The sequence below is a fragment of the Miscanthus floridulus genome, chromosome 6 (assembly GCF_019320115.1).
Source record: "Miscanthus floridulus cultivar M001 chromosome 6, ASM1932011v1, whole genome shotgun sequence".
Classification (NCBI taxonomy): Eukaryota; Viridiplantae; Streptophyta; class Magnoliopsida; order Poales; family Poaceae; genus Miscanthus; species Miscanthus floridulus.
In genome coordinates this window covers 9,882,535-9,954,103 of record NC_089585.1, presented here as the reverse complement: position 1 = coordinate 9,954,103, position 71,569 = coordinate 9,882,535, and the positions used below count along the sequence as shown (strand labels likewise).

Below are 71,569 nucleotides of genomic sequence, written 5' to 3'. Positions count from 1 at the left end.
CGTCACGTCTCATTAATACTTTCAACCACTCCCGCAATCTCCGCCGAACCGTGGCTCAACGTCACAGAATGGCCAATGCGACCCAAAGTCGCATCAACGCCGTACCAGCTAGGACAGGGCATGGCGGGGGTTACCGACAACTGTGTCCCGGCACTGTGTCCACGATCAGCACCTGGGATAGCGTGACGGGGGTTACCAGCCACTGTGTCCTAACGCTGCACCCGTGACTCGCCGCCCACTCAAGGCCTCGGCACTGTGCACCGGGGCCTCGGCAATCTCGGGGTTCGTGCCCGCCGAGACCCCCACCGCAGCGTGAGCCTCGGCACCAACCAGGCCTCGGCCTCGTGCACAATCTGTCCACCAGGGCTTGCACGTTCGCCGTCACATCCGCTCCAAGACATTCTCGGGGCTCCCACGACGCACAGGACCTGATGGGACAACCACACCGCTCCAGTACTCCAAGGACGGATCGCTCCTATGGCCACGCCACCACCAGAACGGGCCACAGGGTTCGGACATGCCACTTCTATTGACACTACGTCGCATAGTGATACATGTACTACCCTCGTTCTCCCTTCAACTATAAAAGGAGAGGACTTGGGCCTCGTAGGGGGGGGGGGAAATAGACCGATAGAACGACACACTTCTACGCTACTTGAGAACAACGCCTCAAACAGCCCACACCACCCTCGCCGAGACCTGGGGCTAGCTCCCTCTCTCATCTAGCTTGTAACCCCCTACTACGAGCACTCCGATGCAAAGAACATAAGATCAATCTCCCAGACTGGACGTAGGGCCTCGATTGCCTGAACCAGTATAAACCTTGTGTCTCTTCGCATTACCATCCGGGATTAGGGGCACGCAGCACAAATTCACTCGTCGGTAGAGGGACCCCCGGTTCCAAAACACCAACAGTTGGCGCGCCAGGTAGGGGCCGCTGCGTGTTAGCTTCATCGTCCCAGCAAGACCCGGATGGCAGACCCCATACGACCATTGCGTCTGGGCACCATAGTTTGGTTCGGGAGCCTAGAGTTCATGTCTCTGGGGCATGAGTACGACATGGTGCTCCTCGCCCCTCGAGCCCCACCATCCAACGATGAGGTCACGCCCCGGCAGCCCAGACGCAGGCGGCGCCCGGGTAGCCGCTCTCGCCGCGCTCGCCAGGCACGACGCAATGAATGCCACCCCGACGCTACGCGAACCCGGGGTGGCATGCCACTCCCCGCCGACGTCCTACGACCAGCTGTTGGTACGGGGTCCCTGGCTGGGGACCTGTCTGGCTTGAGCCTGGACAAAGGAAAATCGCCGGTGGCTCGCGGCGACGCCCAGTCGTCTAGTTCTACTCCACCATTCCCCGAAGGGTCGACCCCGACGGGGCAGAATATGGAGGCGGCACCATCCTCATACCCCCTTGGGTTGCGGGATGCCGCCGCCTCTTATGCCTATGCCTACGCTGCCGCTCATGAGCACCCCTCGGAATGCCGCCAGTGCTTCGCTCTCGACCTGAGCACACACTTCGACTCCTCGGACGAGGACGAGGCATGGCCCGGGGCAGATTTCTCCAAACTCCACAACCCCGGGGCATTGCGCCAATTCTTGGCCACAAGCGACTACTGCCTCGGCTATTCTGACTCCGACGACGGAGGGACTTACGATCCATCTCGCGAGTGCTTCCACGTCGGGCTCGGGATGCCAAGGGCGAGCAAAGAAGACGAAGGGACAGGCAACCATCCCCCACCCTAGGCAAGGGCGGGTGATGCCACGCCTCCGCATCTCGTAGCCCCGACGGCGCGAAACGAGAACCCCGTCCGCGGGGGGCATCGATGCCCAGACCTGGAGCAGCTCCACGAGCTTCAAGCCAAGGTCGAACAAGACCGACTCCTCCTGCAGCAGCTTCGGGACTCTCTCGAGCAGGAGCAGCAAGGGCGCGGTGAGGGTGGAGGGGCTCGAGGGAGGGCCCGCGACGTCCATCACCGCATCAACGACAACGAGGGGGGAGAGCCGCCCCCAATCTTTAATCGGGCTAGCCAGAATGTCGCCGCGGCCGCGATGCTGGTCCGAGCAATGCCCGAGCCCTCCACCACCGAGGGGCGACGGGTCCGCGAAGAGCTCCGTGACCTCCTCGAGACCGCTGTGGTACAGCAGGCCGAAAGTTCCGCCTCTCGCCAGCGTGGAGGCACTTCGGAGCAACCCACGGCATGACCTCGCCGGGGCTAAGATGCCTCGGTCCGTCCCGAGCCCGCTCACACACCGGCGGCCAATGAGGCCCCCTCGGTGCACGATCGACCTGGGGACCAGCACGAGGCACAAGGCGACCATGAAGTAGTTGGCAGACGACGGCGCCACGGCGACGGAGCCGCCCGGGGCTACCGCCCACATCGAGGCGGTCGCTACGACAGTGAAGAGGACCGCAGTCCTTCTCCCGAGCCGCCGGGCCCTCAGGTCTTTAGCAGAGCCATTCGCAACGCTCACTTCCCAGCCCGGTTCCGGCAACCTGCCAACCTCACGAAGTATAGCGGCGAGACGAACCCCGAGCTATGGCTGGCCGATTATCGTCTGGCTTGTCAGCTAGGCGGGGCGGAGGATGACCTGCTCATCATCTGCAACCTCCCTTTGTTCTTATCAGACTCGGCACGAGCCTAGCTCGAACACCTCCCTCCCGCACAGATCCACGACTGGCGCAACTTGGTGAGGGTCTTCGTCAGGAATTTCCAGGGCACCTATGTGCGCCCGGGGAACTCCTGGGACCTCAAAGGTTGCTGCCAGAAGCCAGACGAATCTCTTCGAGATTTCATCCGGTGCTTCTCCAAGAAATGCACCGAGTTGCCCCGCGTCGGTGACTCGGAAATCGTCCAAGCGTTCCTCTCTGGCACCTCCTGCCGGGACTTGGTCCGAGAATTGGGCCGGAACGTACCAACCACAGCGGCCGCGCTCCTCGACATCGCCACCAACTTCGCCTCGGGCGAAGAGGCGGTAGGGGCCATCTTCCCCAACAACGACGCTAAGGGGAAGCAGAAGGACGAGGCCCCCGAGGCCTCGCCCGCCCGCGTCCCTAAGAAAAAGAAGAAGGGTCGCCCAGGGAAGCAGGAGGTCTTCGAGGCCGTCCATGTCGCCGCGACAGATCGCAGGAATCCCCGAGGCCCCCGGGGCCCCGGGCTATTTGACGACATGCTGAAAAAGCCCTGCCCTTACCATCAAGGTCCGGTGAAGCATGCCCTCGAGGAGTGCACCATGCTCTGGCGTTACTACGCCAGGCTTGGGCTCCCCAACGACGATGAAGCCCGGAAAAGGGGCGCCGGCGAAAGGGACGGCGATAAAGATGATGGGTTCCCCGAGGTACACAACGCCTTCATGATCTTTGGCGGACCCTCAGCATGCCTCACGGCGCGCCAACGAAAGAGGGAACGACGGGAGGTCTTCTTGGTCAAGGTGGCCACCCCCCGGTACCTCGATTGGTCTCGAGAGGCAATCACCTTTGATCGGGATGACCACCCCGATTATGTTCCAAACCCCGGGCAGTACCCGCTTGTCGTCGACCCGATCGTCGGCAACACCCGGCTCACCAAAGTTCTCATGGACGGAGGCAGCGGCCTCAACATCCTTTATGTCAACACTTTGGAGCTCCTAGAGCTCGACCATTCATGGCTCCGAGGCGGTTCCAGCACCCTTCCACGGCGTCGTACCGGGAAAGCGCACACGACCCCTCGGGCGCATCGACTTACCCGTCTGCTTCGGCACTCCCTCCAACTACCGCAAGGAGGTCCTCACCTTCGAGGTGGTTGGATTCAAGGGGGCTTACCACGCCATCTTGGGGCGCCCATGCTACGCCAAGTTCATGGCGGTCCCCAACTACACCTACCTCAAGCTCAAGATGCCAGGCCCCAACGGCATCATCACCGTCGAGTCCACGTACGAACATGCATACGACTGCGACGTCGAGTGCATCGAGTACACCGAGGCCAGTCGTGGAGGCCGAGACCCTCATCGCCGATCTCGACCAGCTTGATAGCGAGGTTCCTGACACCAAGCGGCGTGCCGGGACCTTCGAACCCGCGGAGGCCGTCAAGCTCATCCCCGTCGATCCCGCCGACCCCGACGGCCGAGGTCTGAAGATCAGCACCACCCTCGACAGCAAATAGGAGGCCGTGCTCGTCGACTTTCTCCGTGCGAACGTCGACATGTTCGCGTGGAGTCCCTCGGACATGCCGGGCATACCAAGGGAGGTCGCCGAGCACGCCTTAGATATCCGGGCAGGCTCCAGGCTGGTAAAGCAGCGCCTGCGCCGATTTGACGAGGAGAAGCGCAGGGCCATCGGTGAAGAAGTTAAGAATCTCATGGCAGCCGGGTTCATCAAGGAAGTATTCCATCCAGAGTGGTTGGCTAACCCTGTATTAGTCAGAAAGAAAAATGGCAAGTGGAGGATGTGCGTGGACTACACCGGTCTAAATAAAGCATGCCCGAAAGTCCCATTCCCACTACCACTGAATCGACCAAATCGTCGACTCCACTGCGGGATGCGAAACCCTTTCCTTCCTTGATGCATATTCCGGTTACCACCAAATCAAGATGAAAGAGTCCGACCAGCTCAGCGACTTCTTTCATCACTCCATTTGGCATGTACTGCTACGTAACCATGCCGTTCGGCCTCAGAAACGCGGGGGCTACTTACCAACGGTGCATGATCCAAGTCTTTGGCAAACACATCGGGCGAACCATTCGAGGCCTATGTGGATGACATTGTAGTCAAGTCCAGGAAGGCCGGCGATCTCGTCGGCTGACTTGGAGGTTGCCTTCACATGTCTCAGAAAGAAGGGCATCAAGCTCAACCCCGAGAAGTGTGTCTTCGGGGTTCCCCGAGGCATGCTCTTGGGGTTCATAGTCTCGGAACGGGGAATCGAGGCCAACCCAGAGAATGTCTCGGCCGTGACCAACATGGGCCCGATTCGAGACCTCAAGGGGGTGCAGAGGGTCATGGGATGCCTTGCGGCCCTGAGCCGCTTCATCTCGCGCCTCGATGAAAGAGGCCTGCCCTTGTACCGCCTCTTGAGAAAGTCCGAGCGCTTTTCTTGGACCACCGAGGACCGAGGAAGCCCTCGCCAGGCTCAAGGCACTGCTCACCAACCCCCCCCGTCCTGGTTCCGCCCACCGAGGGCGAGCACCTCTTACTCTACGCCTCCGCAACGACCCAAGTGGTCAGCGTAGCCGTAGTAGTCGAAAGGAAGGAGGAGGGACACGCTCTACCCATCCAACGACCTGTTTACTTCATCAGTGAAGTACTCTCCGAGACTAAGACGCATTACCCCCACATCCAGAAGCTGGTTTACACCATAGTCTTGGCTCGACGCAAGCTGCGTCACTACTTCGAGTCCCACCCAGTGACCATGGTGTCGTCTTTTCCTTTGGGAGAGATAATCCAAAACCAGGAGGCCTCGGGTAGGATAGCCAAGTGGGCTGTCGAACTCATGTAAGAAACCTTGTCTTTCGCGCCTCGGAAAGCGATCAAATCGCAGGTCCTGGCCGACTTTGTAGCCGAGTGGACCGACACGCAGCTGCCACCCGCTCAGATCCAATCAGAATGCTGGACCATGTACTTCGACGGGTCTCTGATGAAGACTGGGGCTGGCGTGGGCCTGCTCCTGGTCTCGCCCCTCAGGATACACATGCGCTACATGATCCGGCTTCACTTCGCCGCCTCCAACAATGTCGCCGAATACGAGGCCCTCGTCAACGGCCTGCAAACTGCCATCGAGCTTGGAGTGCGACGTCTCGACGTACGGGGTGATTCCTAGCTCGTCGTCGATCAGGTGATGAAAGAGTCAAGCTGCCATGACCCCAAAATGAAGGCGTACTGCGCGATGGTACGTCACCTAGAAAACAAGTTCGACGGTCTCGAACTCAACCACGTTGCGTGAAAGTTCAACGAAGCCGCGGATGAACTGGCAAAAATGGCGTCGGCACGAGCCCCGGTCCCCCCGAACATCTTCGCCAGAGACCTCCACAAGCCATCCGTCGACTACGCCTCAGCGACGGAAGAAGGCACATTGGCCGAGCCCAAGGCAGGCCCCGAGGCCCCCTCGGCCACCGAGGCCCCGCCAGCCGAGCCCGAGGCCATGGCGATTAACGCAGAGCCTCCCAAGGTCGACCAAGGAACGGACTGGCGAGTCCCTTTCCTTCATCGCCTCGTTCGAGGAGAGCTTCCTGCGGACAGAACTGAGGCCCGGCGGCTTGCGCGACGAGCCAAGACTTACGTCCTCTGCAACGGCGAGTTGTATAGGCGTAGCCCATCGGGTATTCTCCTACGATGCATCACCACCAAAGCTGGGCACTCCCTACTTTGGGACTTGCACGCGGGAGTCTGCGGGCACCACGCGGCGCCTCGGGCGCTCGTGGGTAATGCCTTTCGACAAGGTTTCTATTGGCCAACGGCGGTGGCCGACGCCACGAAGATAGTACGCTCCTGCGAGGGATGCCAGTACTACACTCGACAGACGCACCTCCCGGCCCAAGCCCTCCAAACCATCCCCATCACATGGCCATTCGCTGTGTGGGGGCTGGACATGGTTGGGCCTCTGCAGAAGGCACCCGGGGGCTATACCCATCTGCTGGTAGCCATCGACAAATTCTCCAAATGGATCGAGGCTCATCTGATCACCCAGATCAAATCCGAGCAAGCGGTGCTGTTCTTTACGGACATCACCCACAGGTTCGGGGTTCCTAACACCATCATCACTGACAATGGGACGCAATTCACTGGTCGCAAGTTCCTAACGTTCTGCGATGACCACCACATCCGGGTGGCCCTGGTCGGCCGTAGGACACCCAAGGACGAACGGCCCAAGTAGAACGTGCCAACGGCATGATCCTACAAGGCCTTAAGCCAAGAATATTCAACCGGTTGAAGAAATTTGGCAAGAAATGGCTTGACGAACTCCCGTCAGTCGTCTGGAGCCTACGAAACACCCCGAGCCGAGCCACGGGATTCACACCGTTCTTCCTGGTCTATGGAGCCAAGGCCATCCTCCCCACTGACTTAGAGTACGGTTCACCGAGGCTACAGGCGTACAACGAGCAAAGCAACTGCACCGCCCGCGAAGACGCCCTCGACCAACTGGAGGAAGCCCGAGACGTCGCGCTACTACACTCAGCCAGGTACCAGCAAGCCCTACGATGCTACCAAGCCTGGCGCATCCAAAGCTGAGACCTGAAGGTGGGCGACCTGGTGCTGAGACTGAGGCAGAGTAACAAGGGCCGCCACAAACTGACCCCACACTGGGAAGGGCCGTACATCATCGCCCAAGTACTGAAGCCCGGGACCTACAAGTTAGCCAACGAGAAGGGCGAAATCTTCACCAACGCTTGGAACATAGAACAGCTACGTCGTTTCTACCCTTAAATTTCCAAACGTCGTTTATATTGTTTCTCGAAATGCAATAAAGAAGCGTTCTTAGTTGTTATAATTTTTTGAGAAACCTCCATCAAGGGGAACCTACCCCCTCATAGACAACCTCCGGGCTACGGCAGCTTCCTCACCACCTTTTCACCCAAAGGACAACGTAGGCTCCGAGGAAGTTCTGTACAGAGAGCTTGTCTATCGATAGGGGCTCGATGTCTCAATAGCGCTATAAGGAAGACTCGGCTCTGCCTCTGCAAAGCCGAGCCTCCCTCGGGGGCTAAAAGGGGGAACCCCCTGAGTCCCGAACACCGTTTGTTAATGATCTTTCAAAAAAATTTCTACGCCAAACTCTCTCGCGCTCCGACGGGACCTTCACAAGAAACCCAAAGACCAAAAGCTTGTCTCGAGGCCAAAGGGCCGGTTGAGTCGTGAGAACGGCCTACGCCTCTGGGCTACGGCAGCTCCCTCACCACCCTTCGCCAAAGGACGGCTTAGGTTCCGAGGGATTTCTTTGCGGGTTCCCAAGATCGAGACAGAGGGCACAGGCTCGGAAGTAGAACAGAAAACGGTTAAAAGACCCACGTACGCAAATACTTTAAAGGCCTCAACGGCCACAAAAACGTCACGATACGGCAACTAACTCAATTCGGTTACATGGCCCCTTTCGGCCCAGGTCAAAGCTCAAGGATCGGCGGCCGGCGCGGGAGGGACCACCTCTTCTTCAAATAGACCAGCCAGCGCTGCGCCAGGTGCCTCGGCCGCCTCCAATAGCTTCGCGACCTCCACGTCAGCTTCTTTGTCATCTTCTGGCAACACGTAGCCGTCGCTGACAGCCTTGAGGTTGATAGCGTAGTGCGAGGAGACGACGGCCAGGGCGCGCTTGACGCCCGTGTGCAATGCCCCCCGGAGCCTCTCATGGACGCGGCCGCTCAACGCAATCAGGCGGCTCCCAAGGGAGCTGGCCGATTGGACCCCCTCGACGTCCAAGGCCTCGCAGGCGGTACGGACTGCGCTGCGCAGCACCTCGTGCTCCCGGACCTCAACATCCAGCGCCGCTTGCGCTGCAATGGAGGCCTCAGCCGCCTGGGAGGCCTCTTTCTCCAGATCTACGTTGCAATGAGGGGTCAGAAGTCAAACGCAAACCAGAACAAAAAGAACAAAGAGCACGATTCGGCGGAACTTACCCTCGGCCTTGCTCTTCCAATCTAAGGCCTCGGCCCGAGAGGCCTTGGCCGCCTTGGTAGCCTCGGCCAAGGCGACTTTGGTCAGCTGATGCTCGCTCTGCTCCGCACCCAGCTGCCCGGCTAGGGCCTTGGCAGAGGCCATCGCTTCTTGGGCCCGAGACCTGAAGGCGTCTCGCTCCTCCTCCAGTTCCTTGATCTTCGCTACCAGAGGGGCAGACTGCTCCTTAGCCATGGCCAACTCGGCCTAAACGTCAGCACAACGAAGGCGAAGGTCCTCCACTTCTGCACTCCGCACCGACAAAAGCCCCTGAGCATCAGCGAGCAGGCATGTCTGCCGCCGGAGCTGGTCCCAGATATCCCTCTCCCTTCGTAGGAACACCGATTTCCCAAGGGATCGGGTCTCCAGCTCCTAAAGGGGCAAAACAAAAAACGCGGGTCAAACATTGCGAGGGGGCTCGGAGAGGAAACAACGCGGCACGGGAGAGGAAAAGTACTTACCTGGGTGACACCGGGCAAGTCCCGTCCCACAATAGTCATCGCGGTCTACAGCGACCGCACTGCAAGTTGGCGGTACTGCTCGAGGGTATCCCACCGCCCCCCCTCTGCGATATCTTCAAGGGCGAACACATGCTCCCCCTCGGGATCAGCCCGGTCCCGCCAGAAAACACACGGGAAGTTCCACCCACGGGGCTCGGGCCGTAGCCGGGCAAGGGCCGAACTCCCCTCGGTAGGATCTGGGACTGGCTGCTCCGCAGTACTGGCCGCCTCGACGTCCGCCGCCTCCTTCCCGGGGGAGGAATCATCAGACGAGATTGTCTGAACCAGGGGCGGCGCCAAAACTTGCTCCGTCTCCACTTCCATCGCCTCGGCCTCGACGGATCTAGGGGCTCCGGCCTCCGCCATCTCTACCTCGGTGGCCCCGGCATCCACCGCCCCGACTTCGGAGGCCTTGGGGGCTCCGACCTCACCCTCAATGGCCTCGGCAATGGTGGACGCCCCAGCCTCCTTCGCCCCAAGACTCACGACATCGTGAGGTGTGGGCTCCTCCTCCTCCACTCACTCCACGGCCGCCTCGGCACCCTTTTCCTGGGCAGCTGCCGCCTCCGAAACAGCCCCGCCCGACGCCGTGCCACGCTGCACGCCAGCCTGCGCCTCCGCTGCCTGATGGGCGGAGGAGCTAACGTTCACCTTGAGCGCCTTACGGGGCGCCAAGGTAGGATCCTCCACCAGATGCTTTTGGCTGGAAGCAAAGACACTCCCAAGGTCAGCATGCGACCAAGGGACAAATGGGAAGTACTATGGACTCCACAAGAGAAGACGCTTACCGCGAACGGGGATGCAGCCGCTTCGACACCGCCAGCCTCCTCTGCAACGGCGCTGGTGGTGGCAGCGGCGTGGCCTCGGTATCCACCAGGGCCAGCTAGCCTCCGCCGGACCCTGGTACCTCCTCGACCCTTCGCGGAGACGATGGGGTCGGCCCCACCGTCACTCGCTCCACCTCCACCGTCGGACCCATCGGGCTGACGGCACGCTCCTCCGACACCCGTGCCTCGGGCATGTCGGTCTCGGCCCCGGGACGGGCCGCCACCGGCCCTGGGACACCTCCTCCTCCTAGGGGCGTCAGGCTCCTTGCTGGCGCCCCGGGCACCATCTCCCTAATATCGGGGAGGTGTTCCAGGCAGGCCGTCCCCACGTCGCGCCCGTCGCCGTCGCCCGAAGAATTCGACACCAACGACGAGGGAGACGGCTCCAATGGGAGGCCGTCGAGCTTCTGACGCCAGCGACGAGCGTCCAACTTTTCGCACGTGAGGAGCTTCTTCGTGTGTTTCGCCTCCTTGGCATCCTTCTTCTTCTTCTCCTCCTCGGCGCGCGCCCTGTTCACGGCTCGCAGCTGGGCGTCCTCGGGAACGGGCGGCGGGGAGTCTCGCACGTCCCTTATCCCCTATGGGAACGACGAAGTAAGACAGCAGACAAAAAAGGTGGAATACAAGAAGGCCGCGAAAGCATCAGCAACATCCAACTCACCAGTGAGATGTACCCCCGCGAAGGGCGCATCGGGAACGGCGCCAAATCGTCGATCTTCGGCCTCCCGTCTACCGCCTCTCTCACCCGACACAGGGTCTCGTCGTCGGTAAGGGTGAAGGCGGACATCTTGATACCGGCAATCGGGTCGCGTGGGGTCATCTCGAACAGCCGCCGCCGCCGGGCCATCAGCGGCAACACCCTCCGGCGGTGAAAGGCCGCCACAACCACGGCCGCCGAAAGGCCGCGGTCACGTAGCTTCCCCAAGGCTCGCAATAGCGGCTCCAGCCTGGGCTGATCAACCTTGATGACGCCGTATCCCCACTTCTCTGGTTGACTCTCTACAACCCGCCTGGTATAAGGAGGAAGTCCTCCGTCGTCGTTGCGGAGGTAGAACCAGCCATCGTACCAACGACGGTTGGACGATGACAACTGGGCCGGGATGTAGAGGGACTGCCGGTCTTGGCGCACGTGAAGGGTGCAGCCGCTGGCCCTCTACACCTTCCGAGCCCCCCTCGTTCCCCCCAGCTTGGTGGTGAACGTCGCTCGGAACAAGTGGAGCCACAACTCCCAGTGGGGAGCGATCCCCAGGTACCCCTCACAGACGGCAACGAAGATGGCCGCCTGCGCGATGGAGTTGGGGCTAAAATTGTGAAGCTCCATGCCATAGTAGTGCGGGAGCGCCCGCATGAACTTATCCGCCGGCAACCCGAGGCCTCGCTCGTGGAAGACGACGAAGCTCACCACGTAGCCGTCGCGTGGCCTCGGCTCCGACTCATCCCCCGGAGCAATCCACTCTGGCTCGTCAGGGTCGGTGATCGGGCGAAGAAGACCAGCCTCCATGAGCGACTGCAGCTTCTCCTCGGTGACGTCAAACCGCTCCCAGGGATCCGCCGGGAGGATGACGGGACCACCAGCCATTGCGCGGTGGAGGTCGCTGCTACGGTGATAATCTCTCTCTCTTTCTTTCAGTTTCTCGCTCTCGCCCTTCTCCTCCCTGGCGCTCTATGCTCTCAGCAACGGCACAGGGGCAGCGAAAGCAAATGCGGAAAAGGTAAGAAAGGGGAGGGCGAGGCTCTTTGCGTATTTATGCAGGGACGAGGCGAAACCACCGAGCGACGAAATCGGGGAAGTTTCCCCAAAAAGTCCGGCGCGGTTATCCAGATCCGGTCTTATCGCCCACGCGCCCACTCCCTCCTCATTAATCGCGCGTGCAGGTACGTCCCGTCGGCTGACGCCACGTCGCGTCCGACCACAGCAGCAGCAGGCGCCGTTTCACCTCCCTAGAAAAGCCGCCTCAAAAGACGCGCCTACTGTTATTAGCCGTAGGGAGAGAAATAACCCCCCCGATTCCTTCCAGGCAAAGGAACTGGGCACCGAGCCCGCTACGGTCCAGAGGTTCGAAGGCTGGGCCCTTAGGGGTTTCGACAGCCGCCCCAGGGCAACAGAGTCAGGGGCAACTACGGGCGAGCCTATGCGAGGCCGAGGCCCAAGCAAGCGAAACGCTTGGGACACCCTGTGTTGTGTCCGGGACCGGTAGGGGGGTCTCCGAATGGGATCCCACCGTAGGGAGGCACCGAGCCACCGAGGCCCAGTGAACGGCCTCGGCACCCACTAGAGAAACCCTCCGGTACTCTTGGAGCGCGTCTCCGGACCGCTAGCCGACCCCTAGTGAACGGGGTACGGGCCTCCACTCGAACTTGCCCGATAACAGCTCACCGGAAATGCCATCGCTCGTGCCCACCGAGGGTAGCGCGGCATGTCCCACCCCTCCTTCCGAGCGAAAAGGAAGCGCGAGGGACGAATAAAAAGTCAGGGGAATCCCCGACGGCCCTCTTGCTCCATGCAGAGGCTAAGGGACTCTACCTGCAAACCATTGCCGAGGCCCAGCGACTTGGGCTCGCACATGAGGGGGCTCGACAAAACAAACCCTCCTTCCGAGCAAAAAGGAAGCGCGAGGGTCGTTCAAAAAGCCAGAAGATCTCCTGACGGCCCTCTTGCTCCGTGCAGAGGCTAGGGAGCACCTTCTGCAAAAGATGCCAAGACCTCGCGACCTAGGCTCACACCCGAGGGGGGCTCGGCGGACAGACCCTCACGCGCGAGGGGCGAACCAAAAGCCAGGAGGACCTTTAACCGCTCTCTCGCTCCGTGCGAGAGACTCGGGGGCTCCTCCTGCAACTTTGCCGAGACCCAGCAACTCAGGCTCGCACACGAGTGGGCTCGGCAAATAGCCCCCCCGTCCGAGCGAAAAGGACGTGCGGGAGACGAACAAAAAAGTCGGGAGGACCCCCGACCGCCCTCTCGCTCCGTGCGGAGGCTCGGGGGCTCTTCCTGCACCCAAGATAAAGACAAGCGACTCGAGTCCGTTACGGTCCAGGGGTTCGAAGGCTGGGCCCCCAGGGGTTTCGACAGCTGCCCTAGGGCAAAAGAGTCAGGGACGACTATGGGCGAGCCTGTACGAGCGCGCCCTGTGTCGTGTCTGAGACCGGCAGGGAGGTCTCCGAATGGGATCCCACCGTAGGGAGGCACCGAGCCACCGAGGCCCAGCGAACGGCCTCGGCACCCACTAGAGAAACCCGCCGGTATTCTTGGAGCGCGTCTTCGGACCACTAGCCGACCCCCAGCGAACGGGGTACGGGCCTCCACTCGGACTTACCCGAAAACAGCTCACCGAAAATGTCATCGCTCGCGCCCACCGAGGGTAGCGTGGCATCTTCCACCCCTCCTTCCGAGCGAAAAGGAAGCACAAGGGTCGTACAAAAAGCCAAGGGAACCCCTGACGGCCCTCTCGCTCCAGGCAGAGGCTAGGGGGCTCTTTCTGCAGCATCATCGAAGCCCTGCGATCCGAACTCGCGCCCATGGGCCCGGCAAGCACAATGAAAACCCCTCACTCGAAAGAGAAAAAAGCCCCTGAAGAAGTGAAATCACTCCTCCAGGGCCTCAGGGGCTACACCCAGCGGGTGCGCTCGCGCGCACCCACCGAAACCTCAAGTACAAAACACCATCCCAACAGGAACTATCAAGAGCCAATTCTCGTCAGAACCTCAGGGGGAGTGCCTCCACTCCCCCCAAGGCTCGGGGGCTACTGTCAGATACAGTGAGAAGGGGTACCCTAACCACGAACCAAAAAATGGCCGCTTAGACTTCGAAAAAGTCGAAACCAGCTAAACACCGCTGGCCTCGGCCGATCCTCCGACTCACCCGAGGCCCCCTCACCGCTGGCCTCGAGCGACCCCCCCACCAAGGGCCTCGGCCGGGCCGCCGACTCTCCGTCTCGCGCGAGGCAGGCTCGGCAGCACTCCGCTGCCTCTTCCTCCTCCCGCCCCTCTGACAAAACGTCGTGTCACATTAACTCAGCCAACTGCTGCCCCTGACATCGGCCGCATGTTCGGCACAGTACAGTAGAATGGCCGACGGGACAGGAGGCAGGACTGGGCAGAAGTTACCCGCCACTGTGCTAACCACTAAAGCACATAGTTGACGCCCATGCCTCACTGTGCTACCAATCCCTGCTCCGAGAACAACGTAGCGTGGGAGCCACGTCGGAGATACTGTGGCCTCGGAATCAGCACCTAGGGTCAATAATTCCCCCAAGGCCTCGGCGGTATGCTTCAGGGGCTCGGTAGCCTGAGGATCCATGTCCGCCGAACCCCCCCACGATGGCTCGGCCTCGCCATCTGCGGAGCCACAGCTCCCTACGACGTCATCACACAATGACCAGCACGATGCCCACCATGCCCTGCATCAAGCTGTACTGAAGCCCCACGACGCACAAGATCGAGTACGACCGACGCGTCACTCCTACACGGCAAGGACGAGGCCACTCCATCAACCATACCACAACAGTGGCCGGCTACAGGGCTCGGACACACCGCCCCTGTTTATAGAGCAGGAGGTCTCGGCATCCCGACGCCAACTCCGCTTCGTGCGAGGCACCCCAGAGGAGGCCTCGGCGAGGGGCCTAGTCTCCGTCTCGCGCGAGGCCTCATTCTCCGCGTCGCTCGGGGCCGGCTTGTCCGTGGTCCGAAATGGCCCCCACCTCGACAACACGTCACATCTCATTAATACTTTCAACCACTCCCGCAATCTCCGCCGGACCGCGGCTCAACGTCACAGAATGGCCGATGTGGCCCAAAGTCGCATCAACGCCGTACCAGCTAGGATAGGGCACGGCGGGGGTTACCGACAACTGTGTCCCGGCACTATGTCCATGATCAGCACCTGGGACAGCATGATGGGGGTTACCAGCCACTGTGTCCTAACGCTGCACCCGCGACTCGCCGCCCACTCAAGGCCTCGGCACTGTGCACTGGGGCCTCGGCAATCTCGGGGTTCGTGCCCGCCGAGACCCCCACCGCAGCGTGAGCCTCGGCACCAACTAGGCCTCGGCCTCGCGCACAATCTGTCCACCAGGGCTTGCACGTTCGCCGTCACATCCGCTTCGAGACATTCCCGGGGCTCCCACGACGCATAGGACCTGATGGGACAACCACGCCGCTCCAGTACTCCAAGGACGGATCGCTCCTACGGCCACGTCGCCACCAGAACGGGCCACAGGGTTCGGACGTGCCACTTCTATTGACACTACATCGCATAGTGATACATGTACTACCCTCGTTCTCCCTTCAACTATAAAAGGAGAGGACTTGGGCCTCATAGGGGGGGGGGAAACAGACCGATAGAACGACACACTTCAACGCTACTTGAGAACAACGCCTCAAGCAGCCCGCATCACCCTCGCCGAGACCTGGGGCTAGCTCCCTCTCTCATCTAGCTTGTAACCCCCTACTACGAGCACTCCGATGCAAAGAACATAAGATCGATCTCCTAGACTGGACGTAGGGCCTCGATTGCCTAAACTAGTATAAACCTTGTGTCTCTTCGCATTACTATCCGGGATTAGGGGCACGCAGCACAAATTCACTCATCAATAGAGGGACCCCCGGTTCCAAAACACCGACAAGGCGAGACAGACTCATGGACCTAGGTGTCGAGCGCACCAAGGGATAGCCGAGGGATCAGACAAGACCGACTCATGGACCTAGGTGTCGGGCGTGCCAAGGGGCAGCAGAGGGATCGAACGAGACAAACTCATGGACCTAGGCATCAGGCATGCTAAGGGATAGCTGAGGGATTGGGCGAGATGGACTCATGGACCTAGGCATTGGGCATAGCCAAGGGGTAGCCGAGGGATTGGGCGAGATGGACTTGCGGGCAAGTTGGAGTCGGGGATCTAGGCACTGGGCGCAACGAGGGATCGAGCGAGTTAGAGTCGTGGATCTAGGCATCGGACGGGCCAAGGGATCGGGCAAGACGGACTTGCGGGCGAGTTGGAGTCATGGATCTAGGCGCTTGGCGCAATGAGGGATCAGGCAAGTCGGAGTCACGGATCTAGGTGCTGAGCGCAATGAGGGATCGGGCGAGTCAGAGTCATGGATCTAGGTGTTGTGCGCAATGAGGGATCAGGTGAGTCAGAGTCACGGATCCAGGCGTTGGGTGCAATGAGGGATCAGGTGAGTTGGAGTCATGGATCCGGGCACTGGGCACAATGAGGGATCGGGCAAGTCGAAGTCACAGATCCAGGCGCTGGGCGCAGTGAGGGATGAGGTGAGTCGGAGTCATGGATCTAGGCGCTAGGCGCAATGAGGGATCGAGTGAGTTAGAGTCATGGATCCAGGCACTAGGCGCAACGAGGGATCGGGCATCCTAAGCCCCTGAGCCCCATTGGGCCTGGTAGGGGCCAGTTGAGTTTCATGCATTACCCCGTCCATGGTTTTTGCAACTGGAGGGGCTGAGCTAATGTCGCTTGCCTCGGTGGCTTGAGTGATGTGCTTGGTGAGCTCACTAACGGGCACGTTCAAGTGAAATCCGGGTCAATCGTTCGTGATGGGGTCGGCATAGCCCTCATGTGGCATTCCACTGCTCCTTAACCCGTGTCCCGGCAGATGCCTGGGTCATTTCGAAGAATGACCCGGGTGGCCCGCTGGCCTCCCCTCAATGTAGATTCTGTGGGCATGGCTCGAGGTAGGATCAAACAAGAAGGTTGAGATGACCCTGTCTATTTTAGAGCAGACTAGGCGAGGGCCACTTAGGGCCCATCTACATTTTCTCCCTTGGCTCTATTTGATGCAAGGTAGCCTCGAGCCCTTCATGGGCCAACCTTCGAACCCTGATCGATCGTTGCTCATGTTGAATGAGGCAACTGCCGCTTCATGACGCAACATGGAGCGTTGTGATGCATTTAACTGCATATGCGATGCTTTGGATGTATCAGATGAATGAATGTGTGTATGGATGAATGTGTGAATGCATGCATGAATGTATGAATGACAGCAGATGAATGAATGATCATATAAAGAAATAGTGGAGTTTGGTAATGTTACCTTGATGGCTCGAGTGACGGGGTTTGAGGAGATCCTATCGGATATGTCTGATTGGGATCTGCGCTCGTCGTTCATGATGGAGTCAGCATGGCCCACATGGGGTGTCCCTTTGCTCCTTACCTATCTCTTGGCATTTGCTTGAGCCGTCCGATCGACTCAGGAAGCCCATTGGTCTCTCCTAGGCAAAGATCCCATAGTTGAGCCTTTCCAAGTCCCGCCTAGGAAGGCGAAGGGCCACCTATGCATAGTTGCACCTTGTTTCTCATGCCCAGCGTGCGGTAGTGGTGGGCTATACCTAGGCCACATCCCGTCTAACCAGGCACCGTCTTGTTGGGTAGGGTGCGTCCCATCGGTTAGGGTGCGTCCCGTCATATCCCATCCGCATTGAATGGGAGAAGGGAGAAAGTTTTTTGCCCCAATCCCTCGCATTTCCCCAACTGCTATGCCTCCTCCTTAAATAGGGGAAGGGAGAGGGCTTTTGTCCCATTCCTTCGCCTATTCCCCATCTACTGCCTCTCCTCCTTCCTTCTTGCCAAGAGTGTTTGTGTGCCGTGGCGGTTCCTTAGTGAGAGAGAGGGTAAGTGAGGGGGAGAACTCATAGATCTGTTCGTGAATCTGGAGCGCAATGTTGAGCTGGAGGCCATCCGAGGTGGTGCTGGCCACCTTCGTCGAGAAGGGATGGCTTCCGCCGAAGGAAGTGGCATGCTGGATCCTACATGGGCTCCTTGATGAGTGAGTCCTGGAGCTACAGCACCTCAATCCGACCGGGGTGCTGCCATCACCAGCTTCATCACCGTCTGTGAGGCTTTCTTCGGGATGGAGCCGCATGTGGACTTTTTCCAATGGATCTTGACCGGGCGAGCTTTGTCGGAGGGGAAGCCGCTCAGGACTACACCGGTGGGGGGGTTTTGCCCTTGAAGCTGCTTAGGTTGGCTAGTTCATAAACTTTGCCACTATCTATAGAGGGTACGCCATCGACTAGAGCATGGATGCCATCTGTGCGCTCGGGGAAAGCTTGTTGCCACCCTCATAGTTTGGTGGCCAAGCAAGTCTCCACATAGTGGGTGATGGAGGCTCATCGTGCGAGCATGGCTAAAGGCATGCATCAAGAAGACATCACCCAACCCATGGATGGAGTAGAGGTCAGGTCAGAAGCTCTGTCTAAGCCGAGCGTTGCCCCATCAGAGGGCGAGCAGCCTTTATCTTCGCTGGTTTGTGTCATCAGCCGATGTCGTCGGGTGGCCATAGTAGAAGTAGCTAGTAGATGTAATAGTTTAAGTTCATGGGGGAGCCCCTGTGTGAACAGTTGTTTTGATGAATACATCAATTTGCATTTTGTGATGAATTACTTCGTTCGGGGAAACTTGTCCCATCCGTTCCTTATTTTTACCTTAGCATAGCTTTCTTTTTATTCTTTCTTTTTCATACCAACCCATTTGTCCCATAGGCTACAACCTTAAGAGCCCGGGCGTGGCCCGTGAGGCTCAGCTACTCGTAACCGTAGGTAGAGGCAGGGTGCGATTGGTTGGAATGTTGAAGAAAAGTTATGTAAGATAATTGAAGGAACAGACTACCCTTTTTTTGGGTAAAAAATGTATTTACCATATCATAGTAAAAAGGAGGTGGTATCGCACCCTCGTGGAGCCCCCAAGCGACCCAGGCCAAAAGTGTTCGGGCCGGAGTGCTTTGTAGGAGCAAACGTTTAATGAAAGAAAACGGTAAAGACCAAATTTTAGGGGAAGAAACGACGTAATTGTTCGATGTTTCAAGTGTTGGTGAGAACATCATCGTTGTCGTCCTTTAGTCGATAGGTGCCCAATCGGGTCACTTTGGTCACCGTATAGGGTCCTTCCCATGGCAGAGAGAGTTTGTGCTTCTCCTTGATCGATTGGGTCCTTCGAAGCACAAGGTCTCCGACCTCAAGGATAAAGAGTTGGAGATGGTTAAAGCAGCGGTCGGTCGAGGCACGGAGGCACTAGCCTAGTCCCTTGAGGAGCGATGCACTCTCGAGGAGGAGCTCGACCAGATTCGTAACATCATGCAGGTGGTGGTCTCCAAGGTTTTTAGGTTAGGACCGAACACTAGTACGTCCACCGTCAAGCTGGCGGAGGTCCCAAAAGAAGTTTGGGCGCTCGTCTCCGACGGCATGTTCTACGAGATGTCAGGGGTGCTGACCTCAGTGGTGACCCACTACCCTGATCTAGATTTCATGACCATCTACATAGGATATGCTAACGAGTGGAGTGCAGACGAGATCCTTGCGCTGGAGGAAAGTTTGGTGCCACATGTATAGATGATCACTGAGCAGGTCATCGCATAGCGGGGTGATGGAGGCAAGTCATTTGAATGTGGCCGCAGACATGCACTGGGAAGATATCGTTCTGCCTGTGGAGGCAGCGGAGGCTGGGTCAGAGGCGAGCGTCGTCCCACCCCCAACCGAGCCGAATGTCGTCCCGACCATAGCTGAGCTGCCTTCGTCCTCTCCTACCACACCGTCAACCGACACTGCCGGGCGGCCACAATAGAGTTAGAGTAGAAATAGTCAGTTTATGTAAAAAATAAATTTGTGGGGGAGCCCCTGTGTGAACAGTTTATATTCATGATGAAATCACTTACGAGGGGAAACTTGTCCCATCCGCCCTTGTTTTTATCCTTGCGTAGCTTTGTTTTTGTCCTTTCTTTTTCACACCTGCTTGTTGACCCATAGGCTGCAACCTTAAGAACCCGGGCGTGGCCCATGAGGCTCGGCTGCTCATAACCATAGGTCGTCGCGGGGTGTGATCGGTCAGGAGGCTAAAAGCGCAAGTTCGTAGGGTAATCAAAGGAACATAATGCCCTTTCATTTGGGTGACGCCCTTTTGTTTGGGCGAAAAGTATTACTACATAATACTAAAAAGGGGGGGTGGTCTCGCACCCCCATGGAGCCCTCGAGTGACCCAGGCTAAGAGTGCTCGGGCTGGGGTGCTGTAGGAGCAAACGTTGAATGGAAATAAGCGGTAAGACCGAGCTTTAGGGAAAGAAATAACGTACTGTTCGATGTTCTATGTGTTGGCGAGAATGTTGCCGTTGTCATCCTTCAGCCGATAGGCACTAGGTTGGATCACCTCAGCCACCACGTATGGTCCTTCCCATGGTGGAGAGAGCTTATGTTTGTCCTTGGTTGACTAGGTCCTCCTGAGTATGAGATCACCAACCTCGAGGATCCTCCCCCAGATTTTTCTTTCATGGTACCTACAGAAAGTTTGTTGGTAACGAGCGAAGCAGATGACGGTCATCTCACGAGCCTCCTCAAGTAGGTCAACCACGTCCTGCTGAGCCTCTGTGGCTCAATCTTGATCAAAGGCCTTTACTCTTGGGGCGCCATGATCGAGGTCGGATGGCAATACTGCTTTGGCTCCGTATGCTAGGAAGAAAGAGGTGAACCCCATGGATTGGTTTGGGGTCATTCTTAGGCTCTAGAGGATCGCTGGGACCTCTGCAACCCATTGCATGACATACTTTTTTAGTCAATCAAAGATGCGGGGCTTGAGTCCTTGGAGAACCATGCCATTGGCCTGCTCGACCTGACTGTTAGTACGCGGGTGTCCAACTGAGGCCCAATCGATCCTGATGCCATATCCGTCATAGAAGTTTAGGAATTTCTTTTCGGTGAAGTTTGTTCCGTGGTCGGTGATGATACAATTAGGGACACCAAACCGATAGATGATGTCAAGGAAGAACTTGACCACCTCTTCCGAGTGGATATTAGTTATGGGCTTCGCCTCTATCCACTTAGTGAACTTATCCACCGCCACGAGTAGGTGAGTGAAGCCTCCCGGGGCCTTTTTGAGGGGTCTAACCATGTCGAGGCCCCATACCATGAATGGCCAGGTGATGGGGATGGTCTGAAGCTCCTACATAGGCAGGTGAGTTTGCCGAGCGTAGAACTAGCATCCTTTACACCTATGGACAACCTCTTCTGTGTCTCGGAGTGTAGTGGGCTAGTAGAAACCTTAGCGAAAGGCTTTCTCGACCAGCGACCTTGGGGTCACGTGATGACTGTAGATTCTAGTGTGGACCCCAAGGAGGAGCTATTTCCCCTGGTCTGTTGGGACACACTTCATGAGTACTCCCAATGAACTTTGTTTGTAAAGCTCATGGCTGATGGCGATGAACATCTTGGCGCATCTAGTGATTCGTCGTGCTTCAGTCCTTTCCGATGGGAGAACCTCCTTGAGGAGGTAGGCGAGCAGTAGTGCTTTCCAGTTGGCCAGATCAAGCACAATCACGGCGATGTCATCGGGCGACGTTGCCATGGAGGCGCCAAGGTTGGAGCCCCCGAGCGCTCGGTCGGGGTCAGGGCACGTCGAGGGGTCAAAGCCCCCCCGAGTGCCAGATTGGTGTCAGAGTGCATCTAGGTCGGATCCTCTCGGATGTGGGCAAATGGCTGGTAGAGGTCGTTTACAAAGACCCCATCGGCGGGTGGTTCCCGTCTGGCCGCTAATTTTGCGAGGAAGTCGGCAGCATCATTGTCCTTTCGAGAGACATGATGTAGTTCAATCCCTCAGAACTTGTCCTCGAGCTTGCGAACCTCCTGGCAATACACCACCATTAGAGGGCTCTTGTAGGAGGACCCCTTCATGACTTAGTCGATGACCAACTCTAAGTCGCTGTGGACATACAACCACGTGGCGCTGAGCTCGACGGTGATGCGTAGTCCATTTATGAGTGCCTCATACTCCATGCATTTTTTGAGGCTAAAAAATGGAGACGGGCTGCATAGCAGAGCCTGCTCCCATCCAGGGAGATTAGAACCACTCTAGCTCTCGAGCCAGGCTCCATGACCAACCCATCGAAGTACATCATCTAGTATTTGTGGGCGACGTCCGAGGTTGGGAGCTAGACTTCCATCCATTCAGTGATGAAGTTGGCAAGAGCCTAAGACTTAATAGCAGTGCGGGGGACATACCTGATGTTGTGTACCATGAGCTCAAGAGCCCATTTGGAGATTCATCCCATGGTGTCACGGTTGTGGACAATGTCTCCCAGTGGGTACAAAGTGACAATGATGACCTCGTGACTGGTGAAGTAGTGCTGGAGCTTCTATGTCACCATCAAAACGACGTATAGAAGCTTCTAAACCTAGGGGTAGCAAACCTTGGCATCGACGAGTACCTCATCGATGAAGTACACTGGTCGTTGGACCCTCAGGGGGTGTCCTGGCTCCTCCTTCTCAACGACGAGGGCGACGCTCACAACGTGGTTGCTTGCCATGATGTAGAGGAGGAGGGATTCTCTCCATTTGGGAGCAACAAGGATTGGGGACGACGTTAGTGATGCTTTGAGGCTTTCCAAAGCTTGCTGTGCCTCCTCTATCCAGACGAATACGTCTGTATTCTTGAGAAGTTTGTAGAGAGGCATCCCCCGTTTGCCTAGTCGAGAGATGAACCGGCTCAGGGCAGCTAAACGGTCGGTGAGCCTCTGTATGCCCTTGTCATTGCGTATAGGGCCCATGTTGGAGATGGCCGTGATTTTTTTGGGGTTGGCCTCGATGCCACGCTTAGACACGATGTATCTGAGCAGCTTCCCCTTTGGAACCTCAAAAACACATTTGTTAGGATTCAATTTGACGCTGAACCTTTGGAGGTTCATGAATGTAGTAGCCAAGTTTGTGATCAGGTTGCTAGCTTGAGCCGTTTTCACCACTATGTCATCTACATAGACGATGATTATTGGTTTTGGCTGCTCTACTTGGTTAGGTTGGTCGAGCGGGTCGATTTGGTCGGCGAAGCATCGTTGCATGCACCATTGATAGGTGGCGCTAGCATTCTTCAGACCGAAAGGCATGGTTACATAGTAGTACGAACCATACAGGGTGATGAAAGAAGTCATGACCTGGTCGGACTCTTTCATCGCGATCTAGTGGTAGCCTGAGTAGGCATCCAGAAAGAAGAGAATTTCACATCCTGAGGTGGAGTCGACTATCTGGTCTATGCGTGGTAAAGGAAAATGGTCCTTTGGACATGCCTTGTTGAGACCAGTACAGTCAACACACATTCTTCATTTCCCATTCTTCTTTTTCACAAGAATGGGATTAGCTAGCTAGTCGGCGTGGTATAACTCTTTGACGAATCTAGCTACCAGAAGTTTGGTGATCTCCTCGCCTATGGCCCTACGCCTCTCGTCGTCAAAGCAACACAGGCGTTGCTTGGTGGGCTTTGAGCCTAGGACAACGCGTAGTGCATGCTTGGCAACCTCCCTTGGTATGCCCAACATGTCAGAAGGCTTCCATGCGAAGATATCATGATTTGCGCATAGCAAGTCGGTGAGCTCGCTTTCCTATTTGGCTAGGAGCTTGGTTCTGATCCGCACTGTCTTGGTTGGGTCAGTGGGGTCGATCCCCACCACCTTGGTTTCCTTAGTCAGATGGAAGGCACTCGAGGAGGTCATCTCATTGCAGTCGGGGGCTGCTGGAGTCACTGAATTCTTGAGCTCAAGGAGCTCGGTGGAGTTGATGATGGTAGTGGTGAGCTTGTAATGCTCGCGATCGCACATGTAGGCGTGCAAAAAGGTGCTACCCATGATGATGACGCTGTTTAGTCCTGGCATTTTTAGCTTGAGGTAGGTATAGTTGGGGATCGCCATGAACTTAGCATAGCATGGCCACCCCAAGATGGCGTGGTAGGACCCTAGAAAGTCCACCACCTCAAAGGTCAGGACCTCCGAGCAGAAGTTGGCTCGGTCGCCAAACGTGATGGGCAGGTCGATCTGCCTGAGTGGGTACACCTGCGTCCCTAGGATCACACCGTGGAAGGGAGAGCTCACTGGGTGGAGTTTCGACAAGGGGATGCGCATGGCGTTGAGGGTGTCGACGTAGAGAATGTTGAGGCCACTGCCTCCGTCCATCAGCATCTTGGTGAGGTGCTTCTTGTGGATGATGGGGCCGATGATGAGCGGGTAGCGACCCTATTGGGCGATGTGGGAAGGATGTTCTCTCTGAACAAAAGTGATCGGGGAGTCTGACCAGCTAAGGAAAGAGGGGATGGCTGATTGGGTGGCGTATGCCTCTCTATAGCGTACCATGTGCTGGCACTTGGAGTGGATGGCGTTGGATCCCCCAAAGATCTTGAGGTATTCCTCAGGGTCAGGGAAGTCGTCTTCATCCTTGCCCATCGTGCCTCCTTTCTTGGCCTCCTCCTCTTTGCCTTTCCCTTCCTTTGGCTTGGTGGCTTACCACAGGAAGCGCTTGAGGAGCTCGTAGTCCTTGTAGAGGTGTTTGACGGGATAGGCGTGGTTGGTGCATGGACTCTCCATGAGCCTGTTGAAGTGGTTGAGCTGGCCCTGCTGGGGCTACTTGCCTGCACGGTCGGCCGTGGTGACCAAAGCTAGGTTGGCCGATCGGTGCTAATCCTTCTCGTTCTTCTTGTCCTTTTGTGTGGAGGGCCCTCACCTTGGTGCTCGCGCTTGGTCTTGCCCTGTCCCAATCACCGTTGAAGACCACCCCGATCGCCTCCTCGCCGGAGGTGTGGTTCGTGGTGATGTCGAGCACATCACGGGTGGTACGAGGCTTTATACAGTCGAGCTTGTAGATCAGGGACTTATAGGTTGTCCTAGAGAGGAATGCGTTGACAACGTTCGTGTCGATGACATCAGGAAGGGAGTTGCACTACTTTGAGAACCTATGGTTGTAATCCTATAGGGACTCATTGGGCTCCTGCTGGTAGCTCTTGAGGCCCTAGGAATTCCTACGACAGACATACGTCCCCTAGAAATTTTTGATGAAGACCCTCTAGAGATCTGCCTAGTCGCGAATGCTGTTGGGCAGAAGGAATTCGAGCCATGCTCGAACATGCTCTCCTACGCAGATGGGGAGGTATTGAATGCTGAAGTAGTCATCATCCACTCCTTCGGCTCGATAGTCGAGTCAAGAGTCTTCGAGCCATATATCGAGGTTCGTCTCCTTGGTGTACCTGGTGATGTTGGTGGGCGGTCGGAAGCATTGTGGGAATGACGCTGTCTGGATGTGACAACCAAAGGCCCATGGCCCTGGTCTATCCTAACTGGGGCTCCGGTCATTTGGTCGGCCACCATGACTGGGGTGCGTGTCCCCGCACTCCTCGATGGTCAGGCCGGGGCCCATGCCACCTTCTCTCGCTGCCACTTGATGGACATCATCATCGTGTCGGGCGTGGCATCGATTGTTGATGACGCTGTGAGTGTCACAGTTCGGCCCAAGCCGTTTGCGCATAGGTGGTCGGTGTGGAGCGGACGCTGGGTTGGGCTACGGTGTAGCCACGGCTTCCTGCCCTATGCCCGGCAACTGTAGTGGTGAGTGGATGGAGCAATTCGACTGGTGCGGCCCAGTCCCCCAGTTGGGCAAGAGGCCACAAGCCGGTGTTGCAATGCGAAGCTCTCTGCCTGCTGAACGGCGGCAGTCTTCACCAGCGCCCAAAGGTTCTGGTGGATTGCCTACTCCTGGGGGTCGGTAGGCTCGGGGAGGCCACATAGAAGCATCACCACAGCAGCGATATTCTGGCCAGCCCAAGCAAACTGAGGGGGGGTCGTTCCCTCCATCTAGGATGTTACGCTGGACCTAACGGGCGTGACCTCGAGCGACGCTCACCGGGTTACACGCATGTGACGCAGCATGTGGCGCTGAGCACGCCAGAATAGGTGTCAGCTAGCTCTGCCGCCTTTTGTCATAACTCCTCGCCGTACTCCTGCGCACGCGCTAAGGCCTTCACATAGGGGTCCAAAGGGGTGTGAGCCTGCAGAGACTCCACTACCACCGGTAGCTATCCTGGGGCGTCCGCCATAGTGCACTCCTAGGATAGAGGGTGGCCAGGTGCCATGACGTCGCCGATGCTAGAGCCGTCACTTTTGACCTTGTCATCGACGAGGTCATGGAAGAAGGCAGGAGCGTAGCCCAACATCCCTATGAACTCGGAGATGAGAGGGGGCAGCATCAGCATCAGCATCCTTCGGAGCCCCTATGCGCACGCGTCCATGGGGGACGCGAAGCCATAGGGGAACTGGTCGCACGGCGATCATGGTAGGGACAATGGGGTCCCTCCAGAGAGTTGGCGAAGGGTGTTAAATAGTTAGTAAAGAACAACATGTACATCACTAACCGTGGGGTTTGAGCCCAGCATGGGCTCAAGGCGAAGCGCAAGTGTCTTGACGTTGAGGCCGTCGAGAGGCCCAGGGTCGGTGGGGGGCACTCCTCCTCCAGTGGACGCCAGGATGAGCGCCTCCTCGTGGAGGTGGAGTACGTCGAGCTGGTCGACGATGAAGTCTAGGCTTCCGAAGAGGAAAGTCTAGAGTGGCTCGAAGATGGGAGGAACCCACATCACAACAGGTGGAAGCGTGGGAAACTCCAGCGAGCCGAAGCGAATCGTATCACTCGAGCCCGCCATGCCGAAGATGGTGGAAAGGTGGGCCATTCGATAACCAAAAAGCATGAACGCACGGTGTCCTCCCCATGGACAGTGCCAACTATCGGTGCGAAATTTGACCAACAAGTAAATATTTGTAGTTTTGCCATGTGTTGTGATCGGATGTGGTCCAGCACTCAATGACACAAGATTTATACTGGTTCAGGCAACGTGCCTACGTTCAGTTTTAGTCAGTCGATGACTTTATTCCTGAGCCTAGGTGCTCGATATTTATTGTGGGGTTACAAACGAGTAAGGAATGAGAAGGGGGGTGTTAGAGACCCGGTCGGACTCTGAACCGAATGGAAGAGAGTGATGGGTGCTCTAACGTGCGCTAAGTATTGGATTGTATGCTCTGTGTGGTTGTTGAGCTCTAGAGCTGTTCAGCTGTTCGAGTCCTCGGGTTGTCGAGTCTCCTCTGTTGGGAGAGAGTGTATCCCCTTTTATAGTTGAAAGGGATGGCCTTACAAGTCAGAGAGAAAGAGAGAGAGTGTATACGTGTGCTACTTAGTCTTGTTGCCCACACTGTCGGATACGAGACGGTCATCGACGCCTACAATATTGTTTATGTTCAGACGCATCTAGCAGGCTCTACCATGTTCGTCTGGTACGGCAAATGTCGGCGTCTACAATACTGCTTGTGCTCTGACACGTCCGGAAGGTTGTATAGTGCCCGTCTGGCATGACCTGGTGGCATCGTCCTGCAGTTGCGTAGGGCATGGTAGGGTATGGTTTTCGGTATTACGGTTGGCTTGAGCGTCTTACCTTATCTGCTCCGCCTGATCCCCGGGCCCTCACCGAGCAGGCGTCCCCGATCAGTCGTTCTCAGTCGGTCCCGACCGTGTTGGTCGGGAAAGAGCAGCGAGTAGAGGTCTGGCGTATCCTCGGTTGGAGTCGGACTGTGGTCCCACCTTGGCCAGACCTTCCGGTCGGGACCGGATCGTTGTCTCAGCCTGTCATTATGTATCTGGGCCGGCCTAAGCGCGCGTTGTCGCTGCGCCGCCCGCTGGGCCGGGTTTTGCAGGAAAGCGGGTTTATTGGGGACCCCGGGTTTATGAACCCGACAAAATGACTTTTGAAATAAGGCACACACTTACATTGTGGACTAATATAATCATTTCTCAAAATTTTCATTTATTGGTGGAGTGTGAATAATCGAATGCATGCTCATGGGGTAGCATGTATGTATATGTGTTTCACGGGGGTGAGCGTGTGTAGATGTATATGAGCGTTGTCTGCACTAGAACTGGAATTCACACAATAAAAAAAAGCAAACCCCAAACTTCCATAATACAACCAGATTCTACACCATCGCCAGAGATCACCTTCCTCTAGCATGCGCCACCTCCCACAGTCTTAAGTAGCCATCGTTGTTCTTGGTGTAGCACATATCACAAGTGACCCTCTTCACCACTAGGGGTGGAATTAGCCCGAAAGTTCAAGGATGACAAAACGTGAGCTCTCTTTAGCCTAGTTGGTGAAGTACTTTCCTGGCCTCATGGGAAGATATAGATCTGCTTTGATGTTCTCAATTCATACGTATTTGTTTTTATTTTTAGATCTAACTTTTTAAGTTGGATATCGTGATCTACTCTTCATGTTGGGGTTTGTTCTTAGACCCATTTTCTCAAGTCAGGTCCTATATTTTTTAGACCTAATCTATACACTACATATTTTGTAAGATTACTTGTTGATTCTAACATCAAATTTTAAACTTGATTTTGAAAGTTTTAATATCATACATGAAGCACAAAATCTTATGAACATATTTATAAAGTAAATTCCAAATCTTGACCAACAAGAAAGGCAAAACACATATAGGCAATATCACATGATAACATCTCTTTCACCTAGCAAAATCACATGATAACATCTCTTTAGTGCATTTCAATAAACAACCTCGTATGGTTGAATGTGGCATCCTAGAGCAACTTTGTGGATGCCATCACAAAACCAGATAAACGAAGCCCAAATTTGAAAAAGCCTGAGCTTGACTCAGGATAACTACCCCTCCTCTCTTTCTTCTACTCTGATCTCATCTCTCTTGTCTCTTTGCCCCAAAGTTTGTGTTGGCCTTTGCCTTTTTGTTGTTGGCCGCCATCTTCCTTCTGGAACAAATATGCATGAATCAAACTCTTCCATAAAGGCATACAATAACATTCCATTTTTCACATATACTTATCCTTTGTTAAATTTGACATTGATGGATGGTGTGTGAATATTCCAAGTTGCTCATATATAGGTAGCATGTATGTGCATGTGCATGTGTTCTAAGGGCATGTATGTGAGCGTATGCATCAGTACTATGATTCATAAAAAGAGCGAACCCAACCCAAACTTCCCCAACCAGATCCTACGCCACTGCCAGAGTTTACCTTCCTCTAACATGCTCCTCCTCCCACAATCATACATATCCACAGCCTCTAACATGTCACAACTCACAAGTGATCGTCTTCACCGTCAGGGGTAGAACTAGCCCAAAAGTTCAAGGATGATATAATATTGGTAGAGTATATTTATGCCTTTGTAACCTCAATAAATAGGGTCTATATATGTCCATGTTGAAATTTGGGAAGTAAGTGGCGGCCTTTGCCCTTGCTCGTCTAAATGTAGGTCCCTCCATTCGCTGCTAATCCTACCTTGCAGACGCAAAGCTACATATATAGTTCATGTTAGAGTGATGCTTAATTTCAACACCCTCCAATATACAAAGCCAATGATTAAGACGACTTGTGCGATGATGGATAGATTGAGGCCAATGATTAAGCCAATAATTTCACCATGTTCATATATTCCACATCTCCGCCTACTTTGTCCTGACGTCATCGTTTCTATACATTATTTACCCTGTCGTGCGCTATCGCTGATGAGCGAGACGACTTGTGCGAGGATGGATAGATTGAGGCAATCCTAGTTAACAAATGAAGAGAAGGAAAAACCGGAAACCAGTTGACTGACGGGTGGACAGCAATGCAAGCAGCGAGACTCCGATCCGATCCGATCCCGGGATCTAGTCTATAGTTTTGATTCCCAGCAAATTAAATTAAATAAATAAATCGCAATCGATGTCGCGGCCCTGCTCTAGAAGTTAAATAAATCGCAATCGATGTCGCGGCCATGCTCTAGAAACAGGCGAGAGCACACAAGAGACAAGGAACGAAAGGAACTCCCGCGGCGGCGTGCGGCGTGCGGCGTGCGCCGAGCGGTGGCCGGCCTAGTGGCAACAAAACAACAAGCAAGTCCGTCCCTGCCCAATCGGTGATGGCGACGCACGGACTCCCGACCTCAATCGTCTCCGTGAGTTGGATATGCATGCTGCTCCTCGTCTGCTCGACGTGACGTCCGCGGCCACCAGCTACGACTATACGGAGTACGCGTACAGCCCGCTGCCGCCTGCCGCCTGCCGCCTGCCGTTGCCGCACGTGTGGCCCCTAGCTCTGCGTGATTGATCGGGGCAGGCAGGCGCGCCGCGGGCGGGCGGACTCGGCGGGCAAAAGCAACGTCGTCGCCCGTGACGTGCGCCGTGACGAACACGCGCCGGGTCGGCGGCGGTGCCGGCCGGCGATCCGCGGCTGCCGACGTGCGGTGCGGCGGGACGACGTGCCGTACGGGGCGGTCGGCCGTCCTATGACAACCACGGATCGAGCCCGATTTGGTAAGCACCAATCATTAGATGAGTCCGGAACTTGACGCCTTCGCTCGACCCCAACGCAGTCCGTCACGCCACCGGACGCGTCGAGCGGATCGTGTAGGAAGTTGAGACGCGGCACGGGAGGACCGGGTAATCCAGCAAGATCGACACTACAAGAAATCTTCTTATCATGACGGTTTCTAGGTGAACGTATTTCGAAAACGTCGTGGATCAGTGATGGGTTTATTTGGACTCCAACAGTCGGCCCATTTACAAGCATCGAGTATATATAAGAATAGACTTAGCTTTTCTATATCGAGCATCTCCCACCAGCCGCCAGCCCCGTTGGCTTGGGGAAATTTTGGATGGATCTGAAAAAATTTATTAAAAAATTACTATTTTAGATAAGAAAAGAAGCGGTTCTAAACCGTGTTTAAGGACACGCGAACGAAGCCGCCGTCTCTTCTCTCATTTCTCTCTGAAAACAGATCGGGCTCCCTCCACCACCATCGTCGTCGCCCCCGGCGGCAGCCCCGTCCGGTGCGGCCCACCTCCGGCAGCCCCCTTCCGTCGCAGCCCCCTCTAGGTGGCAGCCCCGTCCGGCGCGGCCCACCTCCGGCGGCGGCTCCCCTACGGCGTGGCCCCCTATGGCGTGGCTCACCTCCGGCGGTGGCCCCCTATGGCGTGGCTCCCCTCCGGCGGCGGCCCCCTATGGCGCAGCTCCCCTCCGGCGGAGGCCCCCTACGGCGTGGCTCACCTCCGATGATGGCGCCCCCTCCATCTCCCCTCCACCAGGTGCGAAACTTGGGCCTATCCCGGCGGCGGCGGCACACCCCATCCCTTCGGCGTCCGTCCTGTCCGCTCCCGAACAACGCGTCGCGCCGGGCTCGCAATCCGTCGGGCTGGGTGGCTACGCCTTCCCGGTTGCGCTGCTCACCCCCATTCATCGCATTCACCGACCCCCGGCGCTCCTCAGAGATGCAGCCAAGAATCAGGTCGCCATGAACCCATCAACACCCCTCAATCTCTTCTCTATTTACTCCTGTCGTGGCTAGAAACTATATCAGATTCAGTAACAGATGGTCTCTCTGTATTTTGCATTGTGAAATGAGGTCATGGTCTCCAATGTTTCCTTGTAGGTAGGTTGCAACTTGGGATTGTGAAAGATGGGGACCTCAACTATTTTAGGTGGTATGTTTTTAATTTCAAGTATAAAGTGTAAGTTCTTTCGTATACTGATTCAGAGCCTTGGTCAGCACATGTGCTTGCTACCTGTTATAGGTTTGATAAAATGACTGAACTAAGTTGCTTGAACTTATATATGCAAATCCTTCCAGCTTTTTACTTGCCTACCTTTTTGTTGCACCTGCTTGCTACCTGTTATGGGTTTGAATGACTGAACCAAGTGCAATGAACTGCCAATTCACTTTGTGAATCAAACGAATTTCTGTACAACTGTTGTGGGAACTAAGATAAGTATATAATGTGTTTTCAGTCACCGAATTGTTGATATGTAGTAATTGTTTTCAGATAGCAGCAACACTTGATAGCAGAACTTGATATGTAGTAATTGTTTTCAGATAGCAGGAGCACCGAATTGTTTTCAGTCCCTGGTTTTTGGTTTTAAGAAAACAGCAGCAACACTTCGACAAGGTAAGTTAGCAGTAATTATCTGTCCCGATAAAAAAAGCAGTAATTATCTGCCCTTATTGTACATGACTTGACACCCTGTTCCTTGCCTACGGTTTAATTTGCCTACATATGAGTAATATTGCACATGTGTCATTTTCAGGAGACAAGTACAAAGACCAGAACCATGATGCAATAGATGTTTTTTTTGAAGGATTGCCACTATATAGCAAAAAAATTCAATCCTATGCACTTCTGTCTAGAATGCTATTGTAATAGATGTGAAGGTCGACAAGGACCTATTTTTGTGTTTCAAGTTTTATGATGATCAGAACATCTTGTGTTAATGTACGTAGTGGAAAATAACCAAATTGTTGGGCTTTATGTGATTTTCATTATATAATCTATGATGGTCGATTTTGATGTACACGTGACGATTACATGGCAACTCAAATTTATGACGAGAAACGTCGTACGTGGCAGATGGAGATGACGGTCTATTTTGTGAGAAAATTTTGTATTTGGCCCTACAAATAATGCTCCTTTCTTATTTGACATCGAAACTGAAAATCTTTCCTATATGTCCTGAACTCGAGTTTTTCTTTCCTATTTGACACTTCCGTCAGTTTAGGTTATTAACGGTGTCAAGTCCTATGTAAAAAGTCCGTTTTACCCCTAGAGTTTTTTACTAATCCTGGCATTCCATGGTTAATATTGCTATCTTTTATGAATGTTTTTATCTTAAACTGCAATGTTTCATAAAAGATAGCAGTATTAACCATGGAATGCCAGGACTAGTAAAAAACTCTAGGGATAAAATGGACTTTTCACATAGGACTTGACACCGTTAACAACCCAAACTGACGGAAGTGTCAAATAGGAAAGAAAAACTCGAGTTCAGGACATATAGGAAAGATTTTCAGTTTCGATGTCAAATAAGAAAGAAGCATTATTTTTAGGGTCAAATACAAAATTTTCTCCTATTTTGTCACACACTATTGGGCCTAGCCTGGGTTGAATAGGCTTCCAAGGATTTCATGACGAACACAAATACCAATATGTGACGGCTTATATCAGTCCAGCAAATATATAACGCGGGATATATGATGTTTCTTTCCAATCGTTATGGTAAATTAACCGTGACGCGTTTTTGCTTGTTTATGACGAAAGTAAATCGTTATGGATAAGGGTTTTTCTTGTAGTGCGATCAGCCGGGCAAATTTAAGGTTTTCGGGATCTTTCATCGTGGCAAAATCAAAAGGTTTTCTGGATAATACGTACTGTACGGCACATGATTTTCCAGAATGGTCGGCAACGGCGAACTGATGCCGACCGGGCAGTGCAGGCTGCAGGGCAGGGCAGACGATGCGTGTCTCCAATGGTTGCGCTGCGCATGCGCCTTCCAGAATTTTTTGTCCAGATGATGACCGACGACCTGCATGCAATCTGCTGCTGACGATGCAGAGCACATGATTGCCTAGCTAGTTCCTGCCATGCACAGGAGTAATTTACACTGTGGATTCTCTATGTCAATATTATACCTTATCTTAGGCCCTGTTTAGATTCCAAAAAATTTCACCCCAAAGTGCAACATCGAATCTTGCGGCATATGCATGGAGTATTAAATGTAAACGAAAAAAAACTAATTGCACAGTTAGGTGAGAAATCGCGAGACGAAACTTTCGAACCTAATTAGTCCATAATTAAATACTAATTAACAAATATAAACGAAAGTGCTACAGTAACCACACAGTAGCCAAACCTAAAAAATTTGGGAACTAAACGCGCCCTTATTCTGCATGATTGAGGGTCCATCGGGATGGATGTGGATCTCAGTTGCGCGTAGCAAGATCGAGCACGTGCTTCTAGATGTTTAGCGTTTGGCATGATTGAGGGTCCACGTTGCAATCGGCATGCATGGATCTCAGTTGAAGCTCCAACTGTTCCACTTCCCTAACTGACAATAAGCTTCTAGAAGCTCGCATAAAGATCGGAGATCAATGCATGCAGGAGGCTCAACCAGAACCGGACGCTCAACCAGAATCGTCTCGTCCCCTGTCGCCGTGTGTGTGGTACTGGGAGGCCTCTTCGCGGACTCTCCATGGAATTGAGGCATGGGAATCCAAACAGATCCAACTTCTAGCCAACTTTAATAATGTGAGAGCCTTCAGATTCCACAATCGGCTTGCCTTATAATCCACACTATTCAGCTTATTTTTTCAGTCGGAACAATGTTTTTCTCTCACAACAATTCAGCCAGAACAGTATTTTCCAGTCAAGTTTCAGCAAGCCGAACGGGCCCTAGCCAGCCAAAGAAACCCAGGATCTTACAGCTTGTGGATCCATCTTGATGAATCTACCCCTCGCTTTTTGCCCATCCAATACAGAGATTGAGGGCATTTATGATAGTTTTGCTCAACGGATCAGTCTAGCTCATTTTTTTACAATGTGTGACCTCTCAACTTAGCTTGTATAATCCAGCTTTTAAATACTATAACTTTCAAAAGCTAGCATATAAAAAACTAAATTCTACATATAAATTCTATATATGGTGGTTATTTCCTCCGTTCCTAAATTAATTTTAAATTATTTTGGCGTTTCTAGATATACATAGATTTAACCATAGCATATACTTAGATGCAGTCTAAAAAAACTACTCACTCCATCATAAACAACATTATATGGTTTAAATTTTGTCTAAGAAATTAACTTATGCACAACATTGAATCCTAATATGGAAGGTCGGAAGCCAACGATAACCGTCAAATTTAAGAGATATCCTCTGGACATGTGTGCTTTTTGCCTGTGTCCTTAACTTGTCTAAAAAATTCTACATGGTTATTTATTATGGGACGGAGAAAGTATGATTTGCTCGAGCACCTACAGTCCTACACGGCACACGGTGCATGGCGCGCGACGTGGCTTCGGCAGCAAGCGCGCTCCCAAACCAAGAAACAGCTGCTATGACGATGCTTGGCGTGGTGTCATCCAGTATGGCCACATGACTTGCGTCCTTCCTGGACAACTTCGTCTCACATCCAATCCGTTCTTCATGCATTGCTCACGACACAAAACATATATAAAACTAGGTGATTTCGCCCGCACGTTTGCTGGTGGAATTTAAACAATAGCTTTAGATGAAATCTCTATAAAGGAAAGTTAGTAAACGGAGCATATAGAAAAATGAAACTCAAAATAGATACTAAAATATGATGGCTTATTTTAACTACTGAATTCCATCTGATGTATAATAATGTTGCAGAGTAGGCACATGTTTGATAAAATTGATCAGATGAAATAAACTATGTGTACCTAGAGCCGGGCTAGAGTAACAGAAACCTTAGGAAAATCAATATCTAGTAGTTCCTAGATTCTTTAAGAGTCTCATATCTTGTAGTACCTATACTCCAACTCCGATGGAACACCACATGCATGAATATCTCGCATAATATCTAGTAGTTCCTAAATTCTTTAAGAGCCTCATCTTGTAGTACATGTATTTCAACCAAGGTTTTAAATAGCCGGCTAAGCCATTTAGCTTTCTATGTCCGAAAACAGGCTATAGCCGGATATAGCAGGCTATAGCGGCAGCTAAGGGCTAACTTGTACATGAAAAAACTTAGTTAAATCCTTCTCAAACAGCTATAGCCGGAGATAGCGGAGGCTATAGCCGGAGATTTAAAATCTTGATTTCAACTCCGATGGAACACCACATGTATGAATATCTCGCATGCGGTAGTGTTTGGTTAGGACGTGGATGCAATAGTTGTCCGTGTGGCGGTGCCTAAGCAATCAGCAGATGCACCGCTGCATGAAGGCTCTCTTGTCTGTGAGATTACTTGGAGGCTTGTCAGATGAGATAACCTCCCTGGAGAAACTTAGAAGACCATGTGGTGGAAGGATTAATTTATGCAGACAACTTCAACCCTCTCATCTATACTAGCAAGCATGCAGGCTCTACGGTTGCATACCTAGCATTTAACACACATGGGTGGGAGACCAGTTTAAGGAAGACACTGGGTTGGGAGAGCTCCTCAAGTACCATGTTTCAGTTGCATAGAGGATGGAAAAAAGAAGTACCCATGTGAGGTAGTGAATACCTTCAAAAATAGACCGCAGGATGAAACGGATGCCACATGATCTAACAGCTGGATGCAGCTTTATAGCAATAAATAATTGCTAGTGGCCTCCATCTATATAGGTATATATAGGATGCATTAGAGGAATTACTGTACGTACTAGACACAAGTCATGGTATTCTTATTCTTATCTACAAATGCAGATACATGACAGGTGGCTTCGCTGATGCTTAGCTCTCTCCTCCATATTCAGTTTCTGCTACCCTATTTCTGCATGATATACGCAATAATGTAGAGGACAGCTGGGCTGAGCAGGTCGGATACTTTCCTGAGCTTCTAGAAGCCTGGAACCAGCATACTGTATACACGCACACCGAATTGGAAGCTCCTACTAATCATCTCGTTCCACAAGGAACATTGACCCATTGTAGAATCTCCTGGACCGGTGTACTAGTAGACTACGGACGGAGTACTACTACGGAGTACAAAGCGTGCCAGTATCTGTCTGTCAGCGTCAGTCCAGTTGCACTGTCCTGGCATGACGTGCTCAGAGACAAATGCCCTATTCGCTTCCGATAAGCCATAGCTGAAAGTATTGTTAGCTGATTTATTGTGAGAAAAAAATACTGTTCGTTAACTTAAAAAAATACGGTTTATAAACCCAAACGAACAGGGCAAAAGAGTGAGTCCAAACGGCGCTGGAAAACTGAAGATGCGGAGGGTATAAAACTCATGCTGTTGTTTTATATTTTTTTCAAACACAGTAGTACTACAATCATGCTTCCGACTAAATTATTTTTTTTAAATTTGATTAAGTATAAAAAATACAGTAATCTTTGTGATGCGTAACGAGTGTTATTAAATTAATAACTTCATATATTTTTAATAAACATATTAGGAGATACAAATATTTACTTTCACAAATCTAATCAAATTTAAAAGGTTGGACTCTTCGAAACGATACATGTGGAATTATTTCAGGATCAAGGAAGTATTCAATAAATTTTAAGATCGACAAAGTCACGATAAACATATCACTAAATAGCATTGTTTTAGACAACCTGGTAGATCTCAAAATAGATAAAATTACCTTCGACATCTTACTATCTGAGGAGTATCGCCTAACACTAGAAAATAGCGTCGTTGATCTTGAAATAAATCTAGAAAAATGTGAGTACCCAAGCAAAATAAGAATTTAAACCCAGATAGATACATTCTTCCACAAGAAACTTAACTAGCTAAGCCACCCTAGTTCTCTACTAGTGCTATTGTTATACTCTCTCGTACTTTGATTTCAGGAACGGTGATCCCTACCTGTCCCTTTTATTATTTGGTCTTAACCAGAATGCCAGCTATAATTGCACGTGACCAGTTTTATGGTGATTGGAAAAGGTAAAGTCGTTCATATAGAGAAATGAAGTTGTAAAAAAAAGAAATACATAGAGAAAAGTACTAGAAATGTATAAATAAGGTGGGCACACTACCCAAAAAAATGTGGAATGAGTACCTGAAAGCATCTAGGCCCCTAGTTGGGTTTCGGTGATTAATGACAATACATGATTATTGTGACTAACGTGTGTTTTGCAGAGGCAATTAAGTTAGGTCACGGTAATGAAGATCGATTGGGCAATCATGGTGGTCATGCCCCTACGATGAAAATCGTTTCGGATTTTCAAAGGATGGACGACAATGTTAAGGATGGACTAGTTCTAAGTGTCGTTTGAAGTTGAAGAGACACTTAGAGTAGTTTAGGACTTTATTTTTCCTTTGGCCGTACTATTAAGGGGGGTATGGACGGGTAACTTGACCTAGGTGAGTCTAGCGAGTTAGGTGTGGTGTACACTTGCTAAATCTAGCACTAGGTAGCTTCAAAACAGCCCTTAGATCCAATGGAGCAAACTTCATTCATGTATGATCGAGAGTTGGAAGTGAATGGAGGGTCAAATACTGACCGGACACTGGCTCAGGGTCCGGTCAGTTCATTTGACCGAGGTGTTTTCGTCTGGTGCGACCGGACGCTGAGAGGTCAAGTGACCGGACACTGAGAGCAAGCGTCCGATCGACTCCAGTAAGGTTCCAGAGAGGAAAAGTCTCGACCGGACGTATCTGGTCAGTGCTGACCGGACGCTGGCCAGCGTCCGGTCACACTATAAACACTGGAGTTCGGGGTGAACTAACCGGCACGTCCGGTCACCCCGTAGAGGCACATAACGGTTTGTTTTTCAGCCCATGTTATAAATACTTCCTCCATTCGTGTGTGGGGGTACTTTTGCTCATTCCAACAGCTGAGAAACACCTTTGAGAGTGCCAAGAAGAGCAAGGTCTTAGTGATGTGATTGAGATTTGAGAATCCCAAAGAGAGCCCTCATTAGTGAGATCAAGAGTAGCAAAGTGTGCATCCATCCTTCTAATTAGGCTTGTCGTGGTCAAGTGAGAGTTCGTGCTTATTACTCTTGGTGATCGCCATCACCTAGACAGCTTGGTGATGATCGGGAGCTTGGTGATCATCCGACGGAGCTTGTGGATGACCCAACTCAAGTTGTGAGCGATTGTGGGTGATTCACCATGACGGAGTGTCGAAGAATCAACCCGTAGAGTGCACTTGATCCTTGCGCGGATCAAGGGGAGCTACACCCTTACGCGGGTGCTCCAACGAGGACTAGTGGGGAGTGGCGACTCTCCGATACCTCGGTAAAACATCGTCGTGTTCCTCCTTCTCTCTTTACTTTGAGCATTTACTTTGAGCAATTCAATTCTTGTCTTTTACATTCCTAGAATTGCCATGCTAGAGTAGGATTAGAACCTACGGTGCTAAACTTTTGTGCAGTTAGATCAATAGAAACACTTTCTAGGCACAAGGGGTTAATTGGGCTAACCGTAGGAGTTTAATTATTGCAAAGAAATTTAGAATTAGCCCAATTCACTATGTCAATTGTATTTGTCTCGTATTTTAGTGCACTGCGGTGCTCATGATTTTGATCATGTACAATGATGAGTACACTTTCCTCTTGCTGTTAGATTAATTTGAGGGAATAGGACAGTGCTGTGATGGATACACAATAAATCTTTAGTGTTTGGTGCAGTGATCATCTATTTGCCCTGTTAAAGCAAAGGTAACCTTCATCATGTTAATTCGGCCACGTGACCCCCAATTCATTCAAGGTGTCCACGTCGCCCGCAATTTCTCTCCGTGGCTGAGACCATGAGCATGAGCAATGTTGATTGTATTTTTTTGTCTCTTCCTACCTGTTCAATGATAACTGAAGCGATGGTCCATTGGTTGGGTTGCTTGGTTCTGTTTTTTTCAATGATTCCTTTTATGTCTCCCTACTATATTGATAGCTGACACAGACACCATGACCACTGTTGATTATACTTTTTTGCACCTCTTTCTGCCTTTTCCATGATAACTGCAGCAATGGTCAGTTGATTGCTTCGATTTTTTTTGCGTCTCTTTGTGCCTATTCTATTTTTGTGTGCTTTGAAACCTTTATGCTTTTTCGGTGATAACTGAGGCAATGGTCAATTGTTTGGTTTGATTTTTTACCTCCCTTTGTATCGACTCTATTTTGTGTACTGAGTGCTCTGGAGCCACCAATGGGACAGTACTGTTTATTGGAGTTGCCTCTTAGTTATGAAATTTGAGGTGGCGCTGTGCACGGACGATAGACAGCGAGGCAAGAAGAGATTTTGCCTCTTGTGCAGTACAAATCAGTCCAGTATCTCTGATGGAATGGTGCACATTCTTCTGCCTAATGTGGATGCCCTCTACTCATGGGAACCCGAACTGAAATTGAGAGCTTCTGATTTTTGTGTCATTGCCACTGATGGTTTCTCCCTTTGCCTAATCTGATCATTGCCTTTGGTTTTGCGCTCATACTTGCTTATGACCATTGCCTCTGATGTCAATAACACATAATTGTGCAATCTCAGCTTCTTATTGTCCAGAGCCATACATATATTCTTCTTGATACTAGGCCTATGATTGTTTTCTATGATCAATGATGTTGACTTCAGGTTATACACTCTTGGTTTTGAGCACACGCCCTATTCTTAGTGATAGCATTGTCAGCCACTTTGCTTGTCTGTGATGACTTTTGCTTGTCATGTTTCTTACAGTTCTGACAGCAACTATGCCCACTGCTGATATAGGTTCATTTTAACAAAGGCAGCCTTTTTCTAATTTCCTGATAGTGTTCTTCAGTTTCTAATACCGATATTACCTATACATGATCTATCTGTACAAAGTATCTCATTTATCGACTTTGTCAAGATGTTCTAATGTGTTTTGGGGGCTCTTGTTCTCCTTGTCATGTATACGAAGGGAACAGAATGGCCAACATGATATTTACTACAGTTTGTGTTGCGCAAACAATCATGTTTGATTTTGTGCCTGCATTCAAGAATGCTGATTCAGCGGGTTTTCGACACATATTTGAATTACCCTCTCATTTCGCTTTAGATTTTATCTTAAGAGTTCACTGTTCATACCTACATATTAATGTGGATCCATAGGTTCCTTAGCCACTCTTCAGTTTGTGATTATTTCGATAAATACCTGGTGCAATCTTACTAAGATCTGAAGCATTTTCCATTTGCCATTTTCCCCTCTTCGGCCTCTGATAAAATTCCATACTCATTGCTCAGAGATATGATCTGATGTTCATTCGCTTGTGAGGTACTGGGCATGACCTGCTACTTATATTGTGCAATTTCTGAGACTAACCCAGTTGTCGGCATGCCTGGAAGCTCTAAGTTGATGAACAAATGATGATTGGTATGTTTCTAAGGCCTCTAAAAATCTCGTCTTAAGAAAAAAAATTGTTACCTTTGCCGTTGCAGTTGTATATAGGCGCTGTAGTTTATATCCTATTTCTATAGCGCTCTCCACTTTGCCATTTTTCCCTTCTTCAGCCTATGATGAAAATTCCATACCCATTGCTCAAAGATATGATCTGATGTTCGTTTGCTTGTAAGGTACTGGGCATGACCTGCTACTTATATTGTGCAATTTCTGAGACTAACCCAGTTGTCGGCATGCCTTAAAGCTCCAAGTTGATAAACAAATGATGATTGGTAGTGATCTTATGTTATGATGCTGCTAATGCTTTGAAGTTTCAAGCTCAAGATGTTGATCATTTAAGTTTTGTAATAAATAATAGGTTTGTAATTTTGTTGGTTCGCACCTACAGAATTAAGTTGTTCATTTGCCCTATCTATTTTTCGATCATTGATTCTTGCCTCTTCTCATTAATCTATCCTATATATTTAGAGTTCATTGACATCTTAATTCTATCATATATTGGTTCTTGCCTCTTTGTAGTTTTGTTGGTTGACATCTTGGTTGAACTTTGGCAATTTCATAGCAATACTTGCTAAAATTGACACTTGCTAATATATATTTAAGAGCTGTAAACAACAGTATTCAGCAATGAAGGCACTGAGCAGGTACTGTACTCAACAAAAAAAACTTTCCTAAGCTAATTAGCTATTTCCACTCAGGTTGCTGATGATGGCACTATTATCTTTGTTCATGCCTCAATTAGTTTGCATTGTTTAGGCCTCGGTTACTTTGCATTGTTCATGTACATGGAGACGGTAACTATTAGTAGTCATATGACGTCTTTTGAACCAGAAGGGGCCGCTAAAACCGACAATTCAACTATAAAAAGGTGAAACAAACAAAGCCCTATATTTTTCCTTTTTGATGAGGGCCAGTAATGCAATATTTTAGTCTGAGGTCATATTTTAGTTATAATACGGTTATATCATAAACATATTTACAGAACTAGTTGGTCACTATGGTATACAACACCTTGTCTGGTAACCAGTTATAGCATAGGATACATCAATAGAGAATAGCGTCTTTCAGCTTTTGTACATATCTATACAACAAAACACAATTGTTAGTTTTTGCTTCATGATTTTATTTACCTTCTTTTCCTGCCGCTACTGGCATATATTTTACTTCAGTTTTCTTTTATATCACTGTGATCTGGTTTATATAGATGTGCTTTTACTCAGGTATGTATCTACCACACCTGTGTTGGGTCTCATTGAATCCAAACCATTAATCAAGGTGCTGCTTATTACGATACTTCCGTGAAAAAACAGAGTTTCCTATTTACATTGTTCTTCAGGTAACCTATTTATGCTTTTAATTTTATTTGTATCTTTGCCTTCTACATGTTGCGTCCTCCCCTTATGGTTGCAAAATTATTTCCTACATTTATAGCCTTCGCTTATTTACATATTCACATAAATTTGTACCGTACATTTCCGCTACATGAACTCCTTGCTTTTAGTGGTAGGGTCAGGTGGCCTCCTTTCCTTTCCATCTTACTACAAGTTCAAGGTCAGCACATTTGTGCCATCTTCAACTTTTCCAATGTGTTCTCAGTTTTCACTGTATTAGTTGTTCTTTATGGATGTCAAGCTCAACGGTTCTCTTCTGTGTATGGACAGAGTTCAGAATTGTTGATCCCGCTATATTTATTTTCTCACATGTTTATTATTCTGGACACTTGGGAAGTCTCATCTCATCTAGAGGCTGCCTAAACCATTTTTAGACCTATTAGCAGACAACCATATTTATAGCAGTCAACTTGCAGCATGATTTCTTGATTTCCTCGATGTCTCCACTTAGCGACCAAGAGATCTGTGATTTCATTTGTGCGTTTGTAATTCAGTTCTGCACTATTCTAACCGCTTAGTACCCTTCCTCCTTAGGTGAGGATGCAAAGGATTAATGAGAGGATGGGGGACGCATAGGCGTCAGTTGCTGTGTATGATAAGGTGACCTTCCTTGGCTCATGCTTCAAATAATGCACATGTTAACTTTGAGAATAAAGATTCGTATCAGTAGGTTTTTGCTTTTCAAGCCATGATGGTCGTGCAGGATTTCACAGCAGTACTGTGAAAATCCTAAAATGGAAGGTGTGTGTTTCTCTCCATTAATTTACATTTACATATTCGTTTTTTTAACTGAAAATTATCCTAGGTTAATTTGGATACATCACTGTGTGCCACTGCCATCCCTTTTGTTTTTTACTCCAATTTCCATACCTCCCGTGACTTTATCATTGGCCACCTGGCAAATATGTGTACCACACCTCATAATCGGCCATGCCAAAGCCTATCCTTACTACCTCATTACATGTAGCTAATGTCGGCTTACCATTTTTTACTAATTTTTGTGGGTGAATGAAGTGACTATTTGAAGGCTGAGAATTGGCATCTTTTGCTGCTTCCCATGCATGGATGCTCTTGCTTGCCCGATATGCCCATTGTCTTAGATACCATAATACCATGTCAACTATTGCTGCTATTGCGTTCTACCTTGGGTTCTTAAAAATCACAATAGTATTCCCTAGGGTCTGAAAAAACAGAGAGCAGAGCCTACTGTAATATTGAGAGAATAAATTTCCAATCTATATTGTGACGTTTTATTCCTGTTAGTTTCCTTCTTGCCAAAGAAGTTGGTACTGAATGATTTATAGTGTGCTTTATGCTCCAATAAAACTATTACATAATTTTTTTGCCTATGTTTCTACTTAAATTTGTCACGTATGTTTATTTAGACATTTATAGAGTGAAGATATTGTAGTTTCTGATGGCCGCAGCACAAAAGAGGAGTACCTGTTTATAAAAGACTGATTTGTTAAAAAATGTGTAAAATGGGCCACTTTTTTACCTACATGTTCATTCAATATATTTTACTATACGATAAAATGGCCTTATTTCTCTGAACTATCCTTCTGTTTTCGACAACCTGTCAGGATCGTTTTCTCAGAGAACTGATTGAATATGTCCTTCATCACTGCTCAGTATGAGAACTGTCCTTCAACTTAGAAGAATATAGACCATGAATAGCTGTAGCTTTGTGTCGCTATCATTTAGCCAGAGAACATGATTGTATTAAACTGTCACTGACACCCTTCTCCAGACCCCACACAAAGCGGGAGCTCTCTGCACTGGGTACGCTCTTTAGTGTTACTGCCTTGCTAGGTGTATTAGAATCAATTTATATTTATTTTATTGTAAGAAAATCTACCGGATAAGGTTCCCTAGTAAACCATTAGAGGTTGGAGAAGGCAAGCCTACTAATCAAAATCATGCCATAATCTTCGCTGGAGAAGCACTTCAAGCAATTTAGGTACACTAATCAATTATGTAATAGGTTTCAAGTCACCAATACGTGGATTGAGCAATGTTTGTCTGATATATTTGATTGCTTCATTTAGTTTATAATATCAGGAGACTTCTTGCCGATATAAAACATTATTTTAGTCGTATCTACGGAAATGTCTATATAGTAGAGTTTATGAGCCTACGGTGCCGTGCTCTTAGTGACTGTTAATTTCACAAACTTTATTTTTTGGATTAAATGTCCAGTTTAATATCTTACAGTATTGTTATCTTATCGTACGATCCGTATAGTTTTTAGTATAAAATTTTAGTTGTTCCATAACAACGCACAGGCACGCTTATATTACACGTCTCTTCCACCCAAAGGCATAGGTGGCGACCATGAGGCAACCCATGCTAAAACGTAGCAGACGGATTATCGCTCAGCCGTTGGCGCACATTTCGATCTTCAAGCGGGACGAGGTGCTCCTCATGCGGAGGATGGGCTTTGCACCGTCGGCAGGTCCAATCTCATCCGTGTCCAAGGGAGCTTACGACGAGTTCTTCGCAAGGAACTGGACGTCGAGCGAAGTGGAAGCACTGGACGCGCTGTTCCCGGCGAGCAGTGCTACGACTGGTACAAGACTCTTCTCGGATAACGGAGCAGAGTCGCGTGGTCGCTAGCGGAGACGCCCAGCTCCGTAGGTTAGTGCGCTGCTCGTAGTTCGGTTGTTAATTTTATGTAATATCGAAGTTGAAACAGTCTACTAGAATGGTCCAGTCACAACTATAAAACCTCCTAGGATGCTCATTAGAAGCGTGTTGTATGTATGGTTAAACTCTTTTCTTCTTAATTACAATGATACGTAAATCTTTTGTGTATTCGAGAAAAAAAGTTTTCGTCAGACCGGATCGGAGGCGTCCGACCTTCCCTCCCCTGTTTGTTCTTTTTGTCCCATTCAACCAGTTTTTGGCCCATCAAGTTCAAGTTTGGCCCACTAAGTTGGAGCTCGGTCCAATCAACCAGCATTCAGCCCACAAAATAGGAGTTCAGTTCGTTTTCTGCAAAAATTGTTTTATGGGCACAGAACATTAGATTTTGGCTTATGCTTTCTTTCTTTTTTTTCCCTCCATTGCATGACTATTTTTTTCTTTCCTTTCTATTTTCCGCTTTATTTTTATGTTTTTTTATTTTTATTTACTATTTATTTTTCTTTATCTATCGTTATGGTACATTTCTAAGTAATCATGAGATGTTCTACAGTGTGTTTAGGATTGCTCGTGTATTATGGATGACATGTTTCATGGTGCATTTTCTATTGTTCCTATAGCATTCATGAGATGTTCGATTATGTGTTTTTTTATTGTTCCCTTCATGACGTTTTCATTATATTCACGAGATGTCCCGTTGTATATTTTGTATTGGTCCGATAATATTCATTATATATTCCATGGTGTATCTTTATATTTTGTTTTAGTTTTTATTAATTTTATTTTTTACTTTGTTTTGTTATTATTTTATTTCCTATTTTAAATATATATTTCATAGTGTTTTTCTGTTATGGTGATGCTCACTTGAACTATTTTTTCTATAATATAATAAGATTGTTCACAACGAATTGAATAGATCTTGGTCAGATAGATTTGTGTATATGCATTTAGGGCTTATTTGGTTGCTACCCTAGCAGACATCTGGCCACCTGACACCCGAAATCAAGGGCCTAGACTGCTGCCTGGTCAGGAAGGACGCAAGGTTCCCTGGCCAAACAACTCCTCATAGACGCATATGCTCGTTTATACGTAGACCGTCCTGGTTTCATCTAACGCCTCTCAGTCTTGCCAAGACATCAACAATTCTGAGTCCAAACAATTATGACATGTTTGCTTACAAACCTTGAGAACCAGAAGCATACTCTGCGCCTTGCTACGAGAGTTGCTACGAGAATTACGGATGAATTAGAATAAGATTAGACTAAATTACTTATATGAAGGGCTAAACTATTATAAATTGATGGTAGTGAATGGCGTGGCATACTAATGACAACAATTAAATATATGCGATAGTGAACTGCTAAGGTGAACTACTTGTATGTAAAGATTGGCTAGTGGGGTTTAGTATTATAGATATATAGATATAGAGATAGATATTAGATATAGATAGATCTGCCAGGCACCGCGCAAACAAGCAACCCCCACCAGGTACACGATTTCGTTGCCCTGGAGTTGGAATCACTGCTTGCATTGGGCGGGCAGCTGCCTGACAGACAGCATCCAAAACATGCTCTTATTAGCCCCGCGCCCCCGCAGCATCAGCGAGTCATTGACAAGCAAAAGACAATGGGAGACTTGGGAGTGCAAAAGAGTATAGGAGTGTTCGGATGGTAACCTGCCCAGACAGCTGCGGCCGGGCAGCAATCCAAACCTCAGGCCGGCGAGTCCGGATTTGCTGCTTGGACTAGACAGCTGCTTTGTCAGGTTCCCAACCAAACAAGCTCTATGCTTTTCAGATAGTTTAGTACAGCGAGGTCAATGATGAGCTTCCTCAAACGAGCTTCACGATGGATTAGTGGTAGTATATATATAGTACTCCCTAGTTGAATTGCCTCTTCTTTCTTGCCTCATCTTGTCTTCACCTCGAGACTAGCAAAAACTACCCGATCGAGCAGCAGTGCATGTACATCCTCATTGACCAACGAACATCCAGGAATGCGAATTTGTCGGCGATGCCTACATGCAATTCATAGCACGCACCACCTCTTCCCGTTTTCCCTTTCCCTTTCATTTGTTTTGCGTTTGTATATATATAAATTTTGGCTGTCATCACGTCATCAGAATCGGTGAAACTGTTCATGCCTCCGCCGACGATCCCACCTGCCTTGTCCTCCAGATGACGGGCGCGATCATCATCCATACTGCATATATACGACAAGTGCAAGCAAGCATTCATTCGTCCGGTCGTCAGTAAGCAGAACACAGCCCGCGCATGGCGGCGAAGAAGGGGCAAGTTCAGGTACTTACTGTACACGATTGCCGCCAGCCACTCGTTGCCGATACGAACCCACGTGCTCGCCCACCCGACGTCGATCGTCCACCTGCGGCGGCGGATATCGATCATGACATGAGACCATATTCAGTGGATTATATTCAGAGTGAGTGAGTTTTTTCTGTCTTCTCCGGTTCTCCCTTCTGAAATCTGACCTCACTTACCTCTCCATGGTGTGGCTCGCGTTCCAGCCGACGTAGATCATGGCGAAGTACATGGCGCCCATGGCGAACACCAGGTGGAAGAAGCCGAAGCCGTAGGGGATGTCGTCCTCCTCCGACTCCCCCTCCGCCTGCTTGAACTGCGAGTTTGTTTGTTCGTTCGTGCCATACGTTTCAGAGCTCAGACTTTCAGGTATGATCAGTTGGTTCAGTCTTCAGCTGAAATGAGAGTTGAGAGCACGCACCTGGAGGCACTTGGAGTCGATTCCCGTCGAGAAGGTCGCCGCCACGATGACGATGACGGCGATCACAAAGCTCTGCCAGAGAGAGACACACACACCTCTTGTCAGTCACATGGCGATTCGTCAGACTAGTTTGTAACTGAACTTTTTTGGCTACTTTTTTTACCGCGATGTTCACCCAGTCTGCGCTCGTGGCAACTGCCGCCTTCCTGTTGCAAACCTCCGTGTGCGGCTCACTGTTGTTGTTTTTTTTAGGGAAAAAAAGAGATGAGTCATGAAGGAAATCGTACTACTGATTAATTTCAGATGCAGTCACTGTATACACAGCACACAGGCAGGATTTCAGAACCCATCGATCTCACCTTCTGATCGCTGACCAGCACAGGAACACGACGTAGATCCCCATCAGCCCCGGCGCCAGGTACCCTGCCTTCACCTGTTTCGTTCATGCAAGGGGCAACAACCAACCAACAAGATTCGATCAGCCTGCATTTCCAAACCCCATCTGTGAATGATGAATGAACGCCATTTTCAGAGCATGGATGTACGTGTTTGCTTGCCTTGGAGCTCATGGAGACGAAGGTCATGAGCTGCACGAGCACCAGCGTGACGGTGATGAAGAGGATGTTGAGCTTGCAGGACGGGCTTGGCGCGTACCACACGTACATGAGCACGATCCCCAGCAGCGACCCCACGTACGTGACGATGGATACCGCCTGAATCTGCAAGTGGCTGCATGCACATTTCGCAACAGGACGGACGGTGACCATGCGTCCATGATAGCCAGGTACTGTAAAAATGCAAGAGCAGCAGCTGCAGCATGCATGGGCTGGGCAGCAGCAGGCTAGCAGGCAGCAGCAGAGAGCACGATCGTATCGAGCAGTGACAGTGAACCTACCATCTCTTCTGGGTGATCTCTGACCGGCACCAGTCGTTGAGCCACATGATGAACCTGGTGACGCTGATGAGCTGGATCACCAGGAACGCCCTGCTTGCGATTTCATTCATTCAGAGACAAGTTCATTAGGACATGATTATTATATAATCTATGGAGGAACGAATCGGCGCTAGCCTGGATGCTGAGCTGAAGAACACGAAACGTACCCTGCTCCGAAATGCGCCACCTTCCCTGTTCAGAGGAACGGAACGGATCGAACGCCCCAGCATCGTCAGCAAGATATATATAAAAAAAAGAGCTGTATATATCTGGATGGAAACACACATGATCGACGGGAGTAAGTACTGACCATAGAGCTGGACGAGCGGCGACGGCGCGAGGAAGGTGACGGCGGTGAGGCCGAGCCAGAGGACGAGCTTGGCCGGCCACCACTCGGAGTGCCACGAGTTCCGGCAGTCGTGCACCTTCCGCGTGTTCACGGTGGACAGGAACATGACGAAGAAGAAGAGGAAGCAGCCGAGGCTGATCCGCAGCACGCCCTCCGCGCCCAGGCAGTAGCGCGCGCCCTGGCAGACCTTGAGCCCTGCACGCGCACGCCATGGTCAGGTCGAGATGGCTATAGGCATGTCGATCGGTGGCATGCAGTGCGCGTGATGCGCGCGTGCGTGCACAGGCATGATCGAAGAATGGGTACGCACGCTGGAGCTCGGCGAGCGCGGAGTTGCCGTAGTCGCGGAGGGTCCAGGCGAGGAGGTTGGTGACGAGGAAGATGAGCGCGTACAGGTAGCGCGCCATCATCGGGTTGGGCCCCAGGAAGAGCCCCGCGCAGGCGCAGCAGCACCAGTCCTCCGTGAACCGCGCGCGCCTCCCGTTGTGCTCACCACCGCCGGCCTCCATGTCGTCGGCCACGGCGCCAAGCGTCATCTATACGGCCCCCGATCAAGAACTTAACACCACCGCCCGCTGCTCTCCTTTCCTTTTCCTGCACACATACAACGACGGGACACAGAGAGAGGTAATCAGGTAAACAAAGATTAATCCAGACAAAAAACAAAAGGAGGAGATTTGTTCACACGCAAGGGGCGTGATGCGTCTGAGCTCGTACTAGTTCGTTACGTACGTCTCGCTCGACTGGCATCACATCCCTCGTCGCTGGCGGTCGAAAACGATGTGTTTCTTTGCGCCAAAGCATGGGCATGCATCGCCCTAAAGACCTGCTTTGTTCTTGCCTTGCTTTGTGGGCAACACGTACCACCGCCCAGTTTCGGCACTGTGCCACTGTAGTATATGCATGCTAGCTACATCCTACTAGCCATATGTATTCCTGCTTCCTATTTGTGGCAGCATATAACTTACTGCCAGTAATGCCACTGATAACTAGCTAGTGTTATATATGTGAGCTGGGCACTTAGGTAGGCTGAGCCTAACAGTTATACTAGGTTCCAAGAAACGGTGCCGTTTTCCCCATGAACGCTAGCTAGTATCATTTTCCTTGGAACAGTGCTTGCAATCAACTATTGCATTGCGTGTTAAAATCCAGATGCTATTCTGATTGAAGAGCTTAAGTTCCTAGTCAGTTTCAATTTTTAATGAGTTTGCTTGTAATCACTTAGGTAGAGCTGGCAATAGAGCTGCCCATGCTTTGGTTGCTTTAGGTTATTGGTGCATCAAAAGGGAGGAGCTTGTCACAAGTTCCATTCCGGATGATGTCTAACGATTTGTCAATTGAGTAATGAATCAGTTTAAAAAAAACGTCAAAAGGTTCCCTCCAGAGTCCAGAGCCTTGCAATTTTGCAAAGCACTGGAAAAGGCTAGCAAGAGCCTGAATTCACCGCCTTGACAGGGATAGTGTTGACGCAAAGAGGTGATAGGCATTTGAAAGAAAAGGAGTGCGTGTGACGGGACGACCGGATAACATGAACACATATGCGCAATACCCGAAAAAAATATAAATCAGCAGAGCAGAGAGCTTGGCTTTGGAGTGGGATTACGGTTAAAGAGGCGGGAACGAAAGCGCCGTGGACTGCCGGAGAGGATACACACATGGCTTTTCTGTGACTGTCACACAGAGCGCTTTGGATGTTTGTAGGGAAAAAAATGAAAAGAGCAGATTAAAGCGGTAGGCAGCAGGCAAAGCATTTGGATGATGATTGTGGAATGGAATAAAGCAAAGGAGCCTGAATTCCTTGATGAATGGTAGTAGTAGTGTTGGGGTTGTTTTCTCCCTTTTTTCCTGTCGCAACTATGCATGCAAGTGAAGTTATTCCTGCAGTTTTCATTTAGGTAGCTAGTAAATAAATTTGTTTTTGGTAGCTAGGGTACGTTGCGTAGAGTCTGTAATGATCTAGTCTAGTACTTAAAGTATAGGTATTAATAAGTTCTCCGTGTGAACTTTTTTTTCTCTTGCTGCGTTTTTACCGACTACTGTTAATCAGAATTCACCAACTGAAAGAAAAGCCACACAGCTCCGCCCTCAGCTGTTGTATGAGAAACTGAGAGCAGGAGAGAGAGGAGGGGTCATGTCATATTTTTGGGCAGTAGTAGTCAGCGCACATATCCGACTGCATGCGTTTTCCTTTTCTCTGTAGAGCATATCCTGATCTTGGATTGTTGGCAAAAAGGAACATGGCTTACTCCATACGTACAAAAATTCAGTTAATCGTCTAATCAACAGCAACTACGTACGTACGTACGTATACAACCAACAGACACAACGTGCGTGTTTCCTAAACTTTCAAGAAACCCGGTCGAATATCACAAGGATCCATCTATGTCGACAGAGAAATGCTACTGACGATGATCCAGTTCATTTTTCTTCTAACGAAAAGGAACCATCATCAAGGAAGAACAACAAACACAGCTGATGCTGATCGAATTCAACACACACCTTAGAGGTAGAGATCAGCTAGCACGCAGGTCGGTCGGTCGTCGTCACCGCATTTCCATCCGGTTCATGATCCGAATCCGGTCGCTTGCTCGAGGCAGCTGCAAGAAACAACAAATGTCGCCCGGCGGGTGCAAGAAACCTAGGTTAATTATGATTCAAGCAACACATCTACGATATGATGCGGCGTGCCGGCGTGTGGGTTGCACCCCCGACCACGGAAAGCGAAGAGCCTAGAGAAATGATAACGCGCCGCGCTTGCGCACACGGCACACCGCCATAACGACGGAGCCGACAAGGGAGCAGGCGGTTATTGGGGTCGTAACACACAAGCTCGCAGGAAGAAGCAGCAGATCGATCATGAAGCAACGACGACGACTCACCTGATGATGATGTGCCAGCAATGGACAAGCCCCGGCCTGGTAGTAGATAGCTAGCTAGCTAGCTAGTCTACCTGGAGGCGCGGGCGTCCACTGCGGCCACCAGTGGCCGGCCTTCACCGAGGAGGGGGAGGAGGAGGGGTTGCTGGGTGCGGCGGGAGAGGTGGTGGATGCGGGAGCGAGGAGAGCGAATAAAGGAGGAGGAGGAAGAGGCGGTGGTGGCGGTGGTGGCGGCGGTGGCTCCTGGCTCCTTTGTTCCGCGCCGCAAGGGAGCGTGGCGCCGGTCCGGCTCGGGCTCGGCGTCGTGTGGTGCTGCGTATTACAAACCAGATTCTCAGAAGGCCGGCCTGCTTGTGCTGTGCGGTGCGGTGGTCTGCGGTGCGGCCGCGGGTCTCTGTCCGTGTCCGGACTGGGCATCTACATCTCCCGCGGGCGCACCCGCGGCTTTAAGCCAAGCCGCGCACCCGTTGCTGTAGGCCTGTGGCGCATCCTTTGAGTGGAGCGAGTGAAATCAATCCTGGTGTGCCTACCAAGTGTTGGGTCCCAAACTTCCACTGGCGTAATTTCCGTTACATTACATGTGGCTCCCGCCGGCCGGCCGCCGGTGAATACCGTACCGAACAGTCGCAACGAATTTTATTTTGTTTGGCTTCAAGGCAGCCATGTCGTAGTTTGGAAGAGAGATTCTGGAGTTCCGGTACTGGACAAGGTTACATTCAGTAAATTTGGAGTTTTGTTGTTCCAGACACAAAAAAAAAAAACTCCTGCGAATTTTTTGAATAAAAAATCTCGCGAGCGACCCAGTTCGGCATTTTGGTAGAAGCCGCATCATTTTCTGAGGGCTTTCAGTTTGGAGGCGGATCTTTTTCTGCCCCGTCGGTGACGAGCAGTCGAGCACCGACCGATCGCGCTCTGGCTCTGGGTTCTCGATCTGCTACCGAGCGCGCACCGCACCACCTACCCATCACTCGCGCAGCCTTTCGCCGCTGCCGCCTGTCCCGTACGTGCTCGGTTTACGGCTCCCTGCTGTTACTAGCCTACCGTGGCCACGGGCTGGCGTGCCGGGCGGCAGGTGGTGCTCCACTCCACTGTCCACTCGCAGACTCGCTCATCATCACACCAGCCGATCCCGCTCCGGCGCAGCGGATCGAGACGGAAGACGCGCGTCTCTGGTGGACAGTGGATGTGGATGTGGATGCATGCATGCATGCAGACGCAGATGCAGTTGCAGACCACGGGAAGGAAAGGAAAGGACGACCGTGTCAGGGAGGCTTAGGCTTGCTAGCTTGTTAGGCCGGCGCCGCGCGGTGGGGCGTCCGCCAACTTACACCTAAACGGCAAAGCCAGCACGAGCGGCAGCGGCAGCGTCAGGCGTTGCCGCCAGGGGTGCGGGGTCTCCTCCGTCCTCGCTCCTCAGTGGACAACAGTGGCCGATCCGATCCATCGTTGGCAGGCAGCGCACGCCGCGCGGCGGGCTCGATCGGCTCCGTGTCCGCCACAAGTCCACAACTCGCTCGCAGATCTTTTCTCCTGATCCTACGCACAAATAAACGTTCTCCTGTTTGTTTGTACGTACGTCTACTACGTGCGTGTGTAAAAATAGCTGGCCGTCTGTGTTCAGAAATATACAGTAGAGATATATGGTGTGCCCTTTGAAGTCTGAAGAGCAGGAAGACTTTGATGCGTGGCGTGTGTTCAGACGACATTTCATCGGCGGAAACATACATATACGTGAGTACAAAAAATTAAACTCACACGTCTTCGTCGTTTGGATACGAGCACCACAATTTTAAGTTAAAGATAACTGCAAACATTAGAAGCGGTGAAAAACGATGGACGCGACAAGTGTCCAAGGCAAAACAAACGAACCGCCTCCATGAGAATTCGAACCGTAGTTCGACCAATTTTCAGAATCTGGTGCGTGAAAATTTTCAGAATCTGGTACGTGAAGCTCCACGTACGAATGCATGGTCCAAAGAGATCGATTGGACGCATGATCCTTCAGCTCCCTGCTGCTTCCACAGTAGTGCACGTGTCACGTGTTACGGAGGATGCGTGAACACACCAAGGAGAATATATATGGTCCAAAATTCTAGAGCATATATCGGATAGGCTCTCGAGTGATTCGAATTACGTGGTGCGTATGGATATATGCCTCAGCAGGTCTCCCGTTGTGGCTCATCTCTATGTGCGTGTCGACGAATTACCCATCACAACAAACAGGGCCACTGTCCGTCTGTCTCAACAATCAAGGATCAGATACTGTACTATCTCTAGTTCTCTACTCTCCCTGCTTCATAGGCATCCACCACAGAGGCCAGAGGGTGTACTATGTCTATGGGCTATGGCATATTGGCACGGACGAGTTGAGGCACCAAGTGCGCCAGCCAGCCAGCCAATGCAACTTGACCCCTCTAGCTAGGTAGAACTACAGATAGATAGACCATGAGAATATGGTGGTGCCACTTACTACTACTACCCCTACAGTACTGCTGAGTTACGGTGCTCACGCACTAACGCAAGTGTGTGCATGCACACGCAGCAATGAAGAATCCTCATATATGCTGGTCCGTGAGCAAGCAAGCAACGACGACGACAGGGGAATCGATCACTTGCAAGGAAATGCATTTATTTACCAAGTATAATTATATGAGGTTTGTTTGATAGCCATTGATCTGGAAAAAATATAATTAAATATTCTTAAGGGTAGTTTAGTATTTTTCCCTTCTCCCTAACATACACAGTCACACAGCTCGATCCGCCGAGAAGTTCGCTCCTGCGTGCGTCGTCGCCGCCCGCCGCCCGCCGTTCCGATATTCGCCGTTGCACGCCGCTGCTCGCCCCAATTTTCGCCGTCGCCCCCCGCTGCTCGCCACTCCTAGAAATCGTTGTGGCACGCCTCCCGGAATTTGCCGTCGCCTCTCCCCGAAAATCACCGCTGCCTGACTCCCCGGGTCGTCGTCTTCACACAGCCTCCTACAGGAGCTCGCGCACCTAATTCGGTCACTCGTCACGGCGCTGGGACTCCGGGCTGCTCCAAATTGGTGGCTGCGGCAGAGGGGACGAGGGAGGAGGGGTCGATTTCGCCGTCGCCTGCCTCTCCGGGGGTCACCATCTTCCAATGCCCGCCTGCAGGAGTTCGTCCGCCCAACACGGCTTTGGGGGCTCTCGGTGCTGCTCCAAATCGGCGCAGCGGCGGAGGGGACGAGGGAGGAGCGGCAGCAGGAGCCCGTTAGGACTTGTCACGGCGCTTGGAGGATTGAGGGGTGCGCCTGCAGGGGCTCGTCTTCCTACGCTGAAGAAGCTCGACACTGCTGCTGATCTGGTGATCGCTCGAAAGGACTGCTACCGCAGGGCATTCACGTTGGGCAGCTGCTGTTGGTTGCTAGCCTATTTATACCAGTACATTGCCCGTGCTAACGCGTGCTAACGCTACGACATTTCATGTAAATTTAAAAAACAAGGAAATACACAATATTTGTTTTGGCCGTCTTCTATATGATGAGATAGATATAAGATCCAAGCTGAAGAGGAATTGCAGAGTGGTTATATTGATGGATCCATAAAACATTGGTTTGTTGTGCATGAATTGGCCATCAGATCATCTAAAAATGAGATGTGTTCACGTTCACTAAGCTAACTACCATAAGAATGTCATCTTAGACAACACGTATTTTGGATGGGCAGTCAGCTCTTTTGCACTTTATATGTACTGACACAAAAAAAAATAGAAAATTCACCAGAGAAGTGAAACATAAAGTCAGAAGATCCGTATTCCAATACTCCTTTTTCTCAGGTCAACTACAAAAAAAAAGGGAGCTGTGAAGATAACATATTTGGTAGAATCATTCTTATATTTCTCATACAATGATTGGAAACATTCTCAGTCTATAGACCAAACAAGAGAAACGTCAAATGATCACTACCGGACTTCTTGAGTTTGCCGAGTGTCCCAAACACTCGGCAAAAGGCATAAAACACTCGGCGAATTGTTCGTCGAGTGTAACACTCGGCGAATTACACTCGGTAAAAAATGACTCGGCAAATACGTCTTTGTCGAGTGTTTTTTGTCGGGCACTCGGCAAAGGCTTTGCCGAGTGCCGGACACTCGGCAAAGGGCGGACACTCGGCAAAGTTGGAACCGAAAAAAATGAGAATTTTTACCCAAAAAAAATGTAATTTTTTTTAATTGATGGAGGCCCCCACCAGTCAGCGCCCATCCACCTTCGGCTTTTTTCGCGTAAATTTCACGGCTATGCGGTCAACGGGATTCGAACTCGAGACCTCCTGCTACGCACAAACCTCCTTTATCACTACACCACACTGTCACTTGTGTCTAGATTCCGTTTTAGTTCCCAATATATTATACTAAACCGAGTGTAAATTGTTTGTTTGGGGCCCTAAACGAATTCAAATAAAAAAGTTGTGAACTACAAAGTTTCATAACTTTTTGAGATCTACACTTTTAGTTTAGGAAGTTTTTCCATTCGAGGTCGTTTACAAAATTTGAATTTTAAAATTTGGAAATTCAAACGCAGTTTTGCATGACAAGATGTTTTCAAATCAAAAAGTTGCCAACTACAATGTTTCATAACTTTTCGAGATCTACAGAGTTTATTTTGGTTGTTTTTCCATCCGAGGTCGTTTATAAAATTTGAATTTTAAAATTTTGAAATTCAAACGCAGTTTTGCATGACAAGATATTTTCAAATCAAAAAGTTGCCAACTACAATGTTTCATAACTTTTGGAGATCTACAATTTTTATTTAGGAAGTTTTTCCATCCGAGGTCTTTTGAAAAATTCAAATTTTAAAAGTTTCAAATTCAAACGTCGTTTTTCATGACAAAATGATTTCAAATCAAAATGTTGCCAACTACAAAATTTCATAACTTCTCAAGATCTACAAAGTTTATTTTGGTCATTTGTTCATCCGACATAGTGGTAGTAACATTGTTCACAAATCATATATATCTCTCTTCTACTTTCATGAAACTAATATAAGAGATATAAGAGATATATATTTTATGAACAACGTTATTGTCGCTTTGTCAAATGAAGAAATGACCAAAATAAACTTTGTAGATCTTGAGAAGTTATACAACTTTGTAGTTGAAAAGTTTTTCATTTGAATTCATTTAGGGCCTAAAAAATTGCTTCGAAAAACTGATTTGCCGAGGGCCAAAAAAAAATGCACACGGCAAAATGCCTCTTTGCCGAGTGCCAAAACATAGGCACTCGGCAAAATACGGCTTTGCCGAGTGCCAGAAAAAAGGCACTCGGCAAACTGAGAGTAAATTGCTTTTTTGAGGCCCTAAATGAATTCAAATCAAAAAGTGGTCAACTACAAAGTTTCATAACTTTTTGAGATCTACAATTTTCATTTAGTAAGTTTTTCCATCCGAGGTCGTTTAAAAAATTTGAATTTTAAATTTGAGAGATTCAAACGTAGTTTTGCATGATAAGATGATTTCAAATCAAAAAGTTGTCAACTCATAACTTTTGCAGATCTACAATTTTCATTTAGGAAGTTTTTCCATCCGAGGTCTTTTGAAAAATTCAAATTTTAAAATTTTCAAATTCAAACGTCGTTTTTGCATGACAAGATGATTTCAAATCAAAATGTTGCCAACTACAAAATTTCATAACTTATCAAGATCTACAAAGTTTATTTTGGTCATTTGTTCATCCGACATAGTGGTAGTAACATTGTTCACAAATCTTATATATTTGTCTTCTACTTTCATGAAACTAATATGAGAGATATGAGTGATGTAGATTTTATGAACAACGTTATTGTCGCTTTGTCAAATGAAGAAATGACCAAAATTAACTTTGTAGATCTTGAGAAGTTATACAACTTTGTAGTTGAAAAGTTTTTCATTTGAATTCATTTAGGGCCTCAAAAATTGCTTCGAAAAACTGATTTGCCGAGGGCCAAAAAAATGCACACGGCAAAAAGCCTCTTTGCCGAGTGCCAGAAAAAAACACTCGGCAAAGACGTATTTTGCCGTGTGTTTTTGTTTGCCGAGTGTATTTTTCTGACACTCGGCAAACACGGTCTTTGCCGAGTGCCCGATAAAATACACTCGGCAAAGCCTCCGGCACGCGGCAAATCGCCGGTTTCCGGTAGTGGATGACCAAATTCAGTTTTGTAGGAATAGCATCACAGACCCAATCAAGAAATTTCTCTAGAAGTGATTGATACTTTCTTTTGCAAATCAAGTCATAAATTTACATTGTGTCTTTTATGCAGCAAATCCTTTTGCTTTATTGATTTGGTAAAAAGATTAATATTTCTGTACTGCTGTTATATAAGACCAATTGGTGCATACGTTTATACAAAAGATTAAAAGAGAAAAAATATAACTGAGAGATACACCTAACACATTATTATACATATACATGTTTGTTTTCAATATATACTGGTAGGGAACAGGAGCGTGATACCTGAAGGTACTAAAAAACTGTTGTGAAAGGGAGTTTGAGAAGAAGGTATTCATCGATTGCCGGTGATAGTGAATACAAGACATAGCGTGAATGGGCCTGTGGAAGCTCGGGTGATCTCACATTTTTCTGTAATTTTTCTAGAAATTTTAAGGTACACGCAAGCGTGCGTGTTTGGTGGTACTGTGCGTTTCCCGCGCAATAGAGGCGACGTCTCCCAATCTCTTCTTTGCGTTTGTACATCTCTTCTTTTCGTTTGTACATATGCGCATGCGTGTGCTGTGAGTACCCAATCAAAAGAATACAAGACATAGCCATGGTTCCATATCATTCTGATTTGCAGGTAATGCTTCACAAGAGAAAGTACATGGTTTAACACCTGCGTCATGTCCCCGAGCTTCCTTGCGTTCAGGCCTCCTTCAGGCCGGACTCGTGGACAGACATGGAGTGAGGCAGGGATGGCACGCTCCGGCCGCCGGACAACGGTGACGTTACTGCAGTAAATAAAAAAATTAAATCCGACAAGAACTGCATCTGATGATCTGTATGTGATCTGTGCTTGCATGCAGGGCAGCACCGGTACGGCGGCCACGATGGACGCCGGCACTGCGGCCGACCCCATCACGCGGTGGCCGTTGTTCGCGTACCTGGGCGGCGCGATGGTGTGCCTGCTGACGAGCAGCGTCTGCCACCTGATCCTGTGCCACTCGGAGCGCACGGCGTACGTGACGCTCCGGCTGGCCGGACTACGCCGGCATCGCCGCGCTGATCGTCACCTCCTTCTACCCGCTGGCCTACTACTCCTTCCTCTGCGACCCGGCGCTGCGGCGGCTCTACATGGATGGAAGGGAGATGGCGCTCGGCACGCGCGCGTCAATCGCGGCGCCAGTGGCGAGCGGGTGCGCGATCGCGGCACGGGGCGGGGACTCGCGCGGATGGCTTTCCTTGCGCGAGGCAGATGGCAGCGGGCTAAGAAGGACCGTACACGTGATCCTGATCGTCGGATTTGAGTAAGGAGAGAAGGCTGAGAAACAATCTGGATGGTTAATTTATAGGTGGTTGTTTTTTGGGTACATTTTTTTTTGGAGTGAGTGGAGGTGTCATCTCAGTGGGAGAGGTTATATGGTGTGCACTTAGCAATGTTTATGATGGTGCATTAGTAGAGTATAGATTGTTTTTCTGGGTACATTTTTTTTTGGGGGGTGAGTGGAGGAGAGCCATCTCAATGGGAGAGGTTATATGGTGTGGATTTAGCAATGTTTATGATGGTGCATTAGTAGAGTAGATTGATGACGGAGGACTACTGCTTTGTATTCAGGTAATTTACCTCTCCGTAATTCAGCTTCTGAGATCTCCAGATACGTACAAATACTGTTATACCCTCTAAATTTATTTAAAAACCAGTTCCGAGTCCACGTATTTTTTTTTCCGGCCCACAACTTAAGTTCCTCCCGTCTGGTTCTTCATATTTTTAAACTATTCGATCCAACGAAAGGAGGGCTCCCATTATTTCTAAGCACCGTAAAATTTCACTAATTATATTGCATTGTTATATATATAAATCCTCCTGGAATCCATGCTTGAAACCATCCCCGATGCGGCAACATGGTGATGGTGGTGACGTGCACTTTTCGACGACCACGTATGTTGCTCCATCTCTGTACGTACGTGTGCAACACGGCAAAGGAATGTGTGTAGTGTAGCTCTAGTTGTTGTGCCATGATCACGGGCGCAAATGCTGTGGTTTACTAGCGTAAGAGTACTTGCTAGGCTTTCGTTTGGTTACAAGGGAACATTTGCCTAATAATATTTGTTGTTGTGCCTGATATCGTAAGAGAATATTTGCCCTGGGACTTGGGTAACAGGACGAGGTGGAAATAAAAGGAGTTTTTTTTATTTACAACAACAATAAAAAAAAAGCAAATTACTTCCCTAATGTATGGTTACCCACTACAACAAATGTGTTTTTTGGGACATTGTGACCAGTTGTGAATGTCATATATCAACAAATGTATGGTTACCCACTACAAAAAAATGTGTTTTTTTGGGGACATGGTGACAGGACGAGGTTGGAAATAAAAGAAGTTTTTTATTTACAAAAAAAACAAATTACTTCCCTAATGTATGGTTACCCACTACAAAAAAATGTGTTTTGGGGGACATTGTGACAAATTGCAAATGTCATGTATCAACACTATTCAATAGTGTACCCCAACTATTTTCAGTTGGTCCAATTTAGTTCTTAACAAGGTTTGTTATTTGTTCTCCATGTACTCCCTCCATCCGGAAAAGAATGTGATTCTAGCACACTAGCAAGCTAGTTAAAGTATCTCAAATTTGACCAACTATATATAAAAAATATAAATAGTTACGATATCAAATAAGTATCATTAGATTTGTCTTGAGATATGTTTTCATAATATATGCTTATTTGATGTCATAAATAATAATATTTTTAACTATATATTTAGTCAAACTTTGGGCACTTTAATCAAGAATGCAACTATAATTGCATTCTTTTCCGGATAAAGGTAGTAGAAGTTGAGTTTTGCTTTCAAATTCCGTGAGATGATATAGGGCATCGTACTTTAAGCTAAATAATATTCCCTCCATTCAAAACTGTAAGTTGTTCTGGCTTTTCTAGATACATAACTGCTATATATCTAGACATAACGTATATCTAGAAAAGACACATTGGAACAGAGGAAGTACATGCTAATTTTATCATTGTTGTTTTGGTAGATCAGGAATTTTAATAATAAATTAACTGAAAAAATGGAGTAAATTGAACCATGCATTAATTTAGAGGGTTATTTTGACATAGACCAGACTTGGAGGGAGTAATTTGGACCTTACCTCTTAGAAAAATGACTCCTTTTTCATACGAGGCATGCACTCATCCATCCATTAATGCAAGTTTCTTCCTTAGGGCGTGTACAATGGGGTGACATTAGTCATCTAGAACAGGTGCCATGTATATTATAAATTAAAAAAGAGAAGAGAGAAAGATGTTGTCCACTTGTCCAGTAATTGAGAGACGGTCTGGGAGTATGCAAGAAATCTCTCATAGACAATATTTTTGCACTGTAGAGCTATTTTCTACTATATATGGTCATATGTTATTCACCAATTACTTGCTATTTATACTGCTCCTAGTAGCTTGTCTCTACCATATTTTCTCATCTTTCAGACAGCAATTGCTGACCCCCTGTATATATCCTTAGGCTGAAAAGCAGATCGATAATCATCTTTCAGACAGACAGCAAGTGCTGGACCACTGTACATCACCTTTTTTTTTTACGCAAGCACTATACATCACTTAGCATGTCCTTAGGCCCATAAATAGATGGTACCAAAAAGTAACACAAGTTCTTGGAAAACAAGCACTAAGCCTGTTATACGACCTCCATCCATATCGGAGAATATCATCATCACAATTTTCAATATACACCCGTCCGCTTTAATCTTGGCCAGACACTCTCACTCTCTTTATGGAACTAGAATAAAAAAATGGTTTAGTAAGTAGTCCTAAAAAATGTCATGTTGTATATAAAACATAATCTTTTTATGTCAAATACCACGTAATTTCTGCTCGATCACATAGACGGACAAATGATACGTCACTATGTAAAAAAATGTCATTACAGACGTGCGTTTAGAGACATTACAGACGCGTTTCAGCGCGTCTGCCATAACGCGTCTGGAATAAGGTCTTATTACAGACGCGACAAAAGCATGTCTGTAATAAGCTCATGCTGCAGACAAGGAAAGACGCGTATGTAGTAACCCTACCACAGACACGTATAGTTAAAATGCGTCTGTGATGAGCCCTTATCACAGACACGCATAGTCAACACACTTCTGTAATAGTGAATTAAAAAGCAAAAAAATATATAAATTCCAGTGCCAGGATCTTATCCATACATCCAATATTAGGCATATAACACCGAATTTTTTAGATACTAATAGCTTAATGTGCATGCATATAGCAACTAATTTAAGTTTTGCTTGCTGCACATTCACACTACTGTGATCTAGATAGACAATGGAGAGCAGCAAACCCTTTGCTTTCTATGTATGTTGAAACCAGTAGGAATCCTCTTCCCTTCACTTCCTACAGAGGTCGTTAAATAAAATGCTTAAGTGCAGACCAATGCTACAAATGTACTATTAAAGCTCTCACAGTTGCAAAGAATCAATTTGCGACTGAAGTGAGAAGCAAACTAACAAAATTATTGAAGCAAAGAAGGTCTCACCTGCACTGTGCAGTAATCTTTCCCTTACCCATCTAAGATGCAATGCTGCAAAATGTGAACTGTATGTCAACTGAAGCAAAACATTCCTCTAAAATTTATTTCAATAAAACTAAAAGCCGATACACAATGTATATCATTGACAAAATTACCAAGAAGTCAAATTGAGTAACTTTAAAAGCATCTAGATTCACAAACAACCAAAATAGTCAGAGTAGAACAACTATCCAAAATTTGGTCTCGTTTAACTTATAGCTGATGCAAATCACAATAGTTAACAACTATATCAGCTACTTAAAAAATAGCAGAGGGTTACCTCAGCGCATATGAAGCCCCTTTTGAAATCAGTGTGAATTGCACCAGCAGCTTGAGGAGCTTTAGTCTGACGTATGATCTGCCAACACTTTACCTGAACAAAAAATTCACATTTGTTGTTGATCCAGCTAATTCAAATCACATTCTCCTACTGGACAAGTGCACATAGAAATGATCTTTCAACTTCAACTATTTGCACAACTTTTCAAAAATATTCAAAAGAGCAAAAGAAATTACTAAAATTCAATGAAATTACTAAAGTTCAATGAAAAGCACATGAAGAATACTACAATAAAAGATAGACAACTTTGTATTACTGTTTTAGCAACACATAACAAAAGGATAGATTATGCTGCACTGAAAAGAACAAGTACCTCATCAAGATAGATTATGCCTACAGTACACACATTCGAAACATCAAGTCGAAACTCAAAACAGGCACTTAACAAGAATGTCCTTGGGGAAGGAGTGTATACCTTAACAGCAAATTTACTGCCCAGTTCTTTCAGATCTTCAAACTTCATTACCTGACCCACAAAAGTAGAAGTAACAATCATATATGAAATTATACTGTTCAAACATAAATAGAGCCAAACTAAACAATGCCAAAAGAATGGCCTCATCAGCTTGTATACATCCAAATATTTATAATGTCAAGGTAAAAAAATTGTCAATGGAAACTAGATGCCGTACGTTCTAGAAGACATGCCTGCAACTACATATTATTTCTAAAGTGCTCTTACGACCACAGCCATACCTCATCATTTATAGTATATCTAAATGCTACAAGATTCAAATTGGTTCATTGGTCTATTGCTGGCGTTAATGGCATGTATTATCTTGTATATTTTTCCTTACTAAAAGTGTGCACATGTATGAACATAAAAAAATGGTGGTGCTGATAAACAATGGATATCATTGACAGAATTACCAAGAAGTCAAATTGAGTAACTTTAAAAGCATCAGTGAGAACTCAGAAGTTGTCAAACAATTGACAGTTAAAGTATGTCCTAGTAGAAACTGTCACCTCATTACATAGGTCTGTAGCATTATTAGAAGCATTTAGCTTGACCAAGCTAACCAACTCTAGTATCAAAAGTGTGAATGAACTTGCCTTGTTATCTAATTTTTGGCACAATATTTGATAGCTTCATCTTCTGGCATATCCACTAGTTTCTGTTCAAAAGCACAACTGAAAGGAAGTATGGTTTCACCACCATGTTCCTTCACCCTGATGAAAAAAGGCATATCAGCTCATGTGTGCTATAATACCAGCAAGAAATATATCATATTATTGGACCAGTAAAGTGGCTTAGAACATATATAACATGACTAAGATCAATAACATATTTAGGTAGCAGGTACAAGTATTCAGAACCCCACACTAATGGGCAATGGACCAAGGAAACATGTATGAATGATATAGAAGGATAGATGTTCCCTAAGTCTGAAACACCAAGTACAAAGGTGTTAAACATCCACGTCACATCTAAGATGTTTCTTGCCAATCTATAGAGAAAATGGCATGTTACTGAAACTTAAAAACTACACAATAATGACAGTGAATATGATAAAAAAATGAACTCCTTCAGATGAAAACTGTTCAGAAGATTATACTAATTAGAAGTTCACGGCAACACAGAGCCAAGCAGACATTAGTCCATGTGACAGGCCAGTCCATGAAGCAGGCTCTCAGAACACATACAGTATACAAAGCAAAGTGCAATACAGTAAGTAGTAGCAGAGAATATCATATTTTTCATATTTTTGCGACAATAAGCAGAGCTGGTACCCCTTTGATTATAATCAGCAGACATATATAGTTTGTTATTAAAAACAACCCCTCACCAACAAGTAATTGGAAATCTCTACCTGACACAAGAATTTCTTTGGGGATGCACAAGCCCCAATCAGATCATCTCAAAACTGTATTACCAATCTATCTAGATGGATAGAGCATGGAGCAGAGGAGGGCATTGCTACCTTGTCTAGGTCAGCGAGGTAGATGCAGGGGGGTACTTGTCGTCGACATTTGTGACCCGCACCTAGCCGCCGTCGGCCCTCTGGATGGCAAGGATCATGTCCTGGTGGATGTCCGTGGGCAGCACCGAGTAGCCCCAGCGGGGCACGACCAGTCTCAGCCTTAACCCCTGTCAAGCACACACGCGCATGGGCAGTCTAGGGACGGGGATGGATGGACCTAGTGTGGGGCATGAGCCCGGATAGTCACGGCAGATCATATGGGTTGCATCCTAGGGGCGACTTAGCCCATAAGACGAAGTCTTGCGGAGCATGACTCTGCTCGGCGCCTCCCGCAAGATTTCGAGAAGATATCCTGATGATACTACGAGATCTGTTAGGATACGTATGATCCAAAGATTCTTGTAATCTGTTATTACTTTTTGGTTATCTCTAAGATATAACCGACTTATAACCCTGCCCTCCAGACTATATAAGGCGAGCAGGGACCCCTCCAAACTCACGCAATATCATACGATAACTAATACAAACCAACAGACCACATGAGTAGGGTATTACGTCATGCTAACTGCCTAAACCTGTCTAACTCGTGTGTCTCTGTTATCTTCTTATTTTTTATCACACGCTTCTCTACCGATCAATCTACCTTCGTGGGATACCCCTCGGAGGACTATCGACGATATTTTGTTGATAGTTGACGCGTCAGGTAGGGGTGTGCATGTTGTTTTCTTATCAAACAAGATGACTTTTTCCATAGGCTCTTCATCCCTCCCACAGCCCGGCCAGATCTTCATGGTCGGATCGATCTCATGGATCATCAATGCTGACGGAGTCGGAGAGCTCCTCGAACCGGTGCAGATCAATTCTGCGCCAATCACCCCCGCACCTGCGACTACAGATCTGATCTCAGAACCACCTCCGAGGTCACCTTCATCGATAACTCACCGCCCTCTTCCTCGCTACCAGAGGAGGCAGATCAACAATGACGATCTGATCGCATCTATCGATCAGGTTAGTCTGAAGCTCACCGATTGCCTCTCCATCGCCGAATCGGCTCTGGACACTCTGATTCAGCATCGACCACCCTCTGATCCAGATCTATCAGAGGCTGCTCGGGAAACTCCAGGGGCTATGGCCCTACCCTTCGGGCTCACCAACGCCGCCGCCGCTTACTAAGATGTCCTAAGGGGTAGATTCGCCGACCAGGCTGGAGATGTCTATCCTCCCGCCGACCAGCCTCCGCCCACCTTCAACATGCTCCATGTCGGTCGATGCTCCGAAGCGTCCCTCCAGACCATCCCAGAGAAGAATCTAGACTCCGAGTCTCGGGGCTCTATGGAGACCATCGCCGAAACGACCACCGAGCTACTTCCTCCCCCTCCGTTCTGTGGTGGCGCAATCTTCAACGTCAGCGTCGATAGCCCCCTTGGAACGGCAAAACCGAGGAGGAACGCGCCGCCCATGAGAACCAGAACATCAACCGTGCGCAGCGCCGCGCAAACGAGATTGCTCTCGCAACGGCTGAGCAGCAACTTGACTCGCAAGGAAGGCCACTCCAACGCAACCTCGACGACGAGTTTGTCCATGTTGATGGCCACGACATCTACAAGACCCCAAGCGCTAATCTTGTAGTGGCCACCAATGAGCTCGTCCGGCTCCCGCAAACACCTGAGGTCGCCAAGGTCGCCGCCATGCTTAAAGCGGCACACTATCAGGTCAACGAGCTCCTATCGACAGAATATGCTCGGCAGTCCACCGAGGGGCATCCCATGATGGTAGATTTGTCAGTGGGGATGCGCGTAATCAGGAACCAGATGGTGACACAAGGCGCAGAGACAATGATTTAGACAGGTTCGGGCCGTCTGATCGACGTAATACCCTACGTCCTGTGTCTTTGGTGTATTGTATTGATACGGACGACTAAGTAGCTTGATATAGCCTATCCGCTAGGGGACCCCTGCCTCTCCTTATATAGTCCAGAGGGATAGGGTTACAAGTAAAGTATCATATTTGGTACTATACAATGTCTTGCGGTGCACGCCGAGCAGCGCCGTGCATGCCTTGATCTTGTGGGCTGGGCCACCTCTGATGGTGCGGCCCATGTCTTGGGGGCCATACCCCCATAGCTAGTCCCCAAGCCTAACAGTAGGTGACGCAGTCACGTGGTGCCAGGGTCATAAAGTAGAAGATCAACGGAGCAGGCAGCCAGTCTCCGGGCGTAGCCTTGAGATGAGAGCAAGCACATTCACTGTAAGGTGAAGTGTGCCCACTTAGTCCTCAAGCCTGTTGAAAGATGAAGAATGAATCTTGTAGCAGGGTCAAAGAAGTCTGAAAGCTTGTCGACGTCGTCTGATATGCGTGTATCAAGACCCTAGACGTGTTGCCCAAGATCAGCACCCTGATCCGACCAGCATAGAGTAGCTTGATAGCACACCGACAAGACATAGCAAGATCCGAGCACCGAGGAGTCTCTGGCATAGCCGGTGATGTCTGACCAACCAAGGAGTTCTCGGCGTAGCTAGCGATGACCGAGCACCGAGGAGCGGGGAGCGAGGAGTCCTCGGCGTAGGCGGCGATGACCAAGCACCAAAGAGTGAGGAGTCTCTGGCGTCGCTGGCGATGACCGAGCACCGAGGAGTCCCTGGCGTAGGCGGCGATGACCAAGCACCGAGGAACAAGGAGCGAGGAGTCCCCGGCGTAGGTGGCGATGACCAAGCACCAAGGAGTGAGGAGTCCTCGACATGGGCGGTGATGATCGAGCACCGAGGAGTCCCCGGCGTCGGCGACGATGACCGAGCACCGAGGAGCGAGGAGCGAGAAGTCCCCGGCGTAGGCGGCAACGACCGAGCACCGAGGAGTCCTCGGCGTAGGTGGCGATGACCGAGCATCGAGTAGTCCCCGGCGTAGGCGGCGATGACCGAGCACCAAGGAGTCCCCGGTGTCGCTGGTGATGACCAAGCACCGAGGAGTCCCCGGCGTAGGCGGCGATGACCGAGCGCTGAGGAGCAAGGAGTCCCCAGCGTCGCTGGTGATGACCAAGTACCGAGGAGCGAGGAGTCCTCGGTGTAGGCAGCGAGGTCCAAGCACCGAGGAGTCCTCGACATAGGCGGTGAGGTCTGAGCACCGAGCAGTCCTTGGCGTAGGCCACGAGGTCCGAGCACCGAGGAGTCCTCGGCGTAGGTAGCGAGGTCCAAGCACCGAGGAGCGAGGAGTCCCCGGTGTCGCTGGCGATGACCGAGCACCGAGGAGCGAGGAGTCCCCGGCATCGCTGGCGATGTCCGAGCACCGAGGAGCGAGGAGTCCCCGGCATCGCTATTGATGATCGAGCACTGAGGAGCGAGGAGTCCCTGACGTCGCTGGCGGTGACTGAGCACCGAGGAGCGAGGAGTCCCCGGCATCACTGGCGATGTCCGAGCAGCAAGGAGCAAGGAGTCCCCGACGTCGCTGGCGATGTCCGAGCACTAAGGAGCAAGGAGTCTCCGGTGTCGCTGGTGATGACCGAGCATCGAGGAGCGAGGAGTCCCCGGCGTCGCTGGCGATGACCGAGCACCAAGGAGCGAGGAGTCCCCGGCGTCACTGGCGATGTCCGAGCACCAAGGACCGAGGAGTCCCCGGCGTAGGCGGCGATGTCCGAGCACCAAGGAGTCCTTAGCGTAGGCGGCGAGGTCCGAGCACCGAGGAGTACCCGGCATAGGTGACGAGGTCTGAGCACCGACATAGCTGACGACGTCCATACGGTGAAGTGTGCCCACTTAGTCCTCGAGCATGAAGAATCCAAGTGCTGAGGAGTAACCGGTGTAGCTGGCGATGAAGCACGAGCGGCGAACAGTCCGATCAACTGATCGGCGATGGAGTCCATGAACCGAGCGGTCCGACCAGTTGATCGATGGGGAAGCTCGAGCACCAGGTGATCCGATCGCCTGGACGATAATCTTGCAATACAAACATGTAGAACAGGTAGTACATGATGTACAAATAAATAAACTCCAGAGAAAAATCAGCAATGGTGATGAAACGGCATATGCAGTTCGGCGATCAGTTAGCGTGAAAACATATTTATGTTTAATATAAGCTGTCCGAACTGTTAGTGTGTAGCTGAGTCTCTAGCCCTAGCTAGCCCATAGTCCATAACGTCGAGCGTGGAGCCCGTGCACGTGTAGGAGGAACAAGCATGACCAAGGAGCCACTGCCGACCACCCATAACGCAGAGCGCAGAGTCCGTAGCATGTGTAGGGAGGAGCCGGAGACAGGGCCGTCTCTAGAGGCGTCCGAGCATCAACGAGACTGTTCGAGGGTTTGGAAAATCGTTTGAAGAGCAAATATGGAGAAAACATTTCGAAGAAACATCATGGCGATATACGAAGATTGGAGAATATTTAGGAAAATATTAAAGCATGACTTAGCTTTGGACGGAGCATCTGGTCGGTGGCGTATGGCGTTATCTGGTTGGCGTTGACGGCGAACACCCAGCGGGTGGTGAGTTGTTGGTGAAGGTGACCTCGGAGGTGGTTTCGAGATCGGATCTACTGTTACGGGGGCTGGTGTAGCAGTGATGAATCGTCGTTGTGGACCGGTATGGATCTCCACGAGATTGATGATGAGAACGCATTGTTGATTTGAGGTCCATCTGGCTTGCCATGGATCAAGCGCACACCCCTACCTGCGCACGCCAACTATCGACAGAATATGCTCGGCAGTCCACTAAGGGGTATCCCACGATGGTAGATTTGTCGGTGGGGGTACGCGTAATCAGGACCCAGATGGTGACACAAGGCGCAGAGACAGCGATTTAGACAGGTTTGGGCCGTCTGATCGACGTAATACCCTACGTCCTGTGTCTTTGGTATATTGTATTGATCTAGACGACCAAGTAGCTTGATGTAGCCTATCCGCTAGGGGGCCCTTGTCTCTCCTTATATAGTCTGGAGGGACAGGGTTACAAGTAAAGTATCATATTTGGTACTATACAATGTCTTGCGGTGCACACCGAGCAACGCTGTGCACGCCTTGATCTTGTGGGTTGGGCCACCTCCGATGGTGCGACCCATGTCTTGGGGGCCATACCCCCATAGCTCTGCTAGGATCAGAGACCTTCATACTCCTCAACCTTGATTCGTCGATTAGCCGCGATAAGAACCGATTGCCGCCAAAGTTGCTTCACCGACCAGCACATGAAGTCAGGCAACTCCTACAGGGCGGATCTAGGGGCAACCACATCGGACATCACCACCAACACGACCAAGAGGTCAACCAGGACATCCGAGTGCACCTCAACAATCTTTGAGATGCACTACTGTCACACTCAGTTTTAAGAACAAAACCAGGCTTATCATATGTGTGTCCAGGAAGTCCACACATACAACAACAGAATAGAGAATATCAGAAACAATGTTATATAGCGGAAACATACTTACAATTAACACTTACATCAGAGTATAGCAGAACTGTTACTCTTGTTTTCTTCAGGCTCCAACTTCACAGGGACGGCTGACTGGGGCTACGTATGCCAAACACTTCTGATAGTATCATGAGAACTCATTCGTTGTCTTCACCAATCTTCTGAGCAACTTTTACTAAAGTCTAGGTGTGTGGGAAAATAGTAAGGGTGAGCACATGTCGTACTTAGCAAATAAAATACGAGGGTCATGAGGCTCAAAAGGCTTGACATAGGTTAACAACGTTTAGCTTTTAGTTATCATAATTTTAACATAAGAGTAACATCAAGTTGTTTCAACTCCCAAAGCGAAACACATGATCAATATAAACATGAATAATGAATAGCATAAACAGGTAATACTTAGTGTTCATCTATTCCGTAAATGTTCCAAGGCCGCTCGTGACCGTGAGCACGGCTGATATATAAGTTTTACACTCTGTAGAGGTTGTACACTTTCACTGTGAGTCATGATACCCATATGCCTGGGTTAATTACTCCCAAAACACTTTCAAAGTGAGCAGGCAGGGGTCACTATGAAACCTTTCAAAGGTTCATCTAACAAGTTAGGGTCGCTAGGTTTCTGTGGCCTACGAATGTAGGGCTCCCCTTCCGACAGGCACAATGACGCGTAGCCTATACACTAATGGATAGAGGCCGCACTATATCCAACCCGGAACACACCCCTCTTACGCCATGAAGATAACCTCTAACAAGCTAGAAAAGGTCCTCATACGGAGCTAAAGCCAGAGCCATGTAGCCCTCACAGCTGTACTATAAGTCTCGAATGATCACTTATAGATAAGTCCTTAAGGAGAGAAATCTAGAGTATTTAAAAAGTAACTAAATACTTCAGCTCCCTGTTTTCAAGTTGCTAAAAAGTCATATTTTAATGTTTATTGCATATACCATTAGTCAAGTTACAAGATCATGGTTTAATTGAGCACTAGCAAAGCTACCCAAATGCATAACCCGTAGGTGACAAGATAAAAGTTCAATTCTAGAGAATCCCTATCAAGGCGACACATGCAACATGAATTTAATGAATTAAAGTGAATAAAAAACAAGGATGATCCCATACTATACTTGCCTTAAACTTGCTTTCCACCCAAAGCAACTTGCTCAGAGAAGCTTCAACTTTATCTTTCATTCTGTAGCTTCTGCAGCTTCGTGCACTCAACTTCTGATCTCCACTGCTTACGTACGGTTCTCTTCTACTCGTGGCAAACACCAAGCACAAAAAAATATACAAGCAAGCAAGCAAAATAAACTAAGAACAATACACCAATCATAACAAAAGCTTTAAAACAACGTACTAGAAGGGAGGGCTCGTTGTTGTGGTTTCGACAACGCAAGAAATGTCAATAATGGAATTATCGTTAAAAAGAAACGACTACTAGAAGTTCTATATTATACTATAAAAGAACTGGATTTATTTTAGTTAACAAACCCATGGAAAAATTATTAATTTAGATTAGTCAATTCATCTTTTAATTCAAAAGTCGAGTCATGACCGGTCATATTTTATTAATAAATACGACCGTCTAATTTAAGTCATATTAAACTTTAAATTTGCGAACATAAAATAACATATAAAAATATCTATTCAAATTATACGTGACCCACGATTGAGCTAACCAAACTATAATTACAAACATATATATTAATATTAA

General features: G+C 49.4%; 2 protein-coding genes across 7 annotated transcripts; one reads left to right on the top strand and one right to left on the bottom strand.

Annotated features, from left to right (window-relative positions):
- The first annotated feature begins 30,650 nt into the window (after positions 1-30,650).
- Positions 30,651-32,109, top strand: LOC136457593 (uncharacterized). 5 transcript variants are annotated; one of them, XR_010759757.1, is made up of 4 exons: positions 30,651-31,021; positions 31,166-31,217; positions 31,607-31,679; positions 31,819-32,109. XR_010759757.1 is itself a non-coding variant. In XM_066457621.1 (3 exons), the coding sequence occupies exons 1-3, from the start codon at positions 30,674-30,676 to the stop codon at positions 31,929-31,931; spliced, it is 534 nt and encodes a 177-aa protein (XP_066313718.1). In that variant the 5' UTR covers positions 30,651-30,673; the 3' UTR covers positions 31,932-32,106. The 5 variants fall into 5 exon arrangements, 1 of the variants encoding a protein (XP_066313718.1); XR_010759759.1 differs by having other exon boundaries at positions 30,884-31,021; positions 31,166-31,244; XR_010759756.1 differs by having other exon boundaries at positions 30,651-31,217.
- Positions 32,110-46,187: 14,078 nt separating this feature from the next.
- LOC136461627 (uncharacterized) lies at positions 46,188-51,890 on the bottom strand. Of its 2 annotated transcripts, none has more exons than XM_066460911.1 (13): positions 51,473-51,890; positions 51,093-51,190; positions 48,904-49,187; positions 48,555-48,788; positions 48,412-48,436; positions 48,206-48,295; positions 47,856-48,039; positions 47,670-47,743; positions 47,474-47,543; positions 47,311-47,382; positions 47,069-47,205; positions 46,880-46,953; positions 46,188-46,773 (listed from the first exon to the last, which is right to left on the bottom strand). In XM_066460911.1, the coding sequence occupies exons 3-13, from the start codon at positions 49,127-49,129 to the stop codon at positions 46,709-46,711; spliced, it is 1,251 nt and encodes a 416-aa protein (XP_066317008.1). In that variant the 5' UTR covers positions 49,130-49,187; positions 51,093-51,190; positions 51,473-51,890; the 3' UTR covers positions 46,188-46,708. The 2 variants fall into 2 exon arrangements, with proteins under 2 accessions (XP_066317008.1, XP_066317009.1); XM_066460912.1 differs by having other exon boundaries at positions 47,868-48,039; positions 51,473-51,889.
- Between the last annotated feature and the right edge of the window lie 19,679 nt (positions 51,891-71,569).

Excerpts from the sequence above, each read along its gene's own strand:
- LOC136457593 (XM_066457621.1), top strand. The coding sequence starts at position 30,674 with ATGGCGTGGCTCACCTCCGGCGGTGGCCCCCTATGGCGTGGCTCCCCT. Across the intron at positions 31,022-31,606 it reads GAGATGCAGCCAAGAATCAG|ATAGCAGGAGCACCGAATTG; the intron begins GTCGCCATGAAC and ends AATTGTTTTCAG. Across the intron at positions 31,680-31,818 it reads AGCAGCAACACTTCGACAAG|GAGACAAGTACAAAGACCAG; the intron begins GTAAGTTAGCAG and ends TGTCATTTTCAG.
- LOC136461627 (XM_066460911.1), bottom strand. The coding sequence starts at position 49,129 with ATGACGCTTGGCGCCGTGGCCGACGACATGGAGGCCGGCGGTGGTGAG. Across the intron at positions 48,040-48,205 it reads GAGATCACCCAGAAGAGATG|CCACTTGCAGATTCAGGCGG; the intron begins GTAGGTTCACTG and ends ATGTGCATGCAG. Across the intron at positions 46,954-47,068 it reads GCGAGCCACACCATGGAGAG|GTGGACGATCGACGTCGGGT; the intron begins GTAAGTGAGGTC and ends CCGCCGCCGCAG.